This window comes from Protopterus annectens, chromosome 6.part1 (genome assembly GCF_019279795.1).
Source record: "Protopterus annectens isolate FY-2018-M chromosome 6.part1, PAN1.0, whole genome shotgun sequence".
NCBI classification, from domain to species: domain Eukaryota; kingdom Metazoa; phylum Chordata; order Ceratodontiformes; family Protopteridae; genus Protopterus; species Protopterus annectens.
Window position 1 is genome coordinate 478,267,242 of NC_056738.1, and position 72,089 is coordinate 478,339,330.

Genomic DNA, 72,089 nt, shown 5'->3' on the forward strand with positions numbered 1-72,089 from the left:
AAGCGTAAGGTACACAGGGACAGAATTGGGTTGGGTTGCGTGGCTAGACTTATAAAGAACCTGGTGGTTGCTAACCTTATAAACCCTATAAAGCTACGTGAGTTTGAACTGCCTCTCAAGGCTGAGCATTAGTACTGTAACTACTGTACCTGTAGCGGGAAAAACACTCATTGGATGCCATTCCTTACATTCATCCTGCAACCCTGTGTAGAGCATTTAAAGCATCACATTTTAACATAAAAGATACTCTGCCTGGATATTGTTTTTTTCTACTTCAGCTAATCTTGTTTGCTTGTATATCTTCCAAACAGATTCACTGCCTGGTGCCTTTCACTAGTGACAGAGAAAATGTGTTTACCTCTCAAAAATTTGAAACTATATGTTCTTATCGAAATTGTTCCTACTGGCTTCTTTTTGCAATGGAAGAAGTGTTTACTAACCCTATTGAGCATCTAACACTAAGACAGAAATATAAACACCATAAAAGAAGCTAGACACTCCTTCCTGTAAAAATAAGAAAATAGTTATGCCTGTTCATCCTAAACAGCTGTGGAAAGTTATCAAAGCTATCAATTACATTTAAGCCAGCCACCGTACTACAGAGGGATGAACCCTGACTGAGGTTCTGATAACCCATGTTGGATTATCAGCATGGCCACTGAAGGGGATATACTACTAAAGATGGGAGAGACTAGCCATTGCTGATTTGTCCAACTAAGGGAGAACAGAGGAGGCTGTGGCTTTCCACTTGTGTTATCCCAAAAGGAAGCATTGGGTGTTACACCCTCAGAGATTAAGCTTAATGGATACACACTGCCCGCTGATTTGCTGGACTAGTTGAGGAATGCACATGTGGATGTGGGCATCTTTCCCACAGAAATGCAGCATATAACAGAACTTAGAACTGCAGGTGGGGGTCAGGATAAAGAGTCTGCTAGGTTGGGCACATTGACCCATTTCCTACCATTTGGATCTTACCTCTCCAAGGGAGTCAATAAGATGGTTATACACTACATCCAGGGAATAACTAAGCCATAGGGTGCTTGCCAGGCTGGAAGGTACCTGGTTCCCATCACTAGAAAGGAACAAAGGTGCCAAATGAATGAAGGAAGGAAAGGCACAGCACAAGACCCAGTGGACAGGAAATAAAAAAGTATCAACTATTTTGATGGTTCAAAACAAAATAATAAGTTTTCAGCCACTCACACAGAAGAATTTGCTACTATTATTTCAACAGCTGATTCCATCTCACTCTCTCTCTCTTCTCTGCATTCATACCCCACAATCCTCCGGCATGAATGCCCCAAACCCTCTTATTCCTCTGATAGCAAACCTTTCTCTTCTTTGTCTTTTCATGCATTTATTTTCCAAAACAATCATAGAGTTACTTGAAAAGCTAAAAAATAAAACATCCCCAACTCTAAAGTTTTATAGAGTGACCATACAAAGAAAAAAGAGATATATCTCCAAACCCCTTGCACATATTTCAGTTTTTCACTGCCATTGTCCATCCATAGTTTAAATATACTTTCGTTCCTGTCCCCAAACGTCCACGCTCCCTCAGCGTTTCAGGATTCCACACTCATAGCAGTTATATGTTCCTTAACTGAGATATTTAAGAAAATGCTGTAGGGTAAAATCTTTGACCACATAAACAAGTATGGGATACTCACTTGCTGCCAACATGAATTGTAGTCAGGACAGAAACACCAAACCTTTGACTACATAAACAAGTACGACCTCAAACTACTGTTACTCTTAATACTGATTAGACTGCTATGTTGGTTGTGCCCTAGTGTATAAAGCTTGCAAAATAATTAGTCTCTTCTTCTGATGGCTGGTTAATAACCAAATTAAGCCAACTATTGCAACACCAACAGCTATGCTATTCTGCCAGAGTCAAAAGCTATTCATCTCTTCCTTTACACAACTAACAATATCATTAAGCAGGTCATTCAATATACACACGTGCGACTCATCCTTTACCCCTCTTGTTCCTTTAAAATACATATAAATGACAACCAGTGCCAGAGTTAGCCAATAACTGAATGCTTGCTTCTCAAGCTCTAACCGTTTAATAACGAAATAATGTTAAGGGGTGTCATAATTCAAAGATGTATTTTATTTGCACACTTTCATTCAGCAGACACAGACTTCTTTGGAATTTAAAAATCAAAGACAACTACATCCTAAATAATTAATTTAAATACAGCTTAAAACCACAAGACAAGACTAAATCAAAAGTCCCTCACATTTATTTTAACTCAGTTCCTACCAACAATATTAGCTTTTATAACAGTAAAATAATATTAATAATGGCAAGGTCTCATTATACAATTTTATATAATTAGATTGTAACATTATTAGTAGTAATACATGTAGACTCATCACACTTTTTTAGGTCTATTTAAATGAATTGATGATAGCACTCAAATAAAATACAGTTTTGGGTTATGGCACCTATTGTCATTTTTATGATTATTAGTTATAGTCTGGTATTGTTTGCCTGGAGTACTGGCATTTTATATTGATTATTCTCTAAGTGTTTGTTTAGCCAATGCTCCTGAGCTACTATTACCAAAAATGTTCTTATTGCCAGACTGGAATAAACTTTCCCACAGACTGCTCTCAACTAATCCTAAAACACTCTTAGTTTTGCAAACTTCTATTAATGCTATATGTTGACTCATGCATCTTTCTGAAAGATATAAGCTTCACTTTGCCACTTTTCAGAAGGCAAACTGGATCCCAGTAACTGACTAGGCCACATTTTTTCCTTGATTTATTTTTAAATTGCTACATAAAAAACACTAACCCACTCTTAGAAACAAATTAGTTCTTTGTTCCTTCTCTTATGACAACTATAGTGAAATTAAAAAGTCAAGTCAGTCTCCAAAGGCAGCATTTCCTTAAGGCTAAAGATAAATAATTTTTTTCTCAGATGTGACTGTTGCCAAATGAAACCAGTTACGTAAAGACATGCATAAAGACATTATCACATCTTTAGAAAGCATTTTTGAGCCCATAAAAAAAAAAAAAAAATACACACACACACACACACACACACACATATATATATATATATATATATATATGCGTGTCTCATGTACATGGACAACCCTCTCCTCCTCCAAACAGGTTCAAATATATGTGAGAGATGCAACTATTTAGCCAAACTGGAGGCTGAGCTCTCTCATCTCAAAACTGGTGTAACCAGTCAGGAGGAGAAGGTAACCTCACACAACACAATTCCAGTATCACATAGTCCCACCACATCAGCGAACCAAACACATACATACACAAAAACATACTCGGAGGCTCTAAATAAAAATCTACCTAAGCAACAGAGACCTCCAAAGCAGACATCCAAGCAAACGCTACCTCAAAACAAAACACACACAACACATAACCCACAAAGTCAGTGTGCCAAGCAGCCACAGCCCTTAAGGCTGAATAACACACCTGATACTCTTGTTATAGGTGACTCTATTGTCAGACACACTGACGTCCCGCTCACCAGGCTGAATAAAGAGAAGGTCACAGTGAGCTGCCTGTCAGGTGCTAGGATCCGACACATAACGCAAGCACTCAGGTCACTCCAAAGCAAATACAAATATGACTCAGTCATTGTACATGCTGGTGTGAATGACCTGAGACGTACCTCCCTGGACTACATGAAAAGAGACATAAAGGAGCTCTCTGATCATGTAGCCCAGGCTGGTATGACCCTGACCTTGAGCAGCATCTTACCCTCACCTAGAATGATGCCACAGTACAAAGACAAAATGATCGATTTTAACAATTGGCTAAAATGTTGGTGTCATTCAAAGGGGATCCAGTGTCTGTTAGCCTGGGATGACATGCTCGACAAGCCACGTTGCTTCACTAGGGATGGCTTGCACCTGTCACCACTGGGCTTTCGGATATTGGCAAAGGCTCTTGCCACCCCCATAGTGCCTTTTTTAGGCAAGGCTCAAAAGTCAAACCCACCCCCATAGACAGCACAAGGAACAAGAAACTAAGGGTAATGCTGCTAAACGCCAGAAGTCTTAACCTCAAGATGCACACACTCGAAGCTCTCCTCAGTATGGAGAACATTGATATCTGTGCAGTGACAGAAACCTGGTTCAAGGCTCCAGAGAGCACCCCAGCACTACCAGGCTATACCTCATATCATGCTTTTCGGCCCCAAAACCCGGACTGAACCACAAAAGGAGGGGGAGTTTACATATTTATCAAGGATATCCACACCTCCAGGTTAGTGGCATTGCACGGATATCGGAGACCATCCATGTGCAACTAACAGTGGGCAAGACTGCTTTTCAGTTTATAGCATCCTACAGACCACCCTCTCAAAGTCAGGAATCCCATTCGGCTTTCCTGAAAACATTGGAGAACATGAAGATCTCTCCAAACACCATTATATTGGGTGACTTCAACTACCCAAACATTGACTGGAAGCACTACTCAAGCCCCAGCACCTTAGCCCAAAGATTCCTGGAAATTATAAACTCAAATGCTATGGAACAACTAGTCACCACTCCCACAAGAGGGGACAACATACTAGACCTGATCATTACCAACATGGGGACTCTATGCTCCACACCAGAAGTATATCACTCATTGGTAAGATCAGACCATAAATTAATTTCACTGGATGTCCACATCCCGACCCCACCCCCAGCCCAGAAAACCACAGTGAAAAATGTCTCAAAAGTGAACTTCTCACTTCTTAAAACCGAAGTGGAATCCTTCAAGGCCCCAGGGCCAGTGGAAACTACAGCCCAAACTGCAGAATCCTATATAAATGCATTCTACGGACATCTCCAGGAATACATGGATCATGCTATCCCAAACAAAACCAAGACCCAATCATCCAAAGGCAGGCATCCAGTCTGGTGGACCCCTGCCATAAATAAATTGTACAACAGAAGGAGGAAGCTACTACATGATAGAGCAAAATCCCTAATAGGGAAGGCATCTCTGATCAGTACTAGCAAAAAATTATGATCCCTCATAAAATCCTCCAAGGCCAGCTTCGAGAGAAAAATTGCACAGGACACCAAAGACAATCATAAGGCTTTTTTCAGTTATGTTAGAAACCTGGGATGCAACTCCCAGACTTGTTCTGAGTTGATTCTAAACGATAAAAAATACACTGAGCCCACAGACATCGCCAATATCCTGGCAGACAGGTTCAGTGCAAACTTCTCCACCCCCCCCCCAAAAGAGCAAGTATCTATCCTGGCAGAGGGCTGCCTCCCAAACATCTCAGATGCTCAGGTGAAGGCTGCCCTCTCCAAAGCAAAAAACACTGCTTCCATGGGACCAGATGGCATCCCAGGTTGCGTCCTACATGAACTACAAGAGGAACTAATCCCTCAAATAAAACAGCTATACAATCTCAGCCTCACTACAGGATATGTGCCTACAGAATGGCGTACAGCAACAGTGGTCCCACTCCACAAAGGTGGAGCCTCTATGGACCCTGGAAACTATCGCCCCATAAGCCTGACTAGCTTAGTCTGCAAGGTTATGGAGAGGATCATCATGGAGCTCATAAACAAAGACATTGGGGACCTACAGACACTAGATCCTACCCAGTTTGGCATTGTCAAGGGCTGATCCTGCCTTTTGAACCTGGTTGACTTCTTTGAAACAGTCACCAAAGCCATAGATGAAGGGAAGGTAGTCCACACAGCCTATCTGGACCTTGCAAAGGCATTTGACACAATACCCCACTCAGGCATCATAGATAAGCTATCCAGATTAAATATAAACCCCTATGTCACAAGATGGGTCGCAAACTGGCTCAAAGACAGAACCCACAGAGTGAGAGTTGCTGGAGCCATGTCAGACTCGAAACCGGTCACAAGTGGCATCCCACAGGGTTCTGTCCTGGGACCACTCTTGTTCGGTATATACTTTTCCGAGGTACAGGCAAACGTGGGAGGACTATGGCTCACCAAGTTCGCAGACGACTGCAAACTGGGCACCATAATCAACTCTCCAGCTGACACAAACATCTTTCAAAAAGGTCTCACAGAGACAGATAACTGGTGCCAGCGCCATGGTTTAAAGCTAAATGCCAAAAAATGTATAGTCATACCCTTTGGCAAAAACAATGTGCCCACAAATTACCACATAGGCGGAAACCCATTAAGTACAGAGAAAGTTATTAGGGACCTGGGGACCCAAGTTGATAGCAATCTCTCCTTTGAAAACCACATTGCCAAAGTACATAGCCCACCTCATCACGAAGGATTTCACATCTAGATCAAGAGAGGTAATCGTGCCCCTTTATTCATCCCTCATCAGGCCCATCATAGAATACAATGCCCCTTTTGGGATGTACCTTACCCGACACCTGCAGCAATTAGAAAGACCCCAAAAGTATCTCACCAAGAGGATCAAGGGTCTCAAACAGATGCCATATGCTGCTCGGTTAAAAAAACTCCAGCTCTACTCAGTTGCATACCGCCTACTTCGAGGCGATCTATGCCTGACATACAAAGCTATGTCAAATCCAGAATTAATGGACATGCTCCACCTCAGTAAATCTAAATCCCTTAGAGCCACATGCTCGAGGGACTTGAACCTCAGCACAGAAATAAATAGAACTTGCTGGAGGGACAGGTTCATAACCCAGAGGCTCCCCTCGCTCTGGAATAGAATTCCAGATCATGTGAGGCAGAGCACCTCACTGAATTTCTTCAAGAAGAATCTCGATAAGTGGATGGAGGATCATAGGTTTGTCGCAGGGATTACTCCCGTGTCACTATTAGACAGAGGCACAGTAAACTAAACCTTAAAAAGGGCACAGTATACTCAAATCAAGGGGTGGCGTAAGCCATACAGAATCGGGCTAGGCTTATAATTGCCCCAGGGCAGATAGCCTAGTATGAACCTATGAACCTATGAACCTATATATATATATATATATATATATATATATATATATATATATATATATATATATAGGTTTACTATTAGAATTTCGAAGTGAACTCCGTCAACTGTACTGTTGTCGAACACGAAAGTTCGAAAACGGTAATATCGCAGACCAAAAACCAACCTAGGAATGGTTTTAACATGGGTCGAGATAGGTGTTCAGTGTTATTTCGAACTACAAACCTCTCCCCTATCTCGACCCATGTTAAAACCCGTTCCTAGGTTGGCTTTTGGTCTTCAATATTACCGTTTTCGAACTTCTGTGTTCAACAACAGTACAGTTGATGGAGTTTGCTTCGAAATTCTAATAGTAAACCTATATATATATATATATATATATATATATATATATATATATATATATATGTATGTATATATATATATATATATATATATATGTATATATATATATATATATATATATATATATATATATATATATATATACACAGCTGCTCACGTTTTATTGACAAGATCTGGCAATTTTCTCAAAACTTTGCAGCTTCATCTTTCAGCTTCAGCATATTAAATTCTGAAAGGACCTAAATGTAATATTTGTAAATTTGTAAACATGCATGTAAATGTTCTACCTCTATGTATCCAAAGTACATATATCTAAATTTCTTTCTTGTTGTATGTCTTATTGTTAACCAGTTGCCTGATTTGTCCAAATTTAATAAAATTTTTATTCTGTGCAAAATCTGTAGCTGTGTGCTAGGTGCTTACTTAAACAGTATGCTTACGTTACTCCTGATGTCATGGCTGAAAAGGATGCTAGAATCAGTGCACTCACATGGTAAACAAATGACTCAGTCAATAAATCACTCATTCAAGCACTCATGTAGCCTGCCATACATGTATGGCATTTATCAGGAAGGTATAATCATATAGCCTGCTCACTCATGCCTTTCTCATACATGTATGGCATTTATCAGGTAGGTACACTCATAAAGCCTGCTTACTCATGACTTTGTCATACAAGTATGGCATTTATCAGGTAGGTACAATCATATAGCCTGCTCACTCATGACTTTGTCATACATGTATGGCATTTATCAGGTAAGTAAATCAGATAGCCTGCTCCCTCATGACTTTCTCATACATGTATGGCATTTATCAGGTAGGTACAATCATATAGCCTGCTCACTCATGACTTTCTCATACATGTATGGCATTTATCAGGTAGACACAATCATATATATAGCCTACTCGCTCATGACTTTCTCATACATGTATGGCATTTATCCGGTATGAACAATCATATAGCCTGCTCACTCATGACTTTGTCATACATGTATGGCATTTATCAGGTAGGTACAATCATCTAGCCTGCTCACTCATGAGTATGTCATACATGTATGGCATTTACCACGTAGGTACAATCACATAGCCTGCTCACTCACGACTTTGTCATACATGTATGGCATTTATCAGGTAGGTAAAATCATATAACCTGCTCACTCATGACTTTGTCATACATGTATCGAATTTATTAGGTAGGTACAATTATATAGCCTGCTCACTCATAACTTTGACATACATTTATGGTATTTATCAGGAAGGAACTATCATATAGCCTGCTAACTCATGACTTTCTCATACTTGTATGGCATTTATCAGGTAGTTACAATCATATAGCCTGCTCACTCATGACTTTGTCATACATGTACGGCATTTTTCAGGTAGGTACAATTGTATAGCCTGCTCACTCATGATTTTGTCAAACATGTACGGCATTTATCAGGTAGATGTTTGTCAAACATGTACGGCATTTATCAGGTAGTTACAATCATATAGTCTGCTCACTCATTACTTTGTCATACATGTATGGCATTTATCAGCTAGGTACAATTATAAAGCCTGCTCACTGATGACTTTGTCATACATGTATGGCATTTATCCGATAGATACAATCATATAGCCTGCCCACTGATAAGTTTGTCATACATGTATGGCATTTATCAGGAAGGTACAATCATAGAACCTGCTAACTAATGACATTGTCATACATTTATAACATTTATCAGGTAGGTGCAATCATATAGGCTGCTCACTCATGACTTTGTCATACCTGTATGGCATTTATCAGGTAGGTGCAATCATATAGCCTGATCATTCATTACTTTGTCATACCTGTATGGCATTTATCTGGTAGGTACAATCATATAGCCTGCTCACTCATGTCTTTGTCATACATGTATGGCATTTATCAGGTAGGTACAATCATATAGCTTGCTCACTCTCGACTTTGTCATACATGCATGGCATTCATCAGGTAGGTACAATCATATAGCCTGCTCACTCATGTCTTTGTCATACATGTATGGCATTTATCATGAAGGTACAATCACATAACCTGCTCACTAATGACATTGTCATACATTTATAACATTTATCAGGTAGGTACAATCATATAGGCTGCTCACTCATGACTTTGTCATACCTGTATGGCATTTATCAGGTGGGTGCAATCATATAGCCTGCTCATTCATAACTTTGTCATACTTGTATGGGATTTATCAGTTAGGTGCAATCATATAGCCTGCTCATACATGACTTTGTTATACCTGTATGGCATTTATCAGGTAGGTACAATCATATATCCTGCTCATTCATGACTTTGTCATACCTGTATGGTATTTATCGGGTAGGTACATTTATAAAGCCTGCACACTCATGACTTTGTCATACATGTATGGCATTTATCAGGTAGGTACAATCTTATAGCCTGCTCACTCATGACTTTGTCATACATATAAGGCATTTATCAGGTAGGTACAATCATATAGCCTGCTCTCTCATGCTTTTGTCATACATGTATGGCATTTATCAGGTGGGTACAATGATATAGCCTGCTCACTCATGACTTTGTCATAAATGTATGGCATTTATTAGGTAGGTACAATGATATAGCCTCTCACTCATGACTTTGTCATACATGTAAGGCATGTATCAGGTAGTTACAATCATATATCCTGCTCACTCGTGACTTTGTCATACATGTATGGCATTTATCAGGTAGATACAAACGTATAGCCTGCTCACTCATGACTTTGTCATACATGTATGGCATTTATCAGGTAGTTACAATCATATACCCTGCTCACTCATGATATTGTCATACATGTATGTCATTTATCAGGTAGATACAATCGTATAGCCTGCTCACTCATGACTTTGTCATACATGTACGGCATTTATCAGGTAGGTACAATTGTATAGCCTGCTCACTCATGACTTTGTCATGTATGTATGGCATTTATCAGGTAGGTACAATCGTCTAGCTTGCTCACTCATGGCTTTGTTATACATGTATGTCATTTATCAGGTAGATACAATCGTATAGCCTGCTCACTCATGACTTTGTCATACATGTACGGCATTTATCAGGTAGGTACAATTGTATAGCCTGCTCACTCATGACTTTGCCATGTATGTATGGCATTTATCAGGTAGGTACAATCGTCTAGCTTGCTCACTCATGACTTTGTCATACATGTATGGCATTTATCAGGTAGGTACAATCATATAGCCTGCTCCCTCATGACTTTCCCATACATGCATTGCATTTATCAGGTAAGTACAATCATATAGCCTGCTCACTCATGACCTTCTCATACATGTTTGGCATTTACCGGGTAGGTACAATCGTATACCTGCTCACTCATGACTTTGTCATACATATACGGCATTTATCAGATAGGTACAATCATATAGCCTGCTCACTCATGACTTTGTCATACATGTACAGCATTTATCAGGTAGGTACAATCGTATAGCCTGCTCCCTCATGACTTTGTCATACATGAGTGGCATTTTTCAGGTAGGTACAATCATATAGCCTGCTCACTTATGACTTTGTCATACATGTATGGCATTTTTCAGGTAAGTACAATCATTCAGCCTGCTCACTCATGACTTTGTCATACATGCATGGCATTTGTTTGGTAGGTACAATCATACAGCCTGCTCACTCATGACTTTGCCATACATGTATGGCATTTGTCAGGTAGGTACAATCATACAGCCTGCTCACTCATGAGTTTCCCATACATGTATGGCATTTATCAGGCAGGTATTTGGAGCAAAAGAGAAAAATGACTGATGGGGTAGCTGATGGTCGGCAAAGAGAATGAAAAATGAATATAACAATTTGTTAATTGCTTTTCCTTGTTTGAATGAGGAGCAGTAACTCAGGACGATCCTTCCCATTCATTTAATGCTTGGCCCCTTTCCTTACCTCATATTTTACTGAAATCTTACAGACTAATGTTCAAACTCTAGTACTTCTGAAGAAGAGTACATGTAGAAAATATTCATTTTTCTCTTTTAGGGCAATTCCATTTGCAAAAGTGAACAAACAGCAATTTACAGTAAAGTACAATGTGTGCCTTATTCAAACAGGTTACCTTGTTTTGTAATGCTGTTAAGCACAGTCTGTGAATTTTAATGTTTCAATGAGTTCCAGTACAATGTTCTAAGTTGTATTTTCTTGAAAATCAAACTTTCAAAAAAATTGTGTGAATATATCTATTATGAATCACAAAACACCATAGCCTTCTAATGATGGATTCAAGTAATTATATTATTACACCATTGTTTGAAGTTTAAGTAAAGGACACTCCGTGAAACTACAGATACAGTTCACTGACTAACTTTTTTCCACTGTGAGTTACACTTAAAGTATTTAAATTAGGTCAGAGAGCAGCATAATATGATGATTAAGAATGCTGTTTAAGGCACATGCTGTTTTGTATCAGTGAAACCAAATGCAATTAATATTTATGCAGACTTTTTAATGGACCCATAAACACAAAACTAGTTAACGTGTCATTTTTCAATAAGTGCAATTAGTTTACAGGTATTGGGAAGGTATCACTTATGAATAATTATGAGTCTCATATTTAGTCGTGCTTACTCTGAAGAAGCGGAGACAAAATTCTAAGAGTTATTGCTTACTCTATGTTGTTATGATCTTGGACTTAAAATAATTAGTTAGGAGGGTGTAAAAGCACAGCCTCCACACTGTGTAGGTCAAAAGAGATTATCACTTTATTAAAGCACTTGCATCAAATAGAATTATTAGATATTAATCTGTTTATGTTGTTTTTGGACAGGGACTTCATTATAAAAGATTCAGATATTTTTAAAATGTATAGTATCTTTGTAGTACTAAATCTCAATTACATGTTAGTTCTTTAGGAAAAGGTTTTAATGTCAGGCAAGACTGCTTGCAACACCATAATTATCTGATAACAAACACTGAGATATGGTATGGTATTCTTTCTGTCAGCTGTATGCTACAGGGTGGTTATTACTGGGGAAATAATGGACCAACCAGGGGTGTTATGAATCTGATGCCATAGGCACTACATTCACTTTTCTCCTGTATTTTCTTTCTCTTTTTCCATATTTCATGACAATTTATCATGGGTCTCAACATTTCAGTAGGGATGCAACCAATAACAATGTTCTAATTGCAATATAACCAAGGCCTTTTACAATGGAATCACAACTCTCCTGAACCTGCAGTCAATTGCCTGGCTAATGCACCAGACTGACATGCTCATATCTCACACTGGCTCTTGTGGTTCATCGTGAGAGTTATTACTATCCTTAAGTCTTTATTCATAATCCTATCATCTGGGCTCATCCCCTTGCATTTACTTGTGTGCTGATTCATCCAAAAATTCATTATCTTACATTTTTCAAATTAAATGTCAAATGCCACTCATTTGTGTTTGATCTGAGCTAAATCCCTGATCAAGCTAACTACCATTTCCCTCTTTTCCAATTTTTATATTGTCGAGAGGTAGATTAATCCCCCTCTCTTAAGGGATATCTAACGTAAATAAAATTATCAAAACTGGCCACAGTAGTGGCACATCAGGCAACTGATTACCACCTTCTTAAAGACACCTCAGCACTCATAAATAATTTCTCCACTCTGTCCTTCAACTATTTCTGCTACATTTCATCACCCATAGCCCTTTTTAAACCCACTTTCACTTCACTAGCCTCTTATATAGCAGATGGTCAATAATGTTGCTGAAACCAAAGAATATCCTATATATCAGATTTAACTGATAGAATCTAATTAGTACACTGTTGTAGAACTGATGAAGTTTGGTCCTGCTTGACCTCTAACTAGAACCACATGCTGGCATGGATTCAGAATCCCAGTGATAGTTAAGAACACATACATCCTCGCCTGAAGTTTGTTTGCATGACCTTGTGAGCTAAGGAGGTCAGACTGATGATTTTAGATCTTCAGCACATTTGTTGGCTGATCCTTAAGCAGTGCCCTCACCCTTTTCCAGCATTTTAGAACAATGTTCTCCTTTGGGATGAACTGTATAACCCTGGTAAAGGCTCACAGATCACATCAGCTAATTGTTTTAGATGATCTGCAATCTTATACTCAAACTCTTTGGAGTATATGGAAAGCTGTGATTATGCTCCAATATCATTTAAAAGACAGCCTGGCTCAGCACTACTGTAGCATGAGACATGATTTTAACAAAGCTTAGAAGGGTGCTTAACAATTATTAAGCACCTCCTACTTAGTGTTAAGAGCATGTCTGCATTAGGCACTAAAAGCCATCTGTGCCAGCCAGTAAACAACAGCAGCAGAATGGCTTCATTTCGGCTCTATTTATGCCTACTATCTAGAAAATTTTAGCCATTAAAATTAAAAAAGAACTGCTTCTCTTTATCGGGAAATAATGTAAGGATGTGTCCTGTTGCTGTCTGGAAGTGCTTCTCAACTACTTCACAAGCTTCCAAAACCAGTACAACACTTTTTTTTTTTTTTTTTAAGTAAATCTGTCTGCCCTGCAAAGAATTATGACCAGATCTCCTACCATAACTGAATATTCTGTGTTCTTCACATGGATGCCAAGATAAACTTCTCATGGTGAATTTCTGTCATCCACGTATCACACACATAATAATCAGGATAAGATCAGAGACCCAATCATAATTCTCTGCTATAGTCGGGTTACTGCATGTAATAAATGACTGTCTGACATTAAATAGGAAATTCATCCCTGGTTTGGCACCTATGTCTCTAATGAACACGGGCAATCTGTAAATGGTTCACCTCTTAGGCATCTGCTTGTAAATGTTTCATCCCCCAGGCCCCTGCTTACACTTATCAAGAGTATCAAAACTTGTCAGAGATTTGGGATGTATGGCTAGGCTTAGAAAGGTCCTTGTGGTTATTAGCCTGGTAAACACTGTCGCTGTCCTACTTTGGACACAATAGAAGAGTCTTTGTGGGTTCTGTTCAAGCAGCTTTATTATATACAAACACACCATGATAGAAGTTTACTGCCTTTAACTTAAGTAACTTATATACAAACTAACTACTGCAATCATACACGCTCCCTCTCTGGCCACAATCTCAAAATGGCACTGGTAATAGCATGTGCCCAGTGTTTATATGTGCATGTTCAGTCTTGGTACCACTTTATAATCTTGAAATACTGAAATCTAAAATTTCAGTATCTTGAGACCATAAAATCGAATTTTTAAAATTGTGAAACCTCATAACCATGAATCCGGAAATGTCAAATTCATGGTTATGGTGTTCCAGTATTTGTCGTGGGATGTAGTGTGTGCAGCATGTATGGTTTAGTGTTTTGGATTTGGCTGGTATGTAAGGTAAGTGAGTATTTTGTTAGAGTTTTAGGTATTTGTTTGAGTGTATGTGAGTGTGTTTAGAAGTTTTATGTGTGGGTTGGGGTAGGCAGGTAAAAGTATGAGTGTTTAAGTGTTGAAAGTGGTGGTGTTTGTGTATTTGTGATGTGTGTGTGCGAGGGTACTGTAGAGTGTAGTGATGAGTTTGCTATCTTTTTCTGTTTGGTGCAATCTCAGAGTTAGTATATATAAGTATGGGGGGGGTGGGGGGTGCAGGGGGGCTTGCCCCCCTGCTTATATGTAGTGTAGGCTTGTTTATTTGTGTTTTTGTGTTTGTGTGTGTTTTGTTTATTTGTTGTAGTGTGGGTAGGATGGTGTATGTGTTGTGTGGTGTATGGTGTGTTACACGGTTTTGGGGTTTCGGGATTTCTAGCGTTAGACTTAATTATCTCAAGATACTAAATTCGAGATTTCAGTATCTTGAGATTATAAAGTGGAACCTCAGTCCCTGATATGCTTCTTAAAGATATAGTACATACACTCTGATCTACAAACACCTATGAACCTATTACTTTTAAAAATATATTTCCAGCATATTTCATGTAAACTCATTTCTGTACACTCATTCAGTAAGTTGACCTGCAGTATTCCATTTGACTGGTAGAGTGATGAGACATTAATACAAGTAAATCAAACAATAGTCCTCCATCTTAAACTACCTCAAGCAATATCAGCATAACCTCATCATGGCAGTTTTCTGTATGAGCATCTGAGCAAAAATAACAGACACTAGCAGTGATGCATTAGAATGGCTACATAGTGGCAGAGATATGTTCCAGAGCTGAATGTCATTTTTTATTTGCTTTTCCATACTTATAGAGCTACATACTTTTTATGTTGGTACTTGCTCCTATACTCTAGTGGTTACATCAAATATGATTTGGTCCAGCACAGCCCCTTCACAATGATGGCAGTTTCATTGTTGATTTGCAGCAAGATACTTTAGTATAGATCTTTAAGAAATGATGTTGGACTTTTCATTTTGCACTGTTGCTACATATATATTTTTTTCATATTCACTACAAACAGATGCCCATTTAAATACTTATTGCACAGACTAGATAAATTCACAGACAACATGAATCATAAACTATCCCCAAATGGGATACTGTTGATGTTCTCCAGTGACTGATCTTCAGTCTGTGTAAACAATACCAATGCTATTGAGTGACTAATGTCGTTTTCTGATCAGTCCAATCAATACCTAAAGCTTACTAACTCTTGGCATTAATGGGCAGTGTAAATTAAATTAAAGAGGAGACTATTACTAAGAAATAACTTTTCAGATAAAAAAACAAAGAAGTACACCATTTTCCAGACATCTTGGAAAACCTGAGTACAGAACTTAAAATGGGAGAAGGCTGGCATAATGGGTAAGTTCTTAACCTCCAAGGTACAGGGTTTGATTCTGATTTTCAGTTATTGGCTAGGCTTGTAATAGTCTACAAACTAATAACCTAGTATCTACCTATGAAGTAAGTATTCTTCTAGAATTGTGGTACAGATTACACAGCTCAAAATACATACAACATCATGTAAATTAATGGTTACTCAGAGGCATAACTTTGTTCCTGACTAAAGCGAGTATGCTTTCTTGCCTTTTTGCTTTGTCATGCTTTTTATGAATTTTCTGTAGGAATACTCAGTTTATGTGTTAGTGCCTGCTTTTATGCAAGAAGACCATACATATTTTTTTTTCATATTCTCCACGAAACAGAAGCCCAATGGTATACTTACCAAACAGCACAGACCCATTCACAAACAATGTAAAACATGAACAACCTGTAAGAGGTGCAGTGCTGAAGCCCTATGTGTCGGTGTGTGTGTGTGTTTTATATATATATATATATATATATATATATATATATATATATCTATGTCAGATGATCAAATTTTCAGAAACTTGAAATTCATATGGATGAGACTATATGATCAAGTTTCCAAAAACTGGAACATCAAAAGAAAAAAACACAAAAATCTACTTTTTTCTGTTTATGCAAGGGGCCGAGCCCACCTACACCCCCATGTGGGGGGTTACACCCTCCATACCCCCTATAAATTATATATACCAACTCCAAGATCACACTACGGTGAAGAAAAGGATAAATTTCCCAATCCTTGCTGTACTGCAATGTCCATTCAAAAGCTTTGAGTTTTCAAAAACTCAGTCAAATGGTCTTGACCATATGAATTTCAAGTTTCTAAAAACTCGATCAGCTGATAGGGAGTCATAAATATACACACACATATATATATATATATATATATATATATATATATATATATAAATTATATATATATATATATATATATATATATATATATATATATATATATATATAAAATATCTTTAGTATTTACTTTGCCCTTGTGGCATACATCATGGCTGAAAGAGGTCTGAGGACCACTTTGCATATGTGGTTAACAAATATATTTAAAAATGAGGTATAAAATCTTAGATGACTAGTGATATTTTTCTTCCAATTTATGATAATAGCAGAAACTGAAATGATAAGAATAATTAAATGGTACTAATCTCTCTTGTAGGATGCTAGACAATTTATCCACAACAAGTGCAAAACATGATGCTTACAGTCCAAAAACTTTGAAAATTAAACTGCGATTCTGGCAAAAAAAAAATCCAAACACTGCTATCACAGTTTTAAAGTTTTATTTTACAAGAGGCTTTGCCCCCTGTACTTTTCCAGTATGAGGTTGTACTCCACAAACCACAAATATTAAGGTATATATACTTACTTAGAAATCACTCTACTTCAGAGTTGGTATAATTCATAAAAAATCTACAATGTCAGAATTACTAATTATTCCATTTTTTTGAAGTTGAATTCTTGCTCTTCTGTGGGTCTGCATTTAGGATCCTTGGACATTCAAACAGCACTGGGATGGGAGAGCTTGAGAAAGATCGTTAGCAGACCCGATGCAGATAGTCATCTTTGTCATATATTTTTATCATTGTAGAATGGTTATCTATCAAAATTCTGTGTAACATTATTATTATTATTATTATTATTATTAATCATTATAATTACTATCACATTTCTGCAATATTCCATGGAATCTTTATTCTGTAGTTTGGCATCAAGTAGCACTGCAGCAAGACCTATGGCTACTCTCAGGTATGTATGGTGTTTGCTGAAGTAATTGCCTCTGTGGTTCACTTTATCCATTTAAAAAGTTAAAACTACTAAATTACAAAGTAAAATTAATTTATTTTATGGGACATTTGGTAAACTGAAGGGAATGAGTTTTATCTTTTGATTGGTTATGGAAGAAATGGAGCATGTGATGGAATATTAATATTTTGAAGCAGGAAATCAGTTGTGAGCCAAGATGCAATGACCATAATATTCTGCAGTGAGTGAGTGGAGAAGTCAGAATTGTACTATGGTTGTATTTTGTGGTGGCTGCAAACAAGTTGGAAGCCATAAGGTATGAACTGTGGCACCTGAGTGGATTGTTTGCAGTAAATATGCTATACCTGCTAGTGGTTGCAGTGGTAGTGAAACAAGTAGCTTCACTGTCTAACCAGAAGATAGCCGTTGAGCTTGTTAAGTAGCACATGTGAATTCTGGGAAAAGGTAGTCAGTCAGGATGGTAAAAGAGACTGAAACGATCAAGTAGATCTTAATTATAATGGAGGATAAAACAATAAAGTGAAATTTGACATTGTATGGTATTTTGTAAGGAGGCAAAGGAATGGATTTGACTGAATATGAGAACCAAGATGGTAGAATGGACTGTGTTTGCAAAGGAGTCGGTGTGGATACCACTTATGAAACACCTGACTTTTCCAAATGTGTACATCATATATAAGACACCTAGAGTAATACTGATAACATTTCTAACATGTTATGAGAAAGAACAAGCGCTAGACAGGCTGTGGTAACTGGATAGAGTTTTATCAGTCACTAGGTGACTTGTGTTTTAGTGACTAGGATTACTCTAAGGAAACGCTGAAGCATCTTTTGCATTTTCTACAAGTTTTAAAGTAATATAAATTTAGGAAACTGAAATACAGATAGTCATTTCATACCATTCTTAATTTGTTTTGGAATGATAATGTGCAGACTTTCGGTTGTTTAGATGAACCTTTGATATATAAATGTTAAGTTTTGTAAAGGGAATTGAGGTAAGCATTATTAGCACTAAAAGTCAGGTGTAAAGGAGCAAAGCATAAATTACCTATATATAATAAAGTATAGAGTATGGAAGAGGCATGTAAATGGGCTATTAAAATATATTAATTACTTCTGAGACAAGTGCAGGATGTAGAAAATTTAAAAGAAGAGTGGTGTCCTGATGACTGGATGTTATCTTCTATTATTTCCTTTTAATATTATGCATGTTTCATTACAATTGTTTAATCTTGACTGTCATATTACAGCATGTAGAGATTGATTACTCAGAGAAAGTTGTTGATACCTTCATTGAAATTAATCTATGAGCCATAATATCTGTGGTTTTATTGACCAGAAAGATAGAGATATTGGATATATTTAAGAAGCATAGAAAATTAAAGAATGAGGTTGCTAACAGCTTAATCCATTTATTTTGCTGTTAGCTTCATAACATGTTCTACAGATAATTGTCTAAAATTAGAATAGCAATGGGAAGAAATTAGAGCAGGTAAAAGATGAACACAAGAGAGTTGTGTTAAATATCATCTGAATGAGAAACTTGATTGTAAAACTGGGTTGCTAGATGATCTCACCTTGGATGTTGCTGCTCTGCACAATCAGGTCTCTACTGTTATAAATGAGACAAGCTACCTAGAGACAGAGTAGATGTAATGAAGAATAAAGTGTGAAGCTAAAGAGGTACTGCAGAAGACTGGAAAAGCAGAAAACCTACTAAGATGCATGATGGACACCACAGTTTCAAAGAAAAATGACTTAGAGAAAAGAAATCACTGGTAAAATGCTTGACTTATTGGCCTGGAGGAACGAGTGGGATGAGCGGATCAGGAGGTGTTTTAGGAGACTGGGTTAGAGACCACTACCAGGGAAAGGGTTAGTATAATTGTCAGGTAAACTGAATATAAAGAATAGGTCATAAAGCTAAAAACCAGGGTAGGCAGTGATGTTTTATTCATTGAGTTACATTATTTTCAAATGAAGGAATGGCTAGTTAAAGCGATGGAAGATCTTTCCTACAGTTATGTGCCAGGGTCACATTCAGATGTAGCCTAAATGATAAAACATGAAAAAAGAGGGTGAAATCATCTGTACTGTGTACCCAGCTGCCTTTTAAGCATTGGTACAGCAATCTGTAACCAGCAGTTTTCTTCTATTTAGATGTTATGAAGTGGTAAAGACCCTGGTGGCTAATAAATTCAAGAGTAAGACAACTCATGAAGAACAGGAAAGGAAGCTTAGAGTAGTTCTGAAGTCATCATTTAAGATGCTTTCGCAGATTGGTCCTTAGTTAATAGGGTGGATATTGGAGGATACCACTGAAAATGGCAAGACAGCACAAGAAGCACAGGATAGCAACTTGGATAGTGGATGTCAGTGTTGGAAACACTATCAATAAGGAAACACATGGAGGCATGTCAGTGGAACACCTGATTAGACCTGTTAGGTCACATCCTTCTGAAAATGTCTGCAGGAAGCAGGTCAGCAGACAGAATGTTAAAGATTTGAGAGGGAAGAAAATGTACAGGTCAAAGTGGAGATACAGTCAATTTGGTCCATAAAGTGTGCGACTCAAAAGGGAAATGGACTGAGCAGATCAGGCAGATGAGTGAAGACACGTCAGTAAAGGAGTAAAATTGAATAGGGTTGTGATGTGTCCTGTTATGCCTGCTTTGTCATGTCAACCTGTTTCTGTTTCCCCCAGATTCTCTCTTTTCTGTTGCAACTGCAAGTTGAGCAGTGTAATGTAAGAGGACATTCCTGCTTGATATATGCAGATTCCATGAGAAGGATGAGGCCTGAGGGCCTACTTTATTGATAGCTGACAAGCTTAGAAAATAAGGTTTCTGAACATTAAACAGGATATGTTGAGGAAATTCTGTTTTACTTTTTCTCTACATAAGTATGAAAAGACTATCACTATATGTTAATAGATATTTGCACTGTATTGGACATACGAAACTTCATTGATGCACTTTGTCAGACTGCTAATTGTTTTCTGTGCTTTTTTCTGAATAAAAGTATTTGACTGGAGTGGGATGAGAAGAGAAAATGAGGAACCTTGACGGCTGAAATAATAGATTGTGATTGTAGACATGCTAGTTCTGTACCTATCTTAGACATAATCATTACAGGTACATTGTCACTACTAAATGTTAGAAACACGTCTTGTACAAAACAAGTACCTATTATTTTGTTAAGGGAAAAGATTTTAAGAAGGTGAAATATGTTGGGTAATATCAAAGAGTATGAGAAAATGTGAACCTAATTTTGCATGAATCTGTGCATTTTAATAATATATGTATATTTACAAGAGAATTGCTGAAAGGGGATTAAGATGGCTGGGGAACGCAGTGTGATTATAAAATGTGTGTGTATAGCAAATGTTTAATTTATAAGGGAAGAAGAGGGTCAGTACAATCAGTGACCGAGCTAACAGCTTGTCTTTTAGTTTTTAGTTTTTGTATTAATCACAGAAGTGGTGAGTCAACAGCAAAAGTATAGTGAGAGCCGGGATGGGTATGTATGTTGACGTTATAAGATGTATGGGTTGTATAGGTTGACGATAGGGGTTCATGTTAATGTGTGGCTGGATGTATAGGGGAACCACCCTGATTTAAGACTATAGAACACCCATTATCATTTGTGTTATCACTAAGGCCTGATTTCCTCCTACTTCTGAAAGACATGCAAAAAATGAAATGATCTTCCAAATTGTTTGTAAAGTACGGTGTGTGTGTGTCTGTGTGTGCGTGTGTGCGTGTGTGTGTGTGTGTGTGTGTGTGTGTGTGTGTGTGTGTGTCTGTGTGTGTGTGTGTGTGTGTGTGTGTGTGTGTGTGTGTGTGTGTGTGTGTGTGTGTGTCTGTGTGTGTGTGTGTGTGTGTGTGTGTGTCTGTGTGTGTGTGTGTGTGTGTGTGTGTGTGTGTGTGTGTGTGTGTGTGTGTGTGTGTGTGTATGTTTTCTACAATAGATTGGAGAGACTGTCTATAGTTTCCCTGCAACACTGAAATCAATAAACTGGTTATGAGAAGTACTGGATGAATGGCTAAAATGTTTTGCTGCCATGCTATTAAAGATGATAGCATTTAATTTAAGGATAATTTATAGTAAGAAACATTTCATTTCTTCCAAGCTGAACAAATTTGCAGCAGACAGCATCAAAGCTTTTAAGTGCCTCTGCCACTGATATAGATTTTGAACAGCTAATACCTTAATTTGAAGTGTGCTAGGTTAAAACTACACCTAAACTGATAAATCTGGTTAAAGTATTACTCGTTATTTTTCTAGTTACCAGTTGAAATGCATGTGCTCTTCTAATAAATTGTCACTTTTTAAAAAAACTAATAATGACTTTCTTTACCATAGTCAAATGCAGAAGTTGACACCTTTTTTAGGCAAGGCTCAAAAGACAAACCCACCTCCATAGGTATCACAAGTGATAAGAAACTAAGAGTAATGCTACTCAACGCCAGAAGTCTAAACCTCAAGATGCATGCACTCGAAACTCTCCTTAGCATGGAGAACATCGATATCTGTGCAGTAACAGAAACCTGGTTCAGGGCTCCCGAGAGCACCCCAGCACTACCAGGTTATACCTCATGCCATGCTTTTCGGCCCCAAAACTTGGACTGAACCACAAAAGGAGGGGGAGTATCAATATTCATCAAAGATACCCACACCTCCAGGTTGGTGGAAAAGCACGAAGCATCAGAGACTATCCATGTGCAACTAACAGTGGGTAAAACTGCCTTCCAGTTTATAGCCTGCTACAGACCAACCTCCCAAACCCAGGAACCCCACTCGGCCTTCCTGAGAACACTGGAAAATATGAAGGTATCTCCAAACACCATTATATTGGGTGACTTCAACTACCCAAACATAGAGTGGGAGCATTACTCTAGCTCCAACACCCTAGCCCAAAGGTTCCTAGAATTTATAAACTCAGATGCTATGGAACAATTTGTTACCACTCCCACAAGAGGGGAAAACATACTGGACCTGATCATCACCAACATGGGGACTCTATGCTCCAGACCAGAAGTGTATCCCTCACTGGTAAGATCAGACCATAAACTAATCTCACTGGATATTCACATCCCGACCCCACCCCCTGCCCAGAAAACCACAGTGAAAAACTTCTCTAAAGCAAATTTCACACTCCTCAAAACTGAGGTGGAATCCTTCAAAGCCCCGGCCTGTGGAAAATATCGCCCAGATCGCAGAATCCTTTATAAACGCATTCTATGAACACCTTCAGGAATGCATGGATCATGCGATCCCAAATAAAACCAAGACCCAATCCTCCAAAGGCAGATGTCCTGTCTGGTGGACCCCAGCCATAAACAAACTATACAATAGAAGGAGGAAGCTACTAAATGATAGAGCAAAATCCCAAAAAGGGAAGGCATCACTGATCAGTATTAGCAAAAAACTACGGGCACACATAAAATTGTCTAAGACCAGCTTTGAGAGAAAAATTGCACAGGACACTAAGGATAATCACAAGGCTTTCTTTAGTTATGTTAGGAACCTGGGTGGTAATTCCCAGATATGCTCAGAATTAGTCCAAAATGACAAAAAATACACCGAACCCACAGACATTACCAACATCCTAGCTGACAGGTTCAGCGCAAACTTCTCCCTCCCACCAAAAGGGCAAATATCTATCCCAGCAGAGTGCTGCCCCTGACATCTCAGATGCTCAGGTAAGAGCCGCCTCTCCAAAGCAAAAACACAGCATCAATGGGACCAGACGGTGTCCCGGCTGCATTCTACATGAACTCCAAGAAGAGCTAAACCCAAACATAAAACTACTGTTCAATCTCAGCCTTACTACAGGATATGTGCCCAAAGAGTGGCGTACAGCAACAGTGGTCCCTCTCCATAAAGGTGGTGCCTCAACGGATCCTGGAAACTATCGCCCCATAAGCCTGACTAGCTTGGTCTTCAAAGCTATGGAAAGGATCATCATGGACCTCATAAATAAAGATATTGGGGACCTACAAACACTGGATCCTACCCAGTTCAGCTTTGTTAAGGGCAGATCCTGCCTCTTAAACCTGGTTGATTTCTTTGAAATAGTCACCAAGGCCATTGACGAGGGGAAGGTGGTCCACACAGCCTACCTGGACCTCGCAAAAGCCTTCGATACAATACCACACTTGGGCATTATAGATAAGCTCACCAGCTTAAATATAAACCCCTATGTCACTAGATGGATTGCAAACTGGCTCAAGGACAGAACTCACATGGTTAGAATTGCTGGAGCCATGTCAGACTCCAAACCAGTTACAAGTGGTGTCCCACAAGGCTCAGTCCTGGGACCTCTCTTGTTCGGTATATATTTCTCGGAGGTACAGGCCAACACGGAAGGACTGTGGCTGACCAAGTTCGCAGATGACTGCAAACTGGGCACCATAATCGACTCTCCAGCCGACACAAGCATCCTCCAAAAGGGCCTCATAGAAACAGACAACTGGTGCCAGAGCCATGGCCTCAGGCTAAATGCCAAAAAGTGTATAGTCATCCCCTTTGGCAAAAACAAAGTGCCCACAAATTACCACATAGGTGGTAATCCATTAAGTACAGAAGAAGTAATTAGGGACCTGGGGACCCAAGTTGATAGCAATCTCTCATTTGACAACCACGTGGCCAAAGTGGTTAGAAAAACATTTTATATAGCCCACCTAATCATGAAGGGATTCACATCTAGATCAGGGGACATCATTGTGCCTCTTTACTCATCCCTCATCAGGCCCATAATTAAGTACAATGCCCCTTTTGGGATGTACCTTGCCAGACACCTGCAGCAACTGGAAAGACCCCAAAAGTACCTCACCAAGAGGATCAAAGGGCTCAAACAGATGCCATATGCTGCCCAGTTAAAGAAACTCCAGCTCTACTCAGTGGCATACCACCTGTTCAGAGGCGATCTGTGCCTGACGTATAAAGCCATGTCCAACCCGGAATTAATGGACATGCTGCACCTCAGAAAATCCAAATCCCATCGAGCTACGCGCTTGAGAGACTTGAACTTCAGCACTGAAATAAATAGGACATGCTGGAGGGACAGATTCATAACCCAGAGGCTCCCTTCACTCTGGAATAAAATCCCAGTCCAGGTTAGGCAGGGTCCCTCATTGACTCTCTTCAAGAGGAATCTTGATGAGTGGATGGGAGATCGTAGGTTTACCCCAGGTATCACTTCTGTGTCACTGTTAGACAGAGGCACAGTATACTAACCTCGAAAAAGGGCACAGCAAAATAAATTTAAAATGGGTGGCGAAAGCCAAACACATTCTGGCTAGGCTTATAAATGCCCTAGGGCAGATAGCCTAGTATGAACCTATGAACCTATGAACCTATCTTCAGCACAGTAATGAAAGTAAAAACTAAACTGCGTCCTTCACTAAGTCTAACGGCATCAACCTCACTATCCAGTCTTAAAGTGAATGCAATAATGTCCAGTGTGCATTTAAGCAATCCATAATGTGTTTTAAATACTGAGAGAGAGAGAGAGAGATTCACGTGGCTGTACTTCTCTTCCAGTCCCCCAGTTTCTTGTGATTTGTTCATTTGATGCAATGTTGATAGGTTATATTAAAGTGTTGTGCAAGCCATTTATGGCAGAAAAATTAATCAGTAGTGGAGAAGAGGTAATTGTGGAGGAAGAAATGGAGAGTGTGGTACATTTAGAAGTAGGGGGCCCGAAATGCAAGTGGCAGAATTAAAATGAAAACACTGCTAAGGCATAATGCTATAGAGTATAAAACTATACTAGAAGGGATTTTGCATGATTTAACTTGAGTATGTTAGATGGTTAGAAGAGTGTGAAGTTCACTACTTTAATTTCTTGTATGCCCAATTTGATCCCATGTTGTTGGTTATCAGGAAAGAATGAGGTAAGAAGTAAGATGGAGGCAGTCAAGTCCTATAGAAAGTTGGTATTTACTGATGAGTAGCTTGTTTCCTTGGGAGTTAAAGCCAAACAGAAGAAAATAAGGCTTCTTGAAGTACTGGAACATGACAAAAGGACAAACTGCTTGGATTTATCTAAACAAAGATGGCAGTTTGAACTGGCTTTCTGAAGAGATTTTTAGGCATAAATATAGAGCCTATTGAGTGTTTCAGTCCTCAAATAAAAGTGTGGCATTTTAAGAATAATAAAGATGTGGACACACAGGTGCACCTGTGCATGGCAGAAGGGATTTAAAGAGATCACTGTGTTTTTTTTCACTTTCCTTTAAAATAAAAGGCCCAAAATAAGTTTATTGAAGCTTTAAATGACAACATATTCTGGCAGAAGTGTTCTGGATCTTAAATCTGAACTATTTTTGGAAGTGTTTATTTCATTTAAGTTTTGTTATTCACTAAGCTTTACTTGTAGCTTCTAAAAAGGTAGCCAAAAGGAGAACACAAAGTTATTGTCATCCAAGAACACATCAGAGATGTAAATAATCATAAAATGTAATCTAAGCTTTTCCAGAGCTCTGCATTGAATATAACACATATTAACACTAGCACTATAAACTATGAGGCACAGGTGAACCATCTGTGGTCCCTTATTTTTGCACAACATAAGGAACTTAGAAAACCTAAGTGCAATTTACAGAAGTATAAACACCCAGTAGTTTCAACAATCAGTTAGTGAGCATGACTCCAGAATAGATGATATGGAAAACAGAGCAAGCTACAAGGATAATATAAGAATACTGGGTTTATCAGAACACATTTAATTTATGTATTTATTTATTCTTTGTTGACTGGATTAGTCCCCTAGGCTAGTAGCCTCTTTTCAGGGGAGACCTGAGGTGGCATTGATACTACTAGGGAAATTTGGCTGCGGTATTGGGGAGCATCCCCTACTCTCTGGCATAAGGGGACACATTTAAGTGTGGCACATCTGTCTACCTGTTTCCATTCCGGGCACATAGGCGACCTGGGGAAACTGGAGGAAAGATGGTGAGTTATCAATCAGCATGAAGATGTAAAGGAGAATGTTAAACTGAATATGGAGATGGTGGAATCTATAATAAACAAGGTGGAGGTGGAGGGTTTGTTTATACTGGAGGAGAAGGAAGGAACAAAGCAAAAAAATGATCTGGATAGTGTACCAGAAGAAAGAATGGATTCAGAAGAACTATTTCAGAAGAAATTGTTCGAGGGTGATACTGAGAGCCAACAGGAATGTATTATTACAACCCTCCAATCTGGAGGGTTGCGGGATATTTACCTTAAAGAACTTATTAACCAAAGTGAACTGGAAAGTGAGGTAGCAGCTTCATGGGGAGAACTGATGGAAAAAAATTTCAAGAAGAAAAGACAGTGGAAGAAACAACAGGAGGAAAGTCGTATGCACAGAAAGTAAAGGAAGGAGAAAAGAATGTCGAGGAGGTGAAGGAGATAAAGAAGAAATATATTGTAAGAATAAGCAATAAAAAAGAAAAGGGACTGGAAAAGTCCTGACTTTTCAACATTGATTATATAGCCTTGTTCGGTTAAAGAAGCACATTTGGAAAAATAATTAAACCTTTAATTTGTACAATGGCCATTTCAGCCAAACCTTCCTCATAACTGAATGAAGTACAGACACATTTATTTACAAAACCCACTGTATATGATATGGAAATATTTTCCTGTCTAGTTTTATCCAGATATAATCCCACACATATTATTTATCATCACCCATTTTACATTAATTTAGTACTGTTCAGTATCAAAACTATCTTCATGAATATTAATTCAAAGAGGAAGTATGCATTTACACTACTGTAGTGCATAAACAGCAGTAATTATGCTCCAATATTCAGAAAAAGACAAATCATTTAAGTGCTTCTATAGCGTGAGATGTGATCTTAACAAATGTTAATCACTCCCTGCTTAATTTGTTAAGGTTGAGTATCACTCTAGGTAATCAAGTCTGCCAGTACTGTCCAGCATGACAGCAGCAGAATGAAAAAACAGAGCGGTTTGTACCTGTTGTCCATACCACTAAGGTGTCCCCCGATCTTATAAACTTAGAATGTAGCTAGAATAAAAGGATTTGTGTTCGCCTACATTTTAAGGAGGATACAAAGTCTGAGCCTCAAAGGTACATCATTATTTAGTGACTTCAGTCTTCAATGACATGTCTCTCTGAAAACCAAAGATTTTAAGAGGAACAGACCAAATGTATGAGGCAAAAATCTGGAAATTCTGGGAAAATCTGGACAGTTAAGAGATATGGAAGGTGAGTGTAAACAAAAATGAACTGCGTTACACTATTTTTCTGATAGCCCACGCTAAGTGCTTTATGGCTTTGAAAACTGGCAAAACATGTTCTTTCCTTTTTCTGTAACTAGTAGTATATGGAGCAGATAAAGCTCCACGCAGTAGAAAGAATTATGATCATTCCACTGAACATAACCTGTTTATTATGTGTTCCCTACATGGATCTCTTAAAGGTGAATTTCTTGGCATCCGTGTCTCGAACACATAAGCAGGTTATGATCGGTGACCCAGTAATGATCCTCTATAGTTATATTAAAGGAAGACAGCAAATGTTTGTTAGAGAATCTCAAATCCACCTTAACAACATTAACAATATATCTTTAAATATTATATCAACATATTTAAAATGTTACTTATTGCAGTTAATAGCAAAATCTATATTTATAAAGTATTTTGATACTAACCACATCTTGTATTTCTTAGGCTAGAATATAGCAGATTAAAGGACACCTACTTAGAATATCCATTAGGCTAGTTGTTTGCCATATAAGGACAGCAAAAACATCATAAATCACATGGTCCCAGAAATGATACTTCAGGAAGCAGATTGTTTGTTAATTTTATTTATTTATTTATTACAGTTTTTTGACTAGGGTGGTGGACTGATCCCAGGAGACCAACTTCAGGTACAGCCCACGTTTATAAACAATAAATGCAGTAAAACAGTAGGTTTAAACATTAAATAGTCATTAATTATATGGTATAATGAAATGTAGTAGCAAAGCAGAATTTGTAAAATAGATTCTGGTCATAGATTCATAGTTATATACTAGGTTAATGACCTCCAGGGCCTTTATAAGCTTAGTTGTGCAATCCAACTCAGCTGTGACCCTATGTATTGTGGGTGCTTATTATTTTATTTATTTATTTATTTATTTATTTATTTATTTATTTTATTTTATATTTGTTGACTGGGTTTGTCTGACTGGGCTACACTTGCCCGTTTTCAGCGGAGGCCCGAGGAGAAAAGCTCCAACAGAAAAATAGTAATTTTACATATTGAATACATATACAATACATTCATTAGTACCACACATTACTGCATTACAGTGTCATACATTACACTGTGGCAAGTAAAATACATATAGAAATGCATTCATCAGAGGGATACATTCATAATTATATATTATATACATAATAGTGCAATAGTTACATAGCTGAAATATTTTACTAGTTATGTTTGTACAGTGATGTAGCAAGAGGTGAAGATAAAGTAGTAAGTTTGTTTATTGAAGGGAAGGGAGAGAGAAGGGAAGTAGAAGGTTATAGGGGAGTGTTTACGGGGATAATTACTTTGGCAGGTCCATTTTATTAGGAGGGAGTATGTTAGTTAGAAAGTTTCTAGAGGTTATGTTGGGGGATATGTTAGTATTGCTCCTTACTATCTACCTCTGTCTATCTGAAACATGTGGGCCAGACCAATTACTCATCCACTGGTCAAGGTTATGCTTAAATAGGGTTAGAGATGGATGCTGCTTCACATGAATGGAGAGCCTGTTCCAAAGCAAGGGAATCCTCTGAGACACACATCTGTCTCACCAACATGTTTTATTTATGTAACATGCAAAATTTAAATCCTTGGATCCAGTGGATCTGATGCTGTTCATTTTTCAGATGTGCAAAAGGTTCATCAGAGCTGGATATGATGATCCTTTGTATACTAGGCATTGATCAGCTCTCAGTAACCTATAAGAAACAGAGCATAGAGATAGAGCCTTAAGGCAATCTATATTGGATAATGGGTTTATACTCTGGATTGTAAAAACCTTTGTGAGCATTCTAACTGTTGTACATGTCTGGTCAGATACATGTCGAAGGGGACATTATACTCAATGATAGGTCTGAAAACAGCAGTATTATTTCCTTGGACCCAGATGCCATGCTCTTAATTATAAGTTGGATGACATACAATGATCTTCTTACTACCTTGGTCATGTGTTGGTCAAAGTCTAGATTACTCTACATATGTTCCCAGATCCCTGACTACTGGCTCATCTCTTAGGATGTCCTATCAATGGCGTAATTAGCCCAGTGACAGTTTGCACAAAAGGCACTATAATGTATTTCTTGGCATTGGATTTTAGTCCATGACCTTGGCATCAGTCATTTCTCTGAGTTAGACCCTCTTGTCGGATATTTCTGTCATGAAGAGATTCTAGGATAGCTCCCATATTGCAATCATTTGCAAACTTGGTCACCCAAAGGCCCATGACATTGGACTTTAGCTCTTAGATGTAGATGCTAAATAGCAGTAGTCCCAGCACAGAGCTCCGAGGTAGCCAACCAGAGACTGGTCTCAGTGGAGGTGGTGTCATCACTCCTGACTTTCTGGGTCCTGTCTGTGAGCCAGCAGGTAATCCAGCAAGTTACGTATGGGTTTATGCCCAGTTCGGTCAGTTTGACAACTATACCCAAGTGGGATGTTATATCAGATGCATTATCCAGGTCCAGGATGGTGGAACACACCATTTTCCTCTTATCCATTGCCTTGATGACCTTTTCAAAGAAGTCCGTCAATTTTAGTAGGCATGATATTCCCTTGACAAAGCCACACTGGGTTGAGTCCAGTGTCTGAAGGTTGCCTATGTCTTTGTCAGTCATTTCCATGATTTGTTTACAGATTGGACTAGTCAGACTAATAGGTCTGTAGTTTTGGGGGGGTCAGTTGATGGGCCATCTAGTGAAGTAGGATAACAATTGAAGTCCTCCATTCTTGAGGTATAAAGTCTATTTTGAGGCTAGAGCTGAAAAGTAACTCAAGGTGCCTTCATAGGTCATGTTTTCAGCTATTTAGGAGACATCCCAGAATATTGTCGTGGCCCACTGAGTCTGAGATTTTGGCCTTAGTAAGCACTACCAGGATCTGCATCCTGTTAATAGCGGGGGGGGGGGGGTTATGCTAGTAGGTATTTCATGGAGGGAGGTGGAAGAGTGAGGTGTGAAGTTTAAGCTGAACTTGTCAGCCAGCATATTCATTAAATAGCTCTGTTTAGTGAAGGTGGCAGCATTTACCAACAGTTTAGTACACTAATGTGTGCTGCTTTTGAGATTTTGGACATAGATGTAGAAGGGCTTGTGGTTGCCTTTAGCCTGTGAGATTATCTTGACCTCTGAATTAGCCTTGTTGGACTTAATCAGAGAGCTCCTATCATTATGGTTGAGTTGCTCTTCCTGATTTTAGCCATGATTTTTTTCTTTTGTTATATAACCTACTAAGCTTAGGAGTCCATCAGTGTTGTTGCTTTTAGAGTTTGTTTTCGGCTTACTTCTAGTTGGTACAGCAGCCTCTATGCAGCCATGTACATAGCTGTACAGCATCTCTGTGAAAAATTCCATATGAGTTGCTGTGATGCTTGTGCACAGGCCCAGTAATCAAGGAGCCTCAATCCTCACCACTAACACCAGTGAGGGGCATCCATATCAGGAAGGATAACAAATACACACACAGTAAAGTATAATTTTTTCTTAAAAGCACACAGAGATCACAGTCAGTCTGGGGCTGGTTTCTCCCTTTCTCTCCAGATCCCCAATAAGACTCCCCACTGGCACAGCTATAGAGTGGGTCCCTTAGCTAGGGTCCCAAGCCAAGTCCTCCTAGCACTCTCCCTATCCAACCAGTGCTTTGCATCCCTGTCCAAGTAGTTAACACACATAGACACACACACACACACACACACACACACACACACACACACACACACACACACACACACACACACACACACACACACACTTTGAGATACGATTTGTATACAACCACACAGACACTCCTGGAGAAGGCTGGCACAGGTTCACTAGCTGTGCCCCTTCTGTCCAGGCTATAAGGTAGTAATCACTGCCACCAAGACCCTTACTTATCAGCTACTAAAAAGGCCCTTGCCAAAGGGTGTCCAAATATTACTGTGCAATATTATTATCCAAATGGTAAGTGTGACTGAGCAGCAAGGCGTATTAGGAGTGGCTTTGTACAGTATCACTATATACATGCAATGTACTCTAGAGCTTAAATTATCTCTACACAAAACAGTCACATTTGAAAGGTTTAAAAATATTTAATAATAAATAATAAAAACACAAGACAATACATCTTACTACACAGTGCTAGTCGAGAATTCAGACACAGGAAAATGCTCAAAATAATATTGTAGAATAGTTCTGACATCAGTACAGAAAACAACTAGTCTAATCTTCCTATTTCCTAGCTATTCCTAAGACAGACACTAAAGTCTAAGATCCTACTTACATACAGAGCACAGGCAGAGTGCTGGTGAGTTGGATGTTCTCAAGACAAACGCAAAATGCTGTCTCTCTGTCTCTGAGAAAGTCCTTTAAATTGATAATACATCCTGCTGACTCATTTTAGATTACATCATTCTTAACAATTATCTGGTTCCCAGGCTGACAGAAACTCTACATTTACATTTCTTAGTAAGCTTGCACCTGGTCAGGAAACACAGCAATAAATGGCATTATACATATAAATTCTAGCAATTAACTCTGGTCTCAAAACAATAAGAAAAATTCCTTCATCCAGACATATCGGCTCCAAGTTTTGAGATCAAACAATTATACAATGCTTGACTTATCAGATTTCCTCCAGCAGAGTGCAACGTGGTTACATTTTTGAAGTTCAACATCCAATACAATTTTCTTATTTAAGAGAACAAGCCTGTGGCTTATATTAATATTTACAAATGACAGAATTATCTACAAGTCTGATTATCTGTCTAACTAGGCTGGCAGCCTTCACAGTTGCTATGAACTTGGGGTTAGAAGGGGCATTGAATTTTGACAAACTATCACTTAATATGGTGTACTTTGCTTTGGAATACTTCCCAACTGTTACAGGGTTTGCTGGGGTTACCAAGCTAATTTTTATTTTGAAGGAGATAGTTTTGTGGTCCAACCTCATCTGCAAGGATGTGGCACTGGAGTGGGGGTGCAGGGGTTTGCAGTACTTGCCCATATTGCTGAGTAACATTCCCAGTATGTTTGAACCTCTGGTGTGGATGTGCACTATTTGGTCAAGGGTATTTGTGTTAATAAAGTCCAGGAATCATTGCACCTGTGAGTATGCGAGTATGAGGCAATGTATGTTTCCAGCCTATGGAGGGGTATTTGGTTTAATGGTGAGTGTCTCCAGCTGGTCCGGGTATGAGCTATGGGACTCTAGGGACATAGAAGGTGACCTTGCTAGGATATGGTACAGGATTTTATCTATTGTGATTTGCACATGGATAAATTCCAGGGCATCCCCCTTTTTAACCAATATAGAGTAATGCTCGTTGCTAATGTAGATTGAGATTCTTCCATTTTTGTCCCTGTCTGTGCAGCTGATGCTATAAATGTGTAGAAGGCATTGAAGTCTTGCACTGGCAGACTATTTTCTGCAGATTTAAACAATGTTTCGGAAACAGCACATGTGTCTATATTCTGCAGTGTGGGTAGAGCTTGTAAGGTGTGGAATTTCTTGTTTAGGTTCCTAGCATTGAGCAACAATACCTTTAAATTTCTATGGATTTTATTTGCTATGTTGGAATGTTTGTCAATTTGACATTTCCTAAAAAAGGCTCTAGGGGTGGATAACGTTTTAGCCAATATTTGAAAATCAATATTAATAGGAGCATTGAAATACTTAGAATACCACATTACATAGAAGGTGGGCAATTTTTTTTCTAAAATGGCAAAAACTAACATTTTTATATACCAACACTTTCAGTTCTTAACTCCTTTAAAGTAAACATACTCAGAAAAGTGTTAAAAATCCAGTCAGATAGTTAATTACGCCCTTTTTGGACCTGAAAAAATATACAACCCTCCTTTTTTATGATCTTCAATCTAACTTCCCAGTCACTCTTTGCTTCCACAGTAGGGGGTCTAACACCTAAAAACGATCAAAAGAAATGTCTCCTCTCACTATATGCCTTCAGCTTATCCATTACTGATTTTGCATTTGTAAACAAATATAGGCACAATTGAAAACATTTTCATTACTGCAGAGAATGACACTATATATTAATGTCCCATCTTCTGCAGTCCTTGATTGACTCAGATAGCTATAACCTCTACTGAAACCTAAATTGTGAAAAGTTAAAATTATTCAGGACTGGTCACTCTTCTACAGCACACACTCTTCTCATTGCCACAGTTCTCACTGTTTTTGTACAAAATGCAACTTTATTATTATTTTTTAAATCTTTATTGAAGAGTTGTATAAAATAATTAAATCTCCATTGCATTGTGCTGCACATCAATCATGATCATATCCACCAGCCTATGCAGAAGTGTAGCTGGCTCAACTAGTGCTCTCTGCTGGTCCCACAAACTAGCACCCCGCTCTCTCAGCTCTTCATGTGAAGATAAAAAAAAAGTACTTCTGCAAAACTCTAATCCATGCAGCCAACCCCCCAACCCCAAGTTCTTCAAGTGAACAGCATAAAAAAGGCCATTCCTTTCACTGATGCACCACCCAGGTGGAGCGATCCCTCCTTCCTTCCCTATGCATTCAGGTCCCATTTTTGTGCCCTGCCCCTGACTCTCCTTCCTCACAGTTAAAAAAATAATAATTTCCTCTTTTAAATATAGAAAATATTTACTGAAGTTTATACCCTGCCTGCATGGAGCAGTACAACACTCAGGTTTCAGTTAAAAACAAAAATGTCTTCTTTTAAACTGTGGCAAACAGTTCAAACAGTTGCTACTGTTTATACCCTGCCTGTCTGCAGAGTGCTACAGCACTCAGGTTTTAGTATTTTTTTTAACTTTTAAACTATAACAAAAGCAGTTGCTATTGTTTAGATCACACACGGGGCATTACAGTGCTCAAGTTTAACTACAAATTCAATACCGCAGTTTAAAAGCAGTTGCCCCTCTCATTCTGCCCTAGCTACACTACTGCTAGCCATTGTAAAACATGCAATTTTTCAGATAATGTGACACATTCCACTTTTCCACATTTCCCATGTGTATAACATGACCCATTCCCTCACTGTCATCTACTTATGATTGCCCTATTGAATTCTAAACAATGATAGTAACAACCATGACTGTTACTAACTTGTCTCATACTGGTAGTAAGCCCAATTTCACAATCCTCTTCTCTTAAAGTATTCATCTGGAGGTAGTCTCCCAAACTAAACTTCTAGGCCTTACCACAGATGATTGACACAACATGAGTCAGGCTTCCTGACATTCACATGCAAACTGTGGTTAAAAAAAACATAAGAAATGGGGACTTCTCTATAGAATCTCTAGCTTTCTCACTGCATAGTCTAACAAAAAACACAGATTCAGCCTACTTCCTTTCAAGACTGCTCTATGCCTCCCCAATCCTAACATACATTAACATTAATTTGAAAACTGGAACAATGCTGTAACAGAATAGCAAAATTTACTATAAAAATGCCAAATACAAAATTCAACACTAACCGGGAAAAGCCGAAAAGACCAGCAACAACTGTATAGCTCTCAAACAATTAGACTGGCTTGAATTCTCTGTTTTACACAGTTATAATTTGCATGTAACATTATTTTCTCTCCTGATAAATGCCCTTCCCTATAAACTTTCTCCTATAATGGTACTCACCTCCACAATCTCTTCACTATGCAGACACAGACTTACAATTGCCAATATTCCTTTTATGTTTCAAAGCTGTGGAATTCCATACCCTCCACAATTCAATTAATATACAACCACTTCAAAGATAAACTAAAGGACTTTCTTTGTAGTGGCTGGATTAGTAGCTGCACCACAACACCAAATTAAGCGAACTATCCTATTATTTTCTCTCTTCCACCATCTCCTGATAAACTTTTTCCCAAAAGGGAGGGCCCTGCTCCCACAATGAGGTAATCTGCAATTTAGACACATGTTAATCGCAATGAAGTAAGACCTCATTATCAGCTAATTTATATGTCTCTGGCTTACAGTTACTGAGTAAAGAAATGATTAAATCAATAAAATATATTAACAAACTTTTTAATAGGCAAACAGCACTGCTTCTGTACTGTCAGACTTTCTATATGCCATTGGAACACTTTGTACAAATAATCTCAGAGCTCTATGATCAGTATGAATATATTTTGAGCTTTAGACAGCTTTCAAGGGTATGTCTCAACATTGTTCCATCAGGATTTCTGGGAATGATTAAAGTAAGGGTGGGTATTGAACCAATATTATTCTATTTTTAAAATGATGATGCCTTTATTTAACTTCATTTTGTCTACCATTTCATTATTTTTGTCCTGGAGCTGGTATAAGCACTTTTACATTAATTACTGCCTTGCTATCTTAAATATTTTAAGGCGTGTCATCTCCATGGATAGGTGTGTCAGAGCCTGTAAGGCTAGAGTCTCAAAACATGTTTTAGATGCAATCTACTGGAATAGGTGGGGTAATAAATGCTATTTTTTTACATTTCTCACCTGTCATGAATTTTTCAGGTGTGTCATCTTCAAATTGTAATAGCAGGTGTTAAAGAGTAAACAAATATATTCTGATTTTCTGTTTCAGCAACATTTTGAACCATGTCATCATACGCTATCTTGTCATAAGTAATAAGCACAGGAAATGTGTACGTGTGAATTCCAGTTGTTTTAAAATTGCTTCAGAAAATGCAGAGAATACAATTCTTGACTACTATATACATTTTCACAGCCAAATGATTTTTCTTTTTTAATTTTAAAATGTATTTGTTTAGAAATACAAATACATGGCACTTTGAAACAGCTTAAATATAGATTTGTAATCTTTACAATTATGTAGTGTGTTTTTAATTTTGACATAGAGATATACAAATATGTACAATTTAGTATTAGTTTTAGTATTGTAAAAGTTCTCACTTCATTTAAATTGCTAGGTCATGTCACTACATTACATCTTTCATTAACAATGCAAGTACCATGGGTTCATTCTATCTCATCAATGGGCAGTTATTTGAGTACCAGGTTGTGAAATTTAAATCAGAAAGTACCATTTTCAGCATTTGATATAACATTCTTGTAAGGACTCAAGCCCCCATGCACCCCCCTCATGTGAGGGGAGATGTCACCCCCCCAACTTATATAATATCAGCCCCAGGATCACACCACAGTTGGGAAAAGGGCAATGTCTATGATCGTCAAAAGTGGATTTCGGTGATATTGACTCAGTGAATCAGCACTCAGAGAACTGTTCACTGAACAGTTGACAAGTTCACAGGACTGATCATTGGGCATATATTTCTCCATTCACAGGCACACAGACATATTACTAACTATAAGTCAACAGACACTGTCTGCATGCTGATCAGTATTCATACTCAGCATTAGTAATCACATCAGTAACTTACAGGGACTGATCTACATATTGTCTTCAGTGCTGATTTTACCCACTACAGTTTATGCCTAGGTCATCCACACCCTTCATGCTGCTTTAGTTATGGCTTTGACTTTTACTACAGCGCTTTATTACAAATCCCTTTATAAAACATATGAAATTCAAACAAGTAAATGTTAATATAGATGAAAGGAAAAGAGCTTAAGTATAAACTAAATGAAACATAGTGAGTTACGACCTTCAGCATTCAAATTTAAATACTAAGCCTATTCACAGCTTATTACACTGAACTTTAGGGAAGCACTACCCTGTCTGTATGTATCCTTTTTAATAGATATAACTAAGTTTACACAATCATTCTAAAATGAGGCTTTGGACCTCTGCACTTTGACATAATTTGTTACAGTGTTAAAATATTTTGCAGGAGTTAAGGGGGAAATATGGATCAGGGACGTATCCAGAACAAAGTTACCTAGGCAGTTGCTTTAGTCTGGTGCTGCCTGGGAGCCTAGTATAAACTTATATTAAAAAATCCTAATTACCTGCCCTATGAGAATCCTTCCAGTCTATCTATTTGTGCCTGCCACTCTGCAACCTTCCAGTCTGTCTCTCTTCAGCATACATTTTTCCAGTGTCAGGAAAAACAGAGGTCATATGTTGCTTTCTTTCTTTCATCCACTCAGATGTTTGCTTTGTGCAACCTCTTTCTTTTTCAGAAGAACAGATGTTTGCAGGGTGGTGTGTGTGATTTTATATGGATTGCAGAAAACATCCAGGATAATTACAGATAGCACAAGCACCTTCTCTGGTAAATCACTGAAGATTGCAGTCAGTCAGTAATACTAGTCATTAGAGTGTCATAGTTATTCTTGTTCTGAATAGACATATACTCTGTTCTTATATATCTGAATCTATTTATATATCTAGATATTTTTTTCACCAGTTCCTTACCTCTTTTGTTAGCCAAGTCCCAGGAGCACTGCCTGCTTAAGTGACTTTCTCAGAGTCAAACAGTAGGCAAATACAGATAAAGAGAGTCAAACTCTATACCCTTGACTACAGAAAACAGCTTATGAAGATCTTAGAGCCTTAATCCACAACACTAACTGCCAGACCATTCTTAACTTATTCATTTACTGGTAAATCACTGAATATAACATCACCATCATCAACCATCTTTTTCTCATTTTTCTGCATGGTGTCAGGGTCCAATGTCAACTGTCACCATATCTTTCTGTTCAATGCCACTGTCTTGCCTTCTCTGACACTCATGTTTGACTGCCACAGGTAATTTCTAACACCTTTGAATGATTAACACGAGTTTCTTCGGCAACATGCTTAAAAAAATAATATAAAGTCTTCAGTAGTCCAAATGGAGAAGTGTTTAGAGAACGTTAATTTCTCTACTTCATCATTTTAAGTGGGGCAAATTATGCATGGGAGAAAACTGAATATTTTGTTTCTGCACTTAGCTGGAGAAACAGAAGAAAGTCCAACTTAGTTAAGCTGTAAAAAACATAACTTGGGTTTATCTAATTATAAAATGAGGATGAGATTTGTAGACAAAGAACACAGTGTATAGATAAAGTCCATTGTTCTGAACTTCTTTTGGACTTTTCTGCACTTTTTCCAAACAGTAGACCATGCCTGCAGTATGCCTGTGCTACGGCTCAGTTATTGCAGCATGGTCATAGTGCTTGACCAGCAGGTGTAATGTTCCCAGTTAAACTATCTTCTAAGTGATACCCAGATACATAGGTGTCTATAACAGACAATCACTCATGATTGGATATGTTTTGTGTTCTATAATATTTTTCTGTTTTTCTGTTATTTGTTTACTCTTTCATTTAGTACTAGATTGGGTATTAAGTTTAGTTATTAACTTACGCATAGATGGATGTACAAAATGAACAATTTAAACAATCTAAAATTCTGAAAAAAATACCGAAAGAAAAATACCAAGGCGAATGCAGACCTTTATCTTATAAGGCTCCTCAGTTTAAGTATGCAAGCTATGGAGCACATTTCATTAATCCCTGGGTGCCTAAATGCATCACATCTTAGCTGCCACAACAATTCACATTTCTCCTATCTCAGAGAGGTGGGACCACCTCTAATATTTGTGTCAACTGTATTAATAACTCTGAATTCAAAAACATGTTCTGGTGACTTGATAATGTGTTTAGCCAACACATTCTCTATCCTTTTATTCCTGATAGCATAAAAGTGTTCATACATTCTGTCTCTTAGTCTTCTGTCAGATTTTCCTATGTAAAAGACAGGACACATTTTGCACTGGACCAGGTGTATAATACTACGAGTGTTGCAACTGTATATATTGGAAAAGTAGCCACTAACACCTTGTTTAAATTGTTCATTTTGTATATCCATCTATGCTACCATTTTTACAAGGTACCTATATTCAAATAGATGAATTTTAACATCCTTATGGTGCATAAGAATGTTTTTAACAGTCATTTTTATCATTTTTTATATATTTCTTATGTAATGTATTACTATTTATTCATTTTCCAGTCTTATAAGTGTTATTTAACATTTTTACCAGGTGTTAGTGTCTACTTTTCCAATGGATTTCTAATGTACACTACTGAGGTATGAAATCTATTTTCAATGTATTTTCTAATGATTTTCTTATATTATTCAAAACTAGGTCTTTTATTTAATGTAATTAATGTTTAATTGACCATGTGATAGAGCTCATTAGATTTACATTCTGGGAGAGTGTATAGGTTCATAGGTTCATAGGTAGGTACTAGGCTATTAGCCCTAGGGCCTATATAAGCCTAGCCAAAAAGGTACCCTGGCTTTCACCACCCAAGAAAATTATTTTCCTGTGCCCCTGTTGAGCAGAGCCACGGAAGTGATCTCTGGGGTGAATTTCTTATTTCCTATCCAATCATCAAGATTTTTCTTGAAGAGTGCTAATGAGGAGCACTGTTTGACATAGATAGGTAGTCTGTTCCAGAGTATGGGAAGTCTCTGGGACAGGAATCTATCCCTCCAGCATGTTCTGTTTATTGTGGTGACAAGGTTTAGGTCCCCAGAGCATGTAGCTTGGAGGGATTGGGATTTATTTAAGTGGAGCATGTCCAACAGCTCTGGGTTTGACATAGCATTGTATGTTAGGCAGAGATTGCCTCTGAGTAGGCGATATGCAATGAAGTAAAGCTGGATTTTTTAGATGGCCTGCATAGGGCATCTGTTTGAGGCCAGTAATCCTCTTTGTGAGGTATTTCTGTGGCCTTTCCAGTTGTTGTAGATGTCTTGTGAGGTACATACCAAAAGATGCGCTGTACTCTATAATGGGTCTAATGAGTGATGAGTAGATGGGAACAATGACCTCTTTTTTTCTGGATGAGAAACCTTTTGTGATGAGGTGAGCCACGTAGAAGGATTTCCTGACTACTGTGGCGATGTGATTATCAAAGGAGAGACTACTGTCCACCTGTGTCCCAAGGTCTATTATCACACTTTCGGTGTTAGGTAGACTACCACTTATGTGGTAGTTCATGGGTACAGAGTTTTTACCAAAGGGGATGACAATACACTTTTTGGCATTGAGCTTCAGGCCTTGGCTTTGACACCAGGCATCTGTCTCAGTGAGGCCCTTTTGTAGTATGTCCACATTGTTAGGAGTTTCGATTATGGCTCCTAGTTTGCAGTCATCTGCAAACTTTGTTAGCCAAAGACCTTCTGTGTTAGCCTGTACTTCAGAGAAGTAGATACCAAACAGGAGAGGACCCAGGACTGAACCCTGTGGTACTCCACTTGTCACTGGTCTGACTTCGGATATGGAGTCTGCTACTTTCACAGTGTGGGTTCTGTCCATGAGCCAGTTGGCAACCCATCTTGTGACATAGGGATTTATACCTAGTTTAGTGAGATTATCTATAACTCCAGAGTGGGGGATGGTGGAAAAAGCCTTGGCGAGTTCTAGATAAGCTGAGTGAACCACCTTCAAAGAAGTCAATCAGGTTTAGGAGACATGATCTGCCTTTTACAAACCCGAACTGTGTAGGGTCCAGAGTTTGGAGATTACCAATGTCTTTGTTTATGAGTTCCATGATTATACGTTCCATGGCCTTGCAGACCAGGTTTATCAGGCTAATGGGGCAGTAGTTCCCAGGGTCCATCATGGCGCCCCCTTTGTGGAGTGGGATAACCGTCACAGTGCGCCATTCAGTGGGCACAAAGCCTGAGGTGAGGCTATGATTGAACATGGTACTTAGGTAGGGTGCCGGTTCATTCTGTAGTTCATGTAGAACACAGCCTGGGATATTATCAGGTCCCAAGAATGCTGTGTTCTTGGCTTTGGAGAGTGTGTTTTTTACCTGTGCAGCCGTGATTACAGGAACTTTGATTCTTCTGGTATAGAGATGGGCCCTCTAGGGGGTGAGAGGGGGGGGTAAAGTTAGCACTGAACCTATCTGCCAGGATGTTGGCAATATCAGTTGGTTCTGTATATTTAATGCCAATGTGCTGTAACTCAAAGCAGATCTGAGTGTTGCCATCGGGAGTCTTGACATAGCTATAGAATGTTTTGTGGTTGTCTTTAGGGTCAGTGGCAATTTTGTTTTCGTAACTAGCTTTGGGGGATTTTATGAGGGATCTCAGCTTCTTACTGAGGTTGACCAGGGAGTTCCTCCAGTCATGGGACTTTACTCTTTTTTGCAACAGTTTCTTTCTTCTGTTATAGAGTTTGTTTATGGCAGAGGACCACCAGATTGGCTTCCTTTGTTTGGAGGATAGCATCTTGGTTCTATTAGGGATAGCATGATCCACGCACTCATGTAAGTTCTTATAAAGTGCATTTGTGTAGGATTCAGCAGTCATACCTCTATTGTCTGTCTGCATGGGTGTCATGAGGTTTGCCACTTCTGTCTTAAGAAGTGTGAAGTTGGCTTTGGAGAAGTTTTTTATGGTGGTTTCCCTAGTTGGGGGTGGGGGCGGGATGTGGATGTCTAGGGTAATTAGCCTGTGGTCGGATATGACCAACGAGGAATTGACCTCTGGTGTGGAACACCAGTTGCCCATGTTGGTAATGACCAGGTCTAGTATATTGCTGATCCTGGTGGGGGTGTGAATAAGTTGATCCAAGGTGTTGGAATTTATGAATTCCAGAAAATGTTGAGCAAAAGAGTTGGTACATGAGTAATTTTCCCAGTTAATGGTGGGGTAGTTGAAATTGCCCATTATTAGGGTGTTGGGTTGTACCCTAATACTTTCCAGTGTATCAAGAAATGAGGAGTGGGAATCCTGGGACATGGTGGGGGGTCTGTAGCAAGCTACAATTTGGATTTCAGTCTTGCCCAGAGTTAGTTGCACTTGGATAATCTCGGATGCATTATGCTGTGCAACTAGCCTGGAGGTGTGGATATCCTTAATGAATATGGAAACGCCTCCACCTTTAGTGCTTTGTTCTGGGTTAGGTGGCTGAAAGGTGTGGTATGAATTATAGCCTGGTACCGCAGGGATGCTCTCTGGAGCTTTGAACCAGGTCTCTGTCACTGCACAAATGTTAATGTTCTCCATTTTAAGGAGTGCCTCGAGTGAGTGCATTTTGAGGTTTAGACTTCTAGCATTGAGTAGCATTACCCTCAGATGTTGCTTGCTTGTACCTACTATGCTGGTGAATTTGTCATTTGAACCTTGCCTAAAAAAGGCACTATAGGGGTGGCAAGAGCCTTAGCCAGAATCCAGAATCCCAAGGGCAACAGGTGCAGGCCATCTCTGGCAAAGCATCATGGTCTGTCGATCATGTCGTCCCAGGCAGACAAATACTGGATCCCCTTAGAATGACACCAGAAGCTTAGCCAATTGTTGAAATCAATCATTTTGTCCTTGTACTGTAGTATCATTCTGGGTGATGACAAGATGCTACTCAGAGCTAGGGTCATACCTGCCTGGGCTATAAGATCGGAGAGCTCCTCCATGTCTCTTTTTTTGTAGTCCGGGGAGGTACATCTCAGGTCATTCACACCAACATGGACAATTACAGTGTCATATTTGCACTTGTTGTGGAGTGACCTGAGTGCATGTGTTATGTGGTGGATCCTGGCACCTGACAGGCAACTGACAGTAACTTTCTCCTTGTTTAGTATGGTGAGTGGAACATCAGTGTGCCTGACTATAGAGTCACCTATGACTAGAGTGCTTGGTACATTATGTCTTATGGGCTGTGGTTGAGTGGCACACTGAGTTTGTGGGCTATGTGTCATTTGGGTTGTGTTGGAGGGGTGGAATTTGCTTGCGTTTCTGCTTTGGAGGTCCCTGATGCTTGGGCAGTTTTTTATTGAGAGCTTCCGCAAATGTAGGTGTGTGTTTTTAGTTTCTATGTTTGTGTTTTGGTGGTGTAAGTTTTGAGTGACTGTTTGATGAGTGTGGTGTGGTGCAAGTGTTTACCTTCTCCTCTTGAATGTCTAGTCCAGTCTTGGGTGAAGAGAGCTTTGTTTCCAGTTTGGCTATATAAGTGCATCTCTCACAGGTTATAGTGTTGGGTGGTTGGAGGAGAGGGTTGTTTGTGTACATGAGGCAATTGCTGCATTGCCCCAAGATGCCCAGATTCATCAGGTAGACAGGAGAAATCACCAGAGACATGTCTGGATAGGTGCTTATTTTGCTTTCCTCTAGACAAGTGAGGAAAGTTGAGTGCTGTAGTAATTTGCAGCTTATTTAGTGCTTACAATGAGTTCTGAACAAGTGCTGAGTTCAAAGAAACAGATTGGAGTGCTGAAACTAGAAAACTGGCTAGTTCTAAGAAACAAAATTAAGCTCCAACACAGAAAGGCTACAGTCTAGACCACTTACAGGAAAGGCAGGAAACAAGCTTAATTTTTTTTTCTTTCCCAGATGTTCTCTTTGTACACAGTAGGAGTGCCTGAAATCAGAATATGATCTCACTGCACTCAGTTGAGTGAGCAAATGGGATGGGCCCAGAAGGAGTATCCAAACACAAATTTACAAGAGGAGCGGGCAGTTTCGAAGCCACCAAGATTAACACCAAAACAAAACCAGGGAGGGTGGGTAGGGAACTAACTGACAAAACAGATCAAAACTTCCAGTTCAGTTAATATTCAATGCAACACAAATAAATCAATTAAAATGCTGTATTATTTGAAAAAGTGCAGATTAAGATTAAAGGTACTTAAATTCTCTTATACGTCCAGTTGAATATAGCTAGATCTTAGTCGGTCAATGCTCAGGTTTTAAGCAGAAAATATTCCAAAATGTACCACTTAAATAGGCAGTAACAGAATATCAATGAATGAGACTACCCCTGACTGCAATTACTGTTTATGCAGGAATTCTAACAGGCAATAAATTCTAGCAAACGCTAACTGAAAAAACAGAGTCAAAACTTCCAGTTCAGTTAATATTCAATGTAACACAAATAAATCAATTAAAATGCTGTATTATTTGAATAAAAGTTCAGATAAAAGGTACTTAAATTCTCTTATATGTCCAGTTGAATACAGCTAGATCTTAGCCAGCCAAAGCTCAAGTTTTAAGCTATATAAATATATTTAAGTATATAAGGTCTTGCATTCAGTATTGTCTTGTCTTGTCTGAAGAAGTACAGGTACTATCCTGTACGAAAGTGCTTACTTTATTTGTGAATAAATAATTATTTTTGGAGTGTATCCTGGTCGTGTTCATACTTTTTTATTATTTTCCAGGTTTCCAAATGTAACAGATGTTTCTTAACATACTAAATGACATAGTTCAAGAAATTACAAAAATAGTTAAAGCTAACCAAGCACCAGTGCTAATAAAAGAAACAATACAAAGTATGTTACAAAGAGATAAAGCTTTGGAAGACTGGTCAAAATCCAAATGCAATATGAATTGCAAAAATACAGATAGCTGACAAGCATGGCTAAGCAACAAATTAAAAATGATCCTCTTACATTAACCTTCAACACAAACATCAAAATATTCCAAAATAGTTCTGGACATCAATAAACAATTTACTTCATTCTACATTTTGAAGTATAAAACTAACACCACTGCCATAAAGAAACCTCTACCTGAATATAGTAAATCTTCTGCCGATGTAGTGGCCTGTGGAGTATCTCTCCAGATTAACCCCATACCCTGGCTATGTAGAAAAAAAATCATTCATTATATGCCAGCATAAAAGGGGAATATTTTCTGATTTTTCAAAGTACAAACCAATTGCTATTGTATCCCCTCTATCAAAAGCTTTGGAAAAATGCATACACTCACAGCTCCTCAGATATCTCCCTGATGGTAATCTCTTCCCCATGGCACAACACAGATTTTGTCTGCACCATAGTACAACAACTGCCTTACTTAACTTCATCAGTACTACCAGCATCAACAGAAATGCAAGTAACCTTGTCTAATCTTCCTTCCTTGGCATATCCAAGGAATTCAACACACTTTCCCACCAAAAACTCATCAAAGAACTCTCTTCCTTAGGCCTCAGTCATTCATCTCTCTCTTGGTTCCACAATTATTTGTCAAATTGACAACAAGATGTCAAATGCCAGCATGATCCCTTACCTTTCCTACCTGTCTCAGCTGATGACCCACAAGGATGCATCTTAGGACTTCTGCTCTTTAATGTTTTCATAAATAATCTCCATACTGAAACCAACCAAGATGATGGAGTGCAGTATGCACCTGACCCTGCACTTATCTACCATCCTCCAAACCTAGCAAAGCTACAAGAAATTATCAAAGAGGCATTGTGATCCATAGAAGCATGGTTTACAAATATAAAACTGCTCCTAAGTGTAAAGAAAACCACATTAATGTTATTCATGCTTAAACAAATCTCAGACTAAAGGTATAACTTTCACATACAATAATTAAAACATCATCACTATAGAAATGGTATCACAGACTAAATTACTAGGTGTCACAATGGATGAAAATCAAAGATTTAATCAACATATTCTGCAAAGCATTAAAAACATCCAGAAACTAGGCCCTCTGTATAGAACTAAACCCAATCTCACACATACAGCTAGAAAAACTATTGATCGCCTTCCATCTCTGTTTTACATACCAGTTCTTATAAACCTGCATGTAACCTACAGGACAAAACTAGATACATGTTACAACAGAGAAACAAAATTCACTGCCAGCTTCACTACCAAAACCTGTCATTGTCAGGCCTTAAAACAACTAAACTGGGTTGAACTTCCACACCACTTTTGTATACCCTGTACACAAGTAATTACTGTCTATAACTTACTTTAAATTAAGCATTAAGTAAACACAAAGTACTACATAAAAGCCATAGGCTTCATATAATTTTATATGCATTTGGATATTGCATATGCATGCAGTCACACTTGAAAAACTTAAAGCAAGTGAAGGATTGTGCAGCATTTATTAATAATATTTTAAAAAATAAAGGGTTTCAATGGCTTTATAGAGGGTTATCCTTATGTGGACACCCTGATGTTTTCATTAAAAAGTGTAATGGGGGCAAGAGAAAAGACTGAAAAAGGGGGGACACAGAAAGAAAACATCAAGAGAATTGTGGTGGAGGAGGCAGGGAGGAATGGCACAATGTTTTTGGTGGGAGATAGACACCCTATGTTTTATTTATTTTTTTTATATATACTAGGGTAGTTTGGGTAGGAAATAGGGAAAAAGGTGTAGGTAAAAGGATAAGGGAAGAAGGGCTGAAAAAGTGCCAGCAGGAATCCCAGCCCATGGAGCCTCAAACATTTCCACTGCCAGATGGCGGTGCAGCAAAGGACCCCAATGTTGAGGGGGTAGGGGTCTGTAGTAGTGTGGCAGTTGGCATCAGCTGGGACTGTGAGTCTTCAGCACACTGAAGCAAGGCTTTGATGGACTGAATCCATTTGTTAGCTACCTCCTCTAGCATGTCCTCAACCATGTCCCAAAGCCTCCATTCAGTGAGGCTTGCCTGGTTGTCATGTGCCAGGTTGCCTTCAAGACCAATGCCACCAACCTGACCCTGTGAGGATGTCCCCAAATGGGCAGAGGTGAACACTCGTTAACCTGGGAGGCACATGCCTGAGTCACTCAAAAGGATTTTGAAAGTATAGAAAAATTAACATCAATGAGAGAGAAAGAAAATAATAAAGGATAAAGGTTTGCATAATTTAAAATAAAAAAGGCAGAGAAAAAGATAGGTGTGAGAAACGAAAGAAAAAAGACACAATAAATTCATACATCATGTTATACAGCATTCATTTTCTTACTTTAAAGCATTTTTATTTTATAAATCTGTATTGTAGTGACAGAATGTATGGGAAGTGATTATGCAGATTTTTGTTTGAAACTGTATGGAAAGTGTTTATGTAGACTTTATGATGAAATTTTCTGGAAAGTGTTTATTCTTACTTAGCAGGACCATATTTGCTATCAATTGTGGTGGGGTTTACATGTTCCAGTATACTACACTAACATAATGATCATATTAGTGTCTGATCTGCATTTGTTTGCGATATTGCATGGAGAGCACCCTTTATAAATAATCATATCTTATAAAATCAGTTGAAGACTGAATAATTCAGATAAATACTGCATATCTCTCACTCTTTCTTGCTGTAATGTACTGAATGCACACTGTTACTTCAGTTACTACTCTGCATTAATTATTTCTTAAAATACTGTAATAAAATGAGTTAAAGACAGACATACCATTTACTACTTTATTCAAGCTTACCAGACAATTCAACCAATCTCATTATATGCCTTTCCTACTATCTCCTATTGTAGCAGATTTGTTCTTCAGCTATAAAGAGAAGACATAAGACCATGCTTGTATACCTGTATTTTGCTTCTTCCCCCTTTTATATATATATATATATATATATATATATATATATATATATATATATTGTTTTTTAATATTATGCTCTGCATGTAACAGTCTGTGAATTTTGTTCAACCAGAAGGTGCAGAAACACACAACAATGTAGCAAGTCATGGACATTTTCATTTACTTAGCTGTACAAAAGCATGTACTTGATAGTTTTCTTCCTTAGCAATTCTAAGCATTTAAGGGCAAAGTATGCAGAAGTAATAGAGAGATAATAATATTGCTCATGTCACATAAAATATGTGCTGGAAATTCACTTGACACTGCAGCCCCCTTCCCCAACCTCCAGTCTAACAAGGATACGGTGCCTGACTGACTTCAGCCAGCTTGTATGTGCAGTTGTGAAAGAAATGACATTGATAATATAATTACTATACTAATAAATATTTCCTGATGTAACCAAACTGTCTGCATGTAATTTTACTACAGCCTGAGTTAATGCAAAATACTAGACAAAATATTGAAATGCAAACTTTTTTGTTTTCTGTATAAATACATGCTCAAGTACTTGTAAGTATACTCATGCAGATCTATATATTTTATTTGCACAAACACGTTACATTTGTATTTATACAATTATGTTGTTACTTAAACATTTCATGTTTGTATACAGATGCAGGTCTACGTACATATATGTTATGCTTTTTTTGTATTATTATAATAACATTATAGGTACATATTTGAAGATGCACATATTTATTCTAGCAAATACCTTTAATTATGCAACCTTATTATATTTTCAAAACATATGTTTAATCTATATTTAATATTTCCCACAGGAAAAAATATACTTACTATAGAACTCTGGCCTTCTTGCCTTTATCTTGTCAACCCACTCAGGCAGCTTGTCAGGCCTATTCTTCTCTAGGTCATCGTACATGTGACAGCACTGCCAGATATCTATTTTTTTCCAGTTGGAACCTCTTTTGCATACCTCAACCATTTCCAGATACAACTTCTGAGAAGGTAGACCATAATTTTGGTCTCCTTATCAGTCCAGTTTTGAGAACGGCCTTGTGCCTTAAAAGATGATCTCAGGTGTCACACTGCCAGAACCAGAATGAAGAAAGCATGAGCAAGGCTATGGCTCACAGGTTTAGAATTACTCCTTCTGGAGTGCAAAATCATCTTAACCAAACTCAGTTAATCAGCAGGGCCTTAGAGCATGCATTGTTATCACCGGCAAGTTTGGCCTAACCAAAATGCTTTGTCACATACATTTTTTAAAAGAATGCATTCACATTTAATTTATATGGGTCACAAAAAACATTATGCAATAATCATTTTTTTTCTTTCATGTTGTTGTTGTTGTGTCTTTCGGCTTTTCCTGGTTAGGGGTTGTCACAGCAGAACTCCGGTCCGCTAATGATTGGCAGTAGATTTTTACATACCGAGTTGCTGGCTCTGACGCACAACCTTCAATGAAGGTACGCCCATTCACGCATGTCTCCACACAGAAGACGCTCTAGCTGAGAATCGAACAGGACAACATCTTACTGTGAGGTGACAACGCTACCACAGCACCACCACCACAGTATACATTACTTATAATTGCTACTGTTGCTGTACTTTGAGCTCTCTTTTGGAAGTATTACATCTGAATATAATTTATTCTTTCAATGTAGCAGCAGCATTTTGTTTCTGGGGTGTGTATAAATACATATGTTTATGTGCGTGATAACCAACTTTTATCAAGTATTGAGTGGTTTCAGGTGAGAAGATGTGCCACATGCTATTAGATGGGCAGAAATTGCACTTTATGGTTGTGCACACTTGAAAGTAACCAATCTGATTATCCCATCTATTTTTGGAATACCAAAAATACAGAAAAAACTCTTGTATCCTCCCTTAAGGCCAGCACTGGCCACAGCAGGCTCTAAAACCTACCCCTAGCTACATGGGTGGATAGGAAGTTGAAGTTTCTACTAAAAAAAACACAAGCATAGTCTACTAGATTCTTAGGATTTTTTTACTAAACTAACTAAAGATATGTTTAAACCTTCTTCATTGTTTCTTATTATTGATATAGTTGATTTGTTTTCAGTTATACCCCACTCCACGGAGCTGTTGTGGTTTGAGAATGTCCTCATGGAAAGTGAAAGTTAGGGAGACATTAAGCTGCTAGTTAAAAACATGGAGTTAGTTTTAATGAATGTCATTTATATTGAAGATGAAATTTACAAGCAGGTAAATGGAGTAGCCATGGGTGCAGTGTGCACTCCATTGTTTGCCAATATTACTTTATATTTCTAGGAACATAATCCCCAGGATTCAATAATGCCTACACTAAGTATACACCATTCTGAGTGAACAGACAACGTGGGCATAACTCACACACCTTCTTCCTTCCTCCTAATTTTAGTTTTCTTACTGATTTTTTTGCAGCTTTAAATATTTACAGGAATTCATAAAGTTTACCACAAAGTGTAGACTACACGTACAGTTTAATCTTTCTGAGTAACTAGAAAGCACAAAAAATGTGGTAGGGATGTTCTTAAATAAATATTCTTTACACTTAAATGTGGTAGGGATGTTCTTAAATAAATATTCTTTATACTTAAAGTAGGCTTTATTGAATCTGACCCATTTTTAAATCAAAATATTATAAACATATTTCCCTATACTTAAAAATTCCTCAATGACATATTTCTGATTTGGGATGGTATGGTTGAACTTTTAGGGGAATTTATAGAATATATAAACAATAGTATAGATTTTTTTTTTAATTAGTAGCCATTTTAGTATTGAGTCTATCAATTATTTTGATGTTAGTATTCAAAAGTATTTTGATGCTAGAAAGTAAACTTTCAAGATTTATAGGAAAGAACACTTTTCTATTTCATACCTACACAACTTAAGTGGTCATCCACTAAATCAAAAAATAAATATTATTAAAAGGCAACTAGTCAAGGTGGCAAGGATGACATCTAAGCATATTGACTTTTTGGTGGAGGCAGATAGAATTAAAGAGTTTTCTTACAGCATGGTTACCCAGCTACTTTAGTACTTGAAGTGTTGAATGAGGTTCCTATTGGCTTGGTGACAATATTTACCCCTTTATTTGGAACAAACAATGAAAACAACATTGCCCTAGGGGAATCAGTTAATGAAATAAACATAGATGACTATAATAGGGCATTTGTTTTAAAATTCAGTCAACGTTCTAGGGATATATATAGTGAATTATTCTAAAATATCAGAATGCTTTTCCTAAATACCAAACACTTTATTTACACTGTTTCTCTAAATCCCCTATATTCACATACAAAAGGGGAGAAACCTTTAATAAATTTTAGAAAGAGAAATAAATAATGATCATAAAATTGATGGAATTTCCAAACAGAGAAGAACATTTTGGTGTAGAATGTGCAAACAATACCCTTATATATCCCATTTAGAGTCTCCGAACATACCTACCTTGTGTAAAACACTCCAGGCAAGACACCAGTTTAATTGTTGGTCAAAAGGAGTAGTTTATTTAGCTTATTTTTCAGAATGTTTTTTTTATGTGGGAAAGACCAACATCGCTCTAAAAGCACAAATAAATAAGCATAATTGTGATATTAATAAGCAGTTAATGATTGATTCACTTAATAAGCATCCATTATGTTGTTAGTCTAGTTCATTTTTGTTTTGGGCGATTGAACAAATTGATCAGAATCTCAGGAGTAGACAATGGGAAACCCTACTAGAATATAGATAGCTTCTTTGGCAGTTAAGGTTAAATGCATGTACCCCCCACCCATGATTAAATTAAGCCAGTTGTCTAGTACCTGTTTTAAAATTAAGAGCAGTAAAACCTGTGAGCTTTTCTATCAATTTATTGTGAGTTCATTTCAATGAATGGTTTATGATGTTTATAAATACTTAAAACATTTCTGTATTTTTATTTGAAGTATTTTTATGAATTATTATTACTTATTACAATATGGATATTTTAAATGTTTATAGTTAATGATATTAATGTATATTATATGCTTTTTTGAGAAGTATTGTTGTCTGTAAGTTGTCAACTTTTACAACATTTTTTTACACTTATTTAAACATTTGGACATTGGAAAGGAAGTGATATAATTTAATCTACCAATCCACCTGGTGCTAAGTGTGATGTTCAGCTATATCCCACCGGACTACCAACAATTAGTGTGATGTCCCTTACTATCCTGGGTCAGTAACTAAGGAGCTTCAATCCTCACTACTGACTCCAATGTGAGACTGTCACTTAAACAGAAGTAATATTTCACAAATTTCCCCTAAGAGCACAACAGGAACATACTCTATTTTTCTGGGACTGGACTATATACCTCTGTCCACCCCAAATGTATTCCCTTGTTATATGCTTCAAAGCAATGTTTCCCAGTTTAAGACCTCTGATACACTCACACTCAAAGCAAATTTAAATCCCACACATCCAATCACTTCTGGGAATGCCTGACACAGATTTCCAGCTGTGTCCCTTCTGCAAAATAATACAGTAATGCTGCCACCAGTCAGAGTGTCTTCATGCTCTTCTATAGGGGTATCCAATTATGAAAATTAAATATCAAAATAAATGATAAGCTATGACCAGAAGTGACCAGGCCTTCGAGGTGACCTGGGGAGTATAAAACAGGTATAAGCACTCTCTAATCTCTAAAGAAAAATACTGATTTCTAGCCACAATTTAAAGTAATGGAAAACATTTAATAATAAGTAAAATTATTACAAAAATGTAAACCAATAGATTTCAATAAATACCTGATTTCAGTTATCAGAAATATAAAATTAAATTGTAGGATAGGAGTCCATTATTCTAGAAAAACTCTATTTTAATAACTAAACTTTCCTAATCTAACTAAAGAATACTGTCCCTGATCTAATTTAGCATATAACAGCAAGGCCAAGGCAGGATTACAGTTTTTGTGAGTTCTCTTTCATGGGTGTCCACTGACTGCACAGCACTGTAACTGACTGTACTTTACAAACTGCTCAGCACTAGACAAACTGCAGTCTCAACTGTTTAGTTTTTTAAAAAAATAGTCAGCTATTTGAAAAAGTTAGTTTTCCTGTCAGTCAGCTGTTCAAATAATTACCTAGCAACCAGGACCATTCTAATGACATCACCTACTGCATGCAGTCTCAACTGTTTCGTTTTTAAAAAACATAGTCAGCTATTTGAAAAAGTTATTTTTCCTGTCAGTCAGCTGTTCAAATAATTACCTAGCAACCAGGACCATTCTAATGACATCACCTACTGCTCAGCTGATTTTCCATAGTACTTTAGAATGTCCCTCACAAACATGCACAATTAAAATGTATCAAAACACTGACAGATTATTTGAACATTCTGTATAAACAGAGAAATACTCAGGATTTTAAAACTTGCTTACATTTCACAATTAGACATGCTGGCTTGCAATACAAGTTAATCTGAGAATATGCACGAATCTCCTGCCAGACATGTTAACACAGTTGACAGTGTTTTCATTTTCTTCACACTTAGGTTTTAAAAGAGGTAATTGCTTTACAGTTTCAGTTCTGATGAAGTCTGTGTTTGAGACAAAAGTGCTCAAGCAATAAGCTATTGATTGTTACTGGTGCATCTGGAGTGTTTGCCTGATTGCAGTCTTGGTTATTGGTAATTTTTTACCTCTGCATTACAGATTTACAGCTTTTTTGTATTTCTGAGTGTCACTGAAGAATGAAAATTGACAATAAATGAAAATGGTAGGGGCTAGGGGGAGAAATCTGTTAAAATAGTGATTGTTTTACTGTTGAAAATGATGCTGCTACAAAGGTCCAATTTTTATTTTGTTTAAGTGAGATTTTGCATGTGTATGTAATTATGTGGTATGTGTTAATTTTTTACAGGAGAATGGAAATCATGCATGGTCATTGTTGTGCTGCTTGACTGAGGACTACACCAAACATTTTTAGAATTTGACTGTGGGCATTTGTCATGGGCAGTAATGATGCAAATAAGGGATCAAGACAGATAAAGGGCATCTTCAACCATGAGGAAAATCAAGGACATATGGGGAATGTTTCTTCAGTAAAAGGAAGCTCAAACAAACTGAGAGGACAAAAACCTAGAGCAAGTTTCCCTGGAAGTTATTGTAGTGGGTGGCATAAACTGCACATTAACAAAGTGCACAAATGGAGCAAATGATGTGATAGGACATGCTAGAAGCAAGGCGTGGCAGAATGCAATTGCCCATACCAGTATTTGGGGACCCACCAACAATTATCCCATTAACACCAGATGAGGAATGCCACCTCTCCTTTCAAGGAGATGAGTATGAAACAAACAATGATGGCACTGGAATAATGAGAGGTAGTGTGAACCATGGGTATTACAAGTATCTCAGCAGCAATGCTTGTCAATTCAAGAAGGTTTGTTAAAACCAATATATTTATACAGTGAATGGAATGCTGACAAAAAATAATTACATTAACTCCATGGTAATTATTATTAAAGCATGAATCTTCCACATCTACACAGAATGACAATGAAGATAGAGTAGATAGTAAGCATGAGCCACAACTCTTTGATAAGCATACAGTGGAGTGTACTATTTTTTACAGAGTCAGCAGCATATCTCTCAACTGTCCAGATTTTAGAAGAAAATGCCTAGGTTTTTACCTCATATTTGTGGTCTGTTTCTCATAAATGTTGTTGTTTTCTGGCAAATCAGTGATGACTGAAGGCACTAAATAATGATGTACAATTGAGCTTCAGAGGTCATACCCTTCATAAAATGCACATTAACAAAAATCTTGTTATCCTAGCAATACGTTTATAATAGCAATATTTAAAATCTGTCCCTGTTTTTGGGCCTTTGTCCCCCCATTATTTTAGGCTTTTCCCAGATTTCTTGAAGAAAAAGGTTGAGAGGTATGGTCAGCAGTGGAAACAAACAGTTCCATTATATCAATACATTTTGAGGATATCAACAGCGGAATGGATGTTGGTGATGATGATGATAACATAGTTATATTTATGAAGCAACATGAGGAAATTGGAAATTTTAATGGCAGGATCTCACACCCCACTACATGTTAGAAACTCTGCAGGAAGGGTTAGTGCATCACAAAATCAAACACATGCTGACATTATACTCACACATATACAGGAGAAACTCCACTGCATCTCTACACCAGTATTGCCAAACCTAGATGAACACTTTGAGGACATACCTCTCAACCTCTTAGAGCAAGAATCTGGATGAAACCATAAATAATGGGGGGACAAAAGCCCAAAAATAGGGGCACTTTTAAAATATTGCTCTTACAAACTTAAAAAGTCAATAGAATAACAGGTTTTCCATTAGCATGAATTTTTTGAAGGGTATGAAGTCTGAAACTCAAATGTCTGTGATTATTTTCTCATTTCAACCCTCAATAATTTGCCAATGATTTTCCAGAAAACCACAATTTTATGAGAAACAGACCATAAATATGAGACAAAAATCTGGATGTTCCGTGAACATCTGTACAGATGAGCGGTATGTTTGCGGGTGATTGCGGAAATTCAGAGGTAATAGTGTCCAGAGTGAAACCTTTACTAAAAGGAGCTAGGCACAGGAATTTGCTATGGCTATCCCAAGAAAATGCAACATATTGGCTTTCCAGCAGCAAACAGGCCATGACATTGTTAGGGCTCAGAGCACTGTCACAGAGAGTCATCTGGAAATGGTTAGATTCCTCCAGGGTATATGTGAGGGTTTCCAGAATAGGGATAATGCCATGATCACACTAATGCATAGTATGGTGGCACACAAAGCATTTGTTGCTGTCTGTATTCATATACGTGTTGGGACTTACCAGACTCAACTAGGAGTCAATCTTGAAAGGGGAAGAGTACAGGGTATTGTCCAGATATACGGGGGCAGATAATATGACATTACAAGTACTTCTCAAGAAAGTACTGTAAATAGTTGAGGGAAGAGGTACAACAGATTTCATGCAGATCATGTCAGCATTTATCTATGCCTAGCAGAAACTCTCATTCAATGTCCTGATCATGTTCCTACAACACTGTCAGATCAGTGTCTGCAGGATCATCTGCATCAAGTAGGTTATGATATCAGACCAACTCACCATCCTGCACCTCTTCAAAATCACTTCCACTGTCAGCTAGCCTATCTTTAGGAGATGTGTATGACACATTTGCTCTTGACCTACTGTGATTCATATGTAACATTTCTGTTAGTTACAATTTGACCTTAACAAACACACATCAATGTTTTACTTTGCAGTTAAAAATGTTATGATAAAAAATAAATAAAGGTGGGGCCAAGGATACTTTACAACTCTAAGCATTTCATCCTAGTAATGGTACTTCTTGAAACTTCAGGGAAGTGTGTAAAGAAATCTGTATGTCATAAACTAAGGTTGCAGTGATTAACACCATTAATGTTTTATGCATTACCATTCTTACTACCATTCTTACAGTTGGTAGGCGGCCATGGTGGTGCAGTGGTTAGCATTGCTGCCTCACAGCAAGAGGTTCTTTAGTTCGATTCTCGGCTGGGGTGCCTTCTGTGCGGAGTCTGCATGTCCTCCCTGTGGTCGCGTGGGTTTCCTCCGGCTGCTCCAGTTTCCTCCCACATCCCAAAGACATGCAGTAGGTGGACTGGACACTCTAAATTGGCCCTAGGTGTGAGTGTGTGCATGTGTGTGTGTGCCTTCTGGCAACTCGACACCATAAAACTCCACTGCCAATCATGAGTGGACAGATGATCCGCTGTGGTGACCCCTAACTGGGAAAAGCCAGAAGAAGAAGATTCTTACAGTTGGTAGTTACCTACAATTAAAAAGTAGTAATATCTAAGTTTTCACGGAAACAGTAATGAGAAAATTACAGATTAAGATCAGTGTCCTACCATGTAATCAAACACTGCTGCCACTTCACCCTCACCACTGCACAAATGAAAATATTTTTTTGTCCCTGAAAGAACAAAGAGAAAATAAAATAAAATATTCTCATGTCAGTACCTTAACAAACAACAAACCTTGCACAGAGAAAACACTGCATAGTATAAAAAAGCAATATGATGCATTTTCATTCAAATGCAAGGTATGAACTCACAGTACATGCTGAATTAACATTTTTAACAATTACACCATTTGAAGACATTCAGTAAATGCATACTTAGGTATACCACCTCATCAGTTTGTATTGTGCAAAAAAGTTAAAACTATTATTATTTATGTGCTACCATATGAAATCACTGAACTGGAGTCAGTGAGCTCTCAGGGATTACTTTGACAAACAACTATATGAGCAACTATTCTGAAATAAAAAAAAACATATTTTAGATGAGAGAGAATGTCAGCTGAACAGTGACAGCAGATTGTGTACTACACAGCACAGCCCACAGATATCAATATGCATTAATTTTCTGTGTTTTTAAAAGAAAAGAAAAACTAACCTCAATATCATGGTCCATAGTTCTGGAATAGATGCCACATCTTTACCTGTGCAGCTCTATGCCATGCACAAATCTGTCATATGGGGCCCCTTACTACTGCTACCGGCAAGGCATTACTTATATTTGGAGTGGAACTGGGAGGTGCGGAGACAGCATGGGTCACTTCACCACCACACCAGAGCATGATCTTGTTGTAGAATTCAATATGCAGTAAACATCCTGCATGCATTAGTGGGTCATAATGAAGGGCACCTCTAATGACTCCTTGGGAGGTTGAAGACTCTCTTGATGACAGTGCAAGTCTGGGACTTGGATGTGTTGTAAGTCTCTTCTGCAGCTGCATTTGAATTTCTGACTGGTATCATCACCTGAAAGACAAAAAAAAAAAAAAGATAGAAAAAGTAAAGGGGTGGAGACAAAACAAATGAAGAGAGGTTTAGTACTCAGTAATACATTTTACCATGAATAACTACTTAAATAAAATTAAAAAAATACATATTTTCCATTTACCAGCAAGATGACCACTTGACATCCTCCCATGCAAGAATAGGTGGTAAAGTGAGCTTGTGCGCCAGACTGAGGAATCATGTGCATTGCACTACCAAGATGCTGGGCAGAGATTTTGGTGATGCACCTCACTACCAGGCAGTTAATCAAATAGTAGCACTTTCTATTTCAGTACCACTCCCCCTGTGGACTAGAAGGCACCCTAACTGCAACATGAGTGCAATCTATTGCACCAAGTACCTCAGAGAACTGTGCCACCTGAGTCCTGCCTCAGTCCTGACATGACACCATGTAATAGATGTAATGATCCACACCAAGAGCACATCCAGGAACTTGTGCAGTATCATCGAGGCAGCAGCCTGTGAGATTCCCCAATGCGCATTCAGTCTGTCTCTGGAAGGTCCCCCTGGCAAGTATAGTGAGGGTTATATGTACTTTAATAACCACAGGAATAGGAAGTCCATGCATTCCTACAACTCCTCAATGAGGGCCATACATATTCACAAAGATGCTTATAATGTCCCTGTCCAGTCTGAACCTGTCAAGTATCTTCTGATTATCAAAGCTACTCTGCCTATATGTCTGCTTTCTTGGCTGGTGAGTACCATTGGGTGCAGGCAGTTTTTGGACTGCCAAGACAAGCAGCTCACACCAGGAAATAGCAATTCTAACAGAAAGTTTATAGCATTTTTGCAGATTTCAAAGTAGTCGGGGGTGGTGACATTCCCCTTTATATAATGTACCTGTGGACAGCGCAGTAAAGCAGGAAATTTTTAAAGCAGGAAAATTTTACAATGAGAGAATGCTCCATTAGCATACACTGGGTAACATCATTTCTCATTTGTCATGTCTCATTTATCTCATTATGAGTTCATTTGCTTATGCTCATTCGAGGTCATTGAGCATTAGTGTAAGTGGCCTCTATGAATCTTGGCTTAGCTGCACTCATTTGTGGTCAGCATGGATAGTCTTACCGCATCTGAATAATGACTATGAATATCACCCTTTACAACTAATATAATAAAACATGTTTCATACATTTGCAGAAAAGCAGTGGCAAAACCATACACCTCTTACTCTCAAAAGAAAACTATAACATTTAAAATCCATTATTAGAAGTACCATTTTGGTCTTAATCTTTCTCAAAGGCTTGTAGAAAACAACATGCCTTAATGTGCCTTAACATTATTTTTATTTTATTTAATTTAAAACAATCAGAACTGCATGTCTGTGGGGAAAGACTATATTTAATAATGCCCAGATTCTAAGGCATAACTAAGTAAAAAGTAAACAATGGAGAGAAATTTGAAATTCACCCCAGGTCTGATCCCCATGTCTCTAATAGACAAAGCCAGATATTATTGCCCAAGATAACATACCCTCCTATAGTAGCATCTAGAAACTTCCTAAATAACATATCCCCTTCTAATAAATGCCCATAATACATAGGGACAGAACTGTGTTGGGTTGCATGGCTAGGGTTATAAATCCCCTGGTGGTCATTAGCTTTTTATACTTATGAACCTATGAACACTGTGCAGGGCAGCTTACATAGAACCTATAATCATAATTAGCTTCTTTTGTATCTGCTTAATGGAATTGTGAGATTGTTTCTTGAGGTTTTTTCAATAAAGCAAATATATTCTAGCAGAATATATTACCCACGGTGCAGTGACATAGTGGTTAGCTTTGTCGCCTCACACCAAGAGGTTCTCTGGATCGATTCTTGACTAGAGTTCCTTCTGCGTGGAGTTTGCATGCCCTCCCTGCGTTAGTGTGGGTTTTCTCCATGTACTCCTGTTTCCTCATACGTTCAAAGACATGCGTCTGGAGCGTTTCTCCCCGGGCCTCCACTGGAAATTGGCTAGTACCAAGTCGGACTTTCCAGGTAAACAAATGTTAAATAAATAAATACATAAATACATACATAAATAAATAAATAAACAAATAAACGTATATGTGAAATTCAACCCTTAAGTGAAATCAGCTAGTACAGCCTGTGGCAGAGATAAATGTAATTCATGCTGTTGAAGTCACATGCTCTTTTAACTGTCTTGCCTTAACAGAAGAAGTTATTACCATTATGTTTCAGGTGTATATTAACAAGCAGATAGGATTAGTTTTGTTAATTAATTAGCATTATTACATCATTACCCATGAATGCTAGTTATTTATATTACAGGTTATTGACATTGGTCCCAAAAGAAAAAACTTAAAGAGCCCTGCCATCTTCTTAGTGTAATCTACTTTACTATATATTGCCTTATAACTTATGTAAACATAAGACGGTTTACCTTGTGACTTGAGTAATCTTTTGAAATAAGAACATTAGGATTAGTTTGTATTTTAGGAGGGATTTTTATTTTTGCGTAGTTTGAGTACTGGTGGTTTAGTTGGTTTATTTGTTAGGTTAGATGGGAGGGTTGCTTTTCAAAGGGATTTTTACATTGAAATCCAACAGTGGCATGCACTTGGCTCAACCTCATTGTGCTACAAAGTAAAGTAAAGTTCATTATATTAGAGGATAACAAAATACTGAGGTTTTTGTCTGAACACACACTAATGAGTTCCAGAACTACATGATTTATTAGTTGTGCAGGTCATAGCACAGTAGTTGCAGATCAATTAGAATTACTGGTATAGAAATTCTTCCTGCCTTATGTCTCTTTTTAACAACATATCTGATTCTGTGGATAATTAAAATAAATAGATAATGTCTGAACACACAATTATTTTGATCAGTATAGCATAACCCATTTAACACATCCAAAAGTTTGGAGGACATAAAGTGTTTATTATATTCTAAAAAGCATTTCTTAGCAAAATGCACCTTATTTTGGAGCCCTTGGTCTATACCATTTTTGGAGTAGTGTAAATACCATCTTGGCTTTCCCTTGAAAATAGGCCATCAGCTTAGTGGGACTAACTTGGTCAACAAAGTATAAATAAATAAATAAACAAAATAAATAAATAAACATGTTTGCATACATACAGTTAGAAAAAAGTATCCAGACTGGATAAACACTCACTTTTCACCTCAGAGCATCCAAATAAAAAGAAAAGAAAAAGCGAACTGACCACGGCTGTTGAAAATAATGAAAGATTTATTAAAAGTAAGCGCTTTCACGAGAAATAGCAAATCTCTTCATCAGACTCTAGTAAAACCACACAAACTCAGAAATTTAAAATACTGCATATCCAATCAAGAAGCTGCGCATCAATGACATCATTAATTAGGCTCTATTAACTAAACACAGATATATACAATATGTTCAAGTATAAAGTGCACATCACATTAAAAAACTAGACAAAACAGAATATTAATATATAAAGTGTACAGTGCAATAAATAACTAAACAATTATTCATTTATGCCTCAAATACCTTACTTTCAGTAACTCCTTTTATAAAAATAAATGAATGAATGTATATATTTCTTAAAAATATAGTATTTATACATCTAGTATTTATTACATTTAAATAACTTAATAACATTCCATCAATGCCTCAAAGGCCTTGCTTTTAAAAATGGTTTCAGTGATACTGCACTATTGAGACCTGGAAATCTATCTGCCTTTAATAATAATATCCAATTTTGTTCAACTTCTTCCACTCTGTTGTTTATATCTCCCTCACTGATGATAGGTTCAACTAACTCTAGTGCCATAAAATTAAAGGCATGTTCTGAGCCACTAGATTGAACATGTTGAGCTAGAGCACTAGTTTCTTTCATTTTTGCTGTGTCTCTAATATGTTCCTGTATGCATTCCTTGAGCATCCTAGTGGTTTTCCCACATAGAAAGCATGACAGTTTTTGCAAAAGCTAAAATACACTAGAAACTGGGTCCTGCAATCTGCATAGAAATCAATGTTGATATTAAAGCCAAGAATTGGGTGATGGAAAGAAGATTTACTATATAGAAAGTTGCATGCTGTACGTCTCCTACATGGAAATGTACCAGTTCTTTGTGATAATTGCCTCTTCCCATAGCTGTTGAGAGATGTCTTATAACAAAGTTGTCTTTTAATGATTTCTTGTTCTTAAAAGAGAAACAGGGTTTATTATCTATTAGTCCCTCTAATTCATCGATAGATCTTGAAATATTCCAGTTTTTCTCAAAGGTCTCACAGAACCTCTTTGAGTCACTAGAATAAGTCAATGGGAATCTAACCTGTTATTATATTTCTCAGTAGCTTGTATTTCATGATTACTATTACTTGTAAAATAAGGATTCCCTCTAAAACTACGTCCATTATACATTTCCTCAATACTCATCTATTTCTTTTCTGTTATATCCTCTCTGTTTAAATTTATCCTGTAATAAGGTCACAGCTTCCTCTAAGCCTTCTTGTGTATTGTGTAACCTGCTCATGCGCATGAATTGTCCCTTTAACACATTCTTACAGACATGTGTGGGGTGCATGCTATTCTTGTGTAAAATGCTAGTTTTGCAACTAGGTTTCCTGTAAAGAATAGTTACCATTTCCTTTAACATTGTCTTATGAATCTTTACATCTAAGAATTCTATCACCTGCTCAGAGTAATAATAGGTGAATCTTAGAAAACCAGTTGAATCTTGTAGATACTAAACAAATGTCTTCAAGCTGTCTACACACCCTCCCCAAAGCAGAAAGACATCATCTACAAAGCGAGTATACCATAGGATGTCATTAGAGAAATTGCTCTGTTCCTGGAATAGTTCCTTTTCCCATGAGAACAATGTTAGATTGGCGTAGCTGTTCGCACAAGCTGTGCCCATAGCTACGCCAACCTTTTAGAGATAGAAATTTTCATCAAAGATAAAGACTTCAAAATACTAAAATGAAAAAATTACAAAGAGATCTTTGACTTTCAATGCAAAGAAGTCTTTTATTGGCAGAAACGTTCAGTTTCTACAAGGACTAATATTGATAATCCTGGACTAGCATTAAGAAATACTAATAGAACACCAGTGAGGGTTGAGAAAGACAGCACTGTTGCTTTAATGCCTGTTAATGATACTGAACATGTGAACAATGTGAGCCCAGTGACATCACACGTAAATAGAATACCAGGCAAGGTAGCGGGAAGTGAAGGAATAGGCCCACAGTCCAACAGCTGCAATATGGATATTGTCTCTACCAACAGCTATAGGAAAGGGGCAAATTCGAATGTGGAATCTTTTTTAGAAAAAGAAGTAACACAGACATCGATCCTGCCGTTCATTCTGAGCAATGCGTTACCTATCAGAGAGAGAGATCCAAGAGCAGGGGGCGAAAAGGCAAAATACAGCAGAAGAAAGGAGATGGCTCCCATCAGAATACGATAACGCACAGTAGGAATGGCAAAAACTGGTAATCAATTTATCTAGCCTAACATTAACTAAAGCACAGGAATCCTTATTAGAAAAGGGGCTAACATTTATTCCTGCTCAAAAGACAGTTATGTTTGAATTGCTTAAAAAATTGAAATTATTTGCACGCACATTAACTTTAAAGACAATCTATCAAAGTAATGAAAGACCAGATATGACTATCTTTATGTCTTTGTACCTAAGCAACACCCTATCATAGAAATGTTTGTAACTGTTTGTGAAAAGGAAATAAGAGATGCATTTAAACAAGATATTGTACCTGCATATTACAATCTTAATAAAGATGAGACTGAAGCTTTATTGCAATTGAAAGGTCGGTCTAGTATAGAAATCAGACCAGCTGATAAAGGTGGGGGAGTTGTGGTGATGGACAAGTCATTATATATACAACAGATGATGTTATTATTAGGGGCCATGAACACTTATCTCCTTATCTCAAGCAGAGAACTTAAAGCTATTATAGATAGAGTATCATTTTATGTATTTGATTTGGTCATGTCCAAGCGTATTTCAGAGGAACTTTTTAACTACTTCCAGGTTGAACATTCTACAATACCCATGATTTGTGGACTTTCTAAAGTTCATAAGAATATGAATTGCCCACCGATGAGACCTATTGTCTCGAGCAGAGGATGGGCTACTGAAAGCCTCTCTATTTACGTTGAAAATGTTTACATCCTGTATTGGAGAACTGTGATACTGTTTTAAAAGACACAAATGTTTTCCTTAAATTACTTTATGATAAGGTAAACATTATTGAAAGAGAATTTATTTTATTCTCATGGACATCGTCTCATTTTTTCACTGATCTTCTTAGTGTAATCTACTTTACTATATATTGCCTTATAACTTATGTAAACATAAGACGGTTTACCTTGTGACTTGAGTAATCTTTTGAAATAAGAACATTAGGATTAGTTTGTATTTTAGGAGGGATTTTTATTTTTGCGTAGTTTGAGTACTGGTGGTTTAGTTGGTTTATTTGTTAGGTTAGATGGGAGGGTTGCTTTTCAAAGGGATTTTTACATTGAAATCCAACAGTGGCATGCACTTGGCTCAACCTCATTGTGCTACAAAGTAAAGTAAAGGTTATTATATTAGAGGATAACAAAATACTGAGGTTTTTGTCTGCACACACACTGAGTTCCAGAACTACATGATTTATTAGTTGTGCAGGTCATAGCACAGTAGTTGCAGATCAATTAGAATTACTGGTATAGAAATTATTCCTGCCTTATGTCTCTTTTTAACAACATATCTGATTCTGTGGATAATTAAAATAAATAGATAATATCCTGCCCAATGTCTGAACACACAATTATTTTGATCAGTATAGCATAACCCATTTAACACATCCAAAAGTTTGGAGGACATAAAGTGTTTACTATATTCTAAAAAGCATTTCTTAGCAAAATGCACCTTATTTTGGAGCCCTTGGTCTATACCATTTTTGGAGTAGTGTAAATACCATCTTGGCTTTCCCTTGAAAATAGGCTAACAGCTTAGTGGGACTAACCTGGTCAACACAAAGGATAAATAAATAAATAAACAAAATAAATAAATAAACATGTTTGCATACATACAGTTAGAAAAAAGTATCCAGACTGGGTAAACGCTCGCTTTTCACCTCAGAGCATCCAAATAAAAAGAAAAGAAAAAGCGAACTGACTACGGCTGTTGAAAATAATGAAAGATTTATTAAAAGTAAGCGCTTTCATGATAAATAGCAAATCGCTTCATCAGACTCTAGTAAAACCACACAAACTCAGAAATTTAAAGTACTGCATATCCAATCAAGAAGCTACGCATCAATTACATCATTAATTAGGCTCTATTAACTAAACACAGATATATACAATATGTTCAAGTATAAAGTGCACATCACATTAAAAAACTAGACAAAACAGAATATTAATATATAAAGTGTACAGTGCAATAAATAACTAAACAATTATTCATCTATACCTCAAATACCTTACTTCAGTAACTCCTTTTATAAAAATAAATGAATAAATGTATATATTTCTTAAAAATATAGTATTTATACATCTAGTATTTATTACGTTTAAATAACTTAATAACATTCCATCAATGCCTCAAAGGCCTTGCTTTTAAAAATGGTTTCAGTGATACTGCACTATTGAGACCTGGAAATCTATCTGCCTTTAATAATAATATCCAATTTTGTTCAACTTCTTCCACTCTGTTGTTTATATCTCCCTCACTGATGATAGGTTCAACTAACTCTAGTGCCATAAAATTAAAGGCATGTTCTGAGCCACTAGATTGAACATGTTGAGCTAGAGCACTAGTTTCTTTCATTTTTGCTGTGTCTCTAATATGTTCCTGTATGCATTCCTTGAGCATCCTAGTGGTTTTCCCCACATAGAAAGCATGACAGTTTTTGCAAAAGCTAAAATACACTAGAAACTGGGTCCTGCAATCTGCATAGAAATCAGTGTTGATATTAAAGCCAAGAATTGGGTGATGGAAAGAAGATTTACTATAGAGAAAGTTGCATGCTGTACGTCTCCTACATGGAAATGAACCAGTTCTTTGTGATAATTGCCTCTTCCCATAGCTGTTGAGAGATGTCTTATAACAAAGTTGTCTTTTTAATGATTTCTTGTTCTTAAAAGAGAAACAGGGTTTATTATCTATTAGTCCCTCTAATTCATTGATAGATCTCAAAATATTCCAGTTTTTCTCAAAGATCTCACAGAACCTCTTTGAGTCACTAGAATAAGTCAATGGGAATCTAACCTTGTTATTATATTTCTCAGTAGCTTGTATTTCATGATTACTATTACTTGTAAAATAAGGATTCCCTCTAAAACTACGTCCATTATACATTTCCTCAATACTCATCTATTTCTTTTCTGTTATATCCTCTCTGTTTAAATTCATCCTGTAATAAGGTCACAGCTTCCTCTAAGCCTTCTTGTGTATTGTGTAACCTGCTCATGCGCATGAATTGTCCCTTTAACACATTCTTACAGACATGTGTGGGGTGCATGCTATTCTTGTGTAAAACGCTAGTTTTGCAACTAGGCTTCCTGTAAAGAATAGTTACCATTTCCTTTAACATTGTCTTATGAATCTTTACATCTAGGAATTCTATCACCTGCTTGGAGTAATAATAGGTGAATCTTAGAAAACCAGTTGAATCTTGTAGATACTGAACAAATGTCTTCAAGCTGTCAACACACCCTCCCCAAAGCAGAAAAGCATCATCTACAAAGCGAGTATACCATAGGATGTCATTAGAGAAATTGCTCTGTTCCTGGAATAGTTCCTTTTCCCATGAGAACAATGTTAGATTGGCATAGCTGTTTGCACAAGCTGTGCCCATACCTAAGCCAACCTTTTGGAGACAGAAATTTTATTCAAAGATAAAGACTTCAAAATACTAAAATAAAAAAACTACAAAGAGATCTTTGACTTTCAATGCAAAGAAGTCTTTTATTGGCAGAAACGTTCAGTTTCTACAAGGACTAATATTGATAATCCTGGACTAGCATTAAGAAATACTAATAGAACACCAGTGAGGGTTGAGAAAGACAGCACTGTTGCTTTAATGCCTGTTAATGATACTGAACATGTGAACAATGTGAGTCCAGTGACATCACACGTAAATAGAATACCAGGCAAGGTAGCGGGAAGTGAAGGAATAGGCCCACAGTCCAACAGCCGCAATATGGATATTGTCTCTACCAACAGCTATAGGAAAGGGGCAAATTCGAATGTGGCATCTTTTTTAGAAAAAGAAGTAACACAGACATCGATCCTGCCGTTCATTCTGAGCAATGTGTTACCTATCAGAGAGAGATCCAAGAGCAGGGGGCGAAAAGGCAAAATACAGCAGAAGAAAGGAGATGGCTCCCATCAGAATACGATAACGCACAGCAGGAATGGCAAAAACTGGTAATCAATTTATCTAGCCTAACATTAACTAAAGCACAGGAATCCTTATTAGAAAAGGGGCTAACATTTATTCCTGCTCAAAAGACAGTTATGTTTGAATTGCTTAAAAAATTGAAATTATTTGCACGTACATTAACTTTAAAGACAATCTATCAAAGTAATGAAAGACCAGATATGACTATCTTTATGTCTTTGTACCTAAGCAACACCCTATCATAGAAATGTTTGTAACTGTTTGTGAAAAGGAAATAAGAGATGCATTTAAACAAGATATTGAACCTGCATATTACAATCTTAATAAAGATGAGACTGAAGCTTTATTGCAATTGAAAGGTCGGTCTGGTATAGAAATCAGACTAGCTGATAAATGTGAGGGAGTTGTGGTGATGGACAGGTCATTATATATACAACAGATGATGTTATTATTAGGGGACATGACCACTTATCTCAAGCAGAGAACTTAAAGCTATTATAGATAGAGTATCATTTTATGTATTTGATTTGCTCATGTCCAAGCGTATTTCAGAGGAACTTTTTAACTACTTCCAGGTTGAACATTCTACAATACCCATGATTTGTGGACTTTCTAAAGTTCATAAGAATATGAATTGCCCACCGATGACACCTATTGTCTCGAGCAGAGGATGGGCTACTGAAAGCCTCTCTATTTACGTTGAAAATGTTGACATCCTGTATTGGAGAACTGTGATACTGTTTTAAAGGACACAAATGTTTTCCTTAAATTACTTTATGATAAGGTAAACATTATTGAAAGAGAATTTATTTTTTTCCCATGGACATAGTCTCATTTTTCACTGTTATACCTAATGACTGGGGTATAGCAAGGATAAGAGACCTGCTTTATGATAAAAAGATGTACAGCATGGCTAAAAATGAATTGATATGTAGTTTATTGGAAATTATTCTTGAGAACAATGTCTTTATCTTTGATGAAAATTTCTGTCTTCTAAAGGTTGGCATTGCTATGGGCAGAGCTTGTGCAAACAGCTACGCCAATCTAACATTGTTCTCATGGGAAAAGGAACTATTCCAGGAACAGAGCAATTTCTCTAATGACATCCGATGGTATACTCGCTTGGTAGATTATGTTTTTCTTCTTTGGGGAAGGTGTATAGACAGCTTGAAGACATTTGTTCAGTATCTACAAGATTCAACTGGTTTTCTAAGATTCACCTATCTTTAATCCGAGCAGGCGATAGAATTCTTAGATGTAAAGATTCATAAGACAATGTTAAAGGAAATTGTAACTAGTCTTTACAGGAAACCTAGTTGCAAAACTAGCATTTTACACAAGAATAGCATGCACCCCACACATGTCTGTAAGAATGTGTTTAAGGGACAATTCATGCGCATGAGCAGGTTACACAATACACAAGAAGGCTTAGAGGAAGCTGTGACCTTATTACAGGATGAATTTAAACAGAGAGGATATAACAGAAAAGAAATAGATGAGTATTGAGGAAATGTATAATGGACGTAGTTTTAGAGGGAATCCTTATTTTACAAGTAATAGTAATCATGAAATACAAGCTACTGAGAAATATAATAACAAGGTTAGATTCCCATTGACTTATTTTAGTGACTCAAAGAGGTTCTGTGAGATCTTTGAGAAAAACTGGAATATTTTGAGATCTATCAATGAATTAGAGGGACTAATAGATAATAAACCCTGTTTCTCTTTTAAGAACAAGAAATCATTAAAAAGACAACTTTGTTATAAGACATCTCTCAACAGCTATGGGAAGAGGCAATTATCACAAAGAACTGGTTCATTTCCATGTAGGAGACATACAGCATGCAACTTTCTCTATAGTAAATCTTCTTTCCATCACCCAATTCTTGGCTTTAATATCAACATTGATTTCTATGCAGATTGCAGGACCCAGTTTCTAGTGTATTTTAGCTTTTGCAAAAACTGTCATGCTTTCTATGTGGGGAAAACCACTAGGATGCTCAAGGAACGCATACAGGAACATATTAGAGACACAGCAAAATTGAAAGAAACTAGTGCTCTAGCTCAACATGTTCAATCTAGTGGCTCAGAACAATTCTTTAATTTTATGGCACTTGAGTTAGTTGAACCTAACATCAGTGGGGGAAATATAAACAATAGAGTGGAAGAAGTTGAACAAAAATTGGATATTATTATTAAAGGCAGATAGATTTCCAGTTCCCAATAGTGCAGTATCACTGAAACCATTTTTAAAAGCATGGCCTTTGAGGCATTGATGGAATGTTATTAAGTTATTTAAACATAATAAATACTAGCTGTATAAATACTATATTTTTAAGAAATATATACATTCATTCATTCATTCATTCATTCATTCATTTATTTATTTTTATAAAAGGAGTTACTGAAAGTAAGGTATTTGAGGTATAGATGAATAATTCTTTAGTTATTTATTGTACTGTACAATTTATATATTAATATTCTGTTTTTTCTAGTTTTTTAATGTGATGTACACTTTATACTTGAACATATTGTATATATGTGTATATATATATATATATATATATATATATATATATATATATATATATATATGTATTTAGTTAATAGAGCCTAATTAATGATGTCATTGATGAGCAGCCTCTTGATTGGATATGCAGTATTTAACATTTCTGAGTTTGTGTGGTTTTACTAGAGTCTGATGAAACGATTTGCTATTTATCGTGAAAGCGCTTAATTTTAATAAATCTTTCATTATTTTCAACAGCCGTGGTCAGTTCGCTTTTTCTTTTCTTTTTACATTTGCATAGATACCCATGCATTTATAAGGGCTCTAGTTACCTGATGATTTCTTATAACTTTTCAAACATGCCAAAAACTTCTATTCATTCTAAGAATCATTCACTTCTACATACTTCAAGAGTAGATCTCATTAAAAATACTGCTATCTTTTTATGACAGAAGTGATTTTAATGCTCTTATGTATCGAGTTAACTTTTGTGGATTTTAAAATTCAAATTTTGCCTTGTTTTCAGCTTTTTACAATAGAACTGATAGTTTGTATAGACTTGTTCTACTTTTCCAGTCTCTTTTCTTTATTTGTGATAACTTTACTATATTTATTACATGTGATTAGGTAAACTAACTAGATCATTTTGTTTCAGGCTAGAGAATAGTTTGTGAGACAAGAAGTGGCCAACCTTTCATGAAAGTGAGCTATTTCTGTTTAAACTCATTACACATTATTTCATTTAATAATAATGGACATCACTCTTGCTAACAGAGTGCATCTTTTTCAAATACATATGAAATTTTTATTTTATAGTTTTATTGCAAAAATGCACTATTCCACATAAAAGATAATAAACTTAACAGGAAAAAAAGAGAGAGACAATATTTACCTTATTATCTAACCATTCCAGTGGATGCAGTGAGGTAGTCAATTCTCTGAGGCTGGCAGCCTGAGTTCCACATATCATTAAACATTTAACAATATTAATAGTACATCTAGTAGGCTTCATATCAGACATGCAAGACCTAATAGTGCAAATGCTCACACTTCAAAAAATCCACTGTGATTCAAACAGCAAAAAAGTGAATCCTAAAACTGACTGTTAGACCTTTTCCAGTACTTTTATGGGGGCTTCACCCCATATCCCAGCTATTTACATTTTTTTTTATTTATCGAGCCTTTGTTAACCAAGTTAGTCCCACTATGCTTGTAACATCTTTACAGGGAAGACACAAAGTAGTATTTATACTACTAGGGGAAATTTCTCAAGCCCCTACTCATCATTGTTGTGAGTGAGAACCATTTTGAAGGAGCACTTCCTGTTTCTGTTCCAGGCACAGAGATGGTCCAGAGAAACAGGGAAGCAGATGGAGGGAGAAGGAGATGATGGAGTAGTGAAAGAAATGAAGGAGAAAGTAAATATCAAGACCAGAGAATGTGTGCAGGATTCTGAGGAAATGTTTCAAAGAAACCTGTTTGATGGAGATGAGTCAGCAAATGATGGATGTATAATTACAGCCCTCCAGTTGGCAGGGTTGTGGTATGATTTACTTAAAGAAATGGTGGTGCAGAGTGAGCCAGAAAATGAAGGAGATATTTCCTGGGTGGGGGGAGAGAACATTATACAGAAAATACAAAAGAAGGATGCAGAGACAATCCTGAAAAATAGTGGTGAGATGGAAAAGAAAACATATGCAGAGAAAGTAAAAGAAGGCAAGAGTGGAGTTGCAGAAAAGAACGCAGAAGTAAATGAAAAAGTATGTGGTGAGAATTCAAATTAAAGAACACAAAGAACTGGAGAAGTATGAAGTATGGGACAATTTAGTAGTTCCTTTTGGTGTAAAAGCACATGAGGCAGGAGCATTTATTCTTATTAACAAAAAGACATTTTGTGTCATTAGTTTTGAGACTGCTTTTTCAATGCAAATTTTTCTTGGAGAATATGAAAAATGAAAGATTGCAGCCCATGGAGTCTTTATGTAATAAAAGCATATAGGATGGAAACAGAAAAGAAGATTCATGTACAATTTGAATAGAGGTAGAAAGAGAGACATTGAAAGGACAAATGGAAGCTTTATGTAAAGAAGTACTGTACATTGCAAAGGTTTATGAAAAAAGGGGTTTATTATGGAATGGTGCTTCGATTGTAATACTGTGTTAAAAAT